The 72,089-nt window shown below is 40.8% G+C and overlaps 3 protein-coding genes and 2 long non-coding RNA genes across 7 annotated transcripts in view; 3 read left to right on the top strand and 2 right to left on the bottom strand.

Moving 5' to 3' along the window:
• The window catches only part of LOC143480936 (uncharacterized), an 11,588-nt gene extending 1,452 nt beyond the window's left edge, over positions 1–10,136 (bottom strand). Inside the window, exons 1-2 of the long non-coding RNA XR_013121920.1 lie at positions 10,094–10,136; positions 3,815–3,896 (exon numbers count right to left, since the gene is read on the bottom strand). This is a non-coding gene — a long non-coding RNA (uncharacterized LOC143480936). The remainder of the gene's footprint in view (positions 1–3,814; positions 3,897–10,093) is intronic.
• A 141-nt stretch (positions 10,137–10,277) lies between these two features.
• Positions 10,278–13,961, top strand: LOC143480935 (uncharacterized). 2 transcript variants are annotated; one of them, XR_013121919.1, is made up of 5 exons: positions 10,278–10,292; positions 12,362–12,428; positions 12,641–12,699; positions 13,570–13,586; positions 13,719–13,961. It is a non-coding gene; the product is annotated as an uncharacterized LOC143480935 (long non-coding RNA). The 2 variants fall into 2 exon arrangements; XR_013121918.1 differs by lacking the exon at positions 10,278–10,292 and having other exon boundaries at positions 12,346–12,428.
• Positions 13,962–35,243: 21,282 nt separating this feature from the next.
• mgmt (O-6-methylguanine-DNA methyltransferase) lies at positions 35,244–37,932 on the top strand. The gene is made up of 5 exons (XM_076978458.1): positions 35,244–35,365; positions 35,740–35,853; positions 36,538–36,674; positions 36,761–36,900; positions 37,016–37,932. Exons 1-5 carry the CDS (start codon positions 35,352–35,354, stop codon positions 37,136–37,138), a joined length of 528 nt encoding a protein of 175 aa, XP_076834573.1. The 5' UTR covers positions 35,244–35,351; the 3' UTR covers positions 37,139–37,932.
• An 887-nt stretch (positions 37,933–38,819) lies between these two features.
• On the top strand, positions 38,820–45,718 carry smndc1 (survival motor neuron domain containing 1). Its single transcript, XM_076978223.1, has 6 exons — positions 38,820–38,985; positions 39,847–39,966; positions 40,501–40,643; positions 41,437–41,595; positions 43,098–43,251; positions 43,351–45,718. Exons 2-6 carry the CDS (start codon positions 39,847–39,849, stop codon positions 43,486–43,488), a joined length of 714 nt encoding a protein of 237 aa, XP_076834338.1. The 5' UTR covers positions 38,820–38,985; the 3' UTR covers positions 43,489–45,718.
• A 1,025-nt stretch (positions 45,719–46,743) lies between these two features.
• Positions 46,744–65,063, bottom strand: add3b (adducin 3 (gamma) b). 2 transcript variants are annotated; one of them, XM_076978318.1, is made up of 15 exons: positions 64,897–65,063; positions 64,077–64,306; positions 62,725–62,857; positions 62,164–62,309; positions 58,619–58,699; positions 58,373–58,522; positions 57,639–57,782; positions 56,740–56,838; positions 55,515–55,682; positions 54,817–55,077; positions 54,025–54,141; positions 51,642–51,731; positions 51,289–51,406; positions 50,374–50,469; positions 46,744–50,197 (listed from the first exon to the last, which is right to left on the bottom strand). In XM_076978318.1, exons 2-15 carry the CDS (start codon positions 64,266–64,268, stop codon positions 49,866–49,868), a joined length of 2,127 nt encoding a protein of 708 aa, XP_076834433.1. In that variant the 5' UTR covers positions 64,269–64,306; positions 64,897–65,063; the 3' UTR covers positions 46,744–49,865. The 2 variants fall into 2 exon arrangements, with proteins under 2 accessions (XP_076834433.1, XP_076834432.1); XM_076978317.1 differs by lacking the exon at positions 46,744–50,197 and having other exon boundaries at positions 50,265–50,469; positions 64,077–64,218.
• Between the last annotated feature and the right edge of the window lie 7,026 nt (positions 65,064–72,089).

The following is a 72,089-nucleotide window of genomic DNA, read 5'->3' as shown; positions in this document are numbered from 1 at the left end:
ACCGATGAGCCGATTATGGTGAGCGCGGGCGCCTTTTCCCTCACCCCTCCCGAGGAGGAGTTCGAGGAAGCGGGCTCCCCAAGCGAGGAAGAGGACGAGTCCTATTTCCCCTCGATGTGCTCAAAGAGCACTGTGTGTTACGGGGGAGAGGAGAGCAGTCTCCCACCGTCGGAGGAAGAGACGGAGGGGACGGACTCCGAGGAGTATTCCCCGTCCGTATGCTCGAAGAGCACCGTTCGTTACGGAGGGGATGACGTCAGTCCCCTCCCATCCGACTACGGCGAGGAGAGCGAGGGGGAAAGCCCTCCGTCTGTGTGTTCGCTCCCGACGGTATACAAAGGGGGAGGGAGCGGACCGGACAGTTCGCTCGCGTCGGGGAGTGGGGATTCCTGCGGGGAGGAGCCCATGGACCACTCCCGATGCGAGACCCCCGCTCGGTCCATGGACTGGAGCGTGGCCGAGGAGGAGGAGCCAGAGATGGACACCACCCCCGATACCGGTTCCAAAGGGGGCTGGCCTGGCAAAGGAGGGTCTTCCTACGGGGGATTCCCGGAGAGGGAGTGTCGGCAGGCCTATCGAGCAGCAAGCCCCTACGGTTCTCCCGGAGGAGGGAGTCACAAACCCGGGAGGAAGGGTGCCGTGAGACCCGCCGGCCGTGCTGCCTCCAAGCGGAACACAAGTCGCGCTGCACCTCGCGCGTCCGCCAGGTGTGCTGCCCCCAAGTGGTCGACCAGTCGCGCTGCACCCCACGCGTCCGACCGAAGCACGGCCCCCAAGGCGGAGGGTTCTGTCACGGTCACAGCTCCGGACCCTTCCCTGTGGGCGTGCCGTTACGTTGTCTGCGTGTCGTTATGTCCATGTTTGTACTTCCGTGGGCGTGGGTTGTTTGTGAGCGTGTTCGTTTGTTACACCTGTGCCTTGTCTCGAGGTCACGTGGGTCTGTGTTATTCACCTATTTAATGTGCGTTAGCGCGGTGTCTTGTGCTCGTCTTTGTCTATAGTTCATGCCTATGCAAGCATCGCGTCAGCGTGCTTGCGTCTCTTGTGCTGGACTCATCTTGTCTGTGTTAATTAAACGTTTTTTGTGCACTCCAAGACGCTCGTCGTGTCTCTTGCTTCCTCCGGCACGCCAGCGTCACATATAGATGTATAAATATGCACATAAATATGCACAATGCACAAATATGCACAATAATTAGGCATTAAGATAAGCATGGGTTTAAATTTTTTCCTTCCTTTCATTTTTTTCGTGCAAGAGTGTAATTAATATTCATGCTGTGATTTTAATACTTTAATTTTAAGCTTTGACTTCTGACTTGTCAGTTAATGTATGTCATTTGGGAGTGAGTCCTCTGCCAGACTTCCTTCAGACGCTCACTTTTCCTCCGGCCATTCATGACTGGAGGTGTTTGGAAGCGCTGTCAGAGAGGGAGGGCCAGATGGAGAATCTGCGCTCAAACCAGCAGGGTCGGAAGCACGAGCAGCTTCTTTATTACTGACGGATGCAATTATTTTGAAGTGACAATTAGCATCACAGTGTTTGTGTGCAAATCTAAATAAATGATAAAAAAACCTTGTCTTTGAGATATGTTTTAGAATTTCATTAATGCAGGATCCTGACCCCCTCCACTCCACAGATCACCAGTGTCTTCCCCCATGATACGCTGCACCACCTCACAAAATGCGCTAAGAGGCTTGCCCGGTGGTCCTCCGCCTGAATGTGATTCGGTTAGAATGTATGCAGTATCCAAAATAAATGTGAGAAAATATATGAATAACAAAAGAAAGAAGGGAAAATTATACATACCAGTGCATGTCACATACTTAAAGGTAGATATGAAATATTTTTTTAATGGATTATTTATTAACTATGTAAATATGCTTTGTAATTTCACAAAAATTATGACTGCAACATTATTAAGTTAAATGTGAAGGTATTTCAACATTTTCTGAATTTTATCTTGACATTTCACAGGAAATGTTATTGAACATGAAATCCGATCCAGTGATTGGTTCTTGCAGGGGGTTTTGAAACGACGTCATCCAGGATCAGCTTTGCGGCACAGACAGGTGTCGTAAATCTGCTCTGAGACTGACACTTAAGAATTACTCCTACACTTCGCTTAAAGTGAGACTGAGAGGCTTGATAACTAACTTTTAGTCTCAGCTTTTAACTAAGAATTATTTTAGACATAAGTCAGTTCTTAGCAGCATTCTTAGAGTAATTATAAGAAGTTTGATAAATACGGGCCCAGGTCTACTTAATTGATATATAATGATATATACAGGAAAACAATAGGTGCACATGTACTTACATGTACATATTCTTTTTGTACATATTCTTTTATTGGATAGTTTTACATTAAATAAATTTAGAGTCCTTTTATTGAATTGTATGGACAGAGATCCGTCTGTTGTTGTTGCTGGTGAAGGAACTCTGTCCAAACAGAAATGTTATATACAGTAAATACACATGAGCAAAACTATATGCCTGTGTGGAAAGGAGGCTGCAAATTAAGAATGCTTTCAAAAATAGATGTGTTAATGGGTTATTTTTGCCAAATAACAATGCAAAATGTAAAAGTTACAATTAAAGCCAAGTACTACTGAAAATAACATTTGCTATTATAACTTATAGATAATAACCTAAAGAAGCATTTTAGGTGTGACTACAAAAAGAATTATTGGGTCAATTTCAAGCATAGAAATAAAATGACTACACACAGGGGCGCAGATGGCACTGGGGACGGAGGCCAGAGGGGGAGTGGGGAGGGGGGATAACCGGGCCCCAGCACGGAACGAGCAAACCGTGCCTAGTGTGAGTACGCCCTTAATCGATTCGATCCGATTCGATCCAATTCGGGGTTTAGTGTTATTAAAAATGTATTTGAGCTGTTTCCTGACTATGTACAGAAGCAACATGTTAAAACTAGTATTATATCGATATTAATCAGCAAATAGTTACTGGTAGTTGGTAGTTACTGACGGCTGGACAATAAACAGAGGACATCTTTGAGGTGTCTACATCTGCAACAGTGGACTCCTACTGGGACACTAACCAGTGCATTATTATTATGATTGAAATAATTAAGAATTCACCCAAAAGCTGTTGCTACCAAATGCATTTTTATTTTAAAAGTGCTCACACTTAATAAACTGAAAGTATAAAATGTAAACGTGTATTTTTCTTTAAAGTGCGAATATAATAACAGAACTGTCACGTTACGGTCCCCGACCGTAACCGACGCCATGTCAGTTTTACAGTTAGTTAGACCGATCCTCCGACGCCATGTTGTTTTACAGTTAGTTAGACCGAGCACGCCTGCGTGAATTCAGTGACGAGGCGGGGGTAAAAGTTCACTAAAAAATCGATCTTTGGACGTACGAATCGATTATCAGATCATCTTATGCGAATCGATTCTGAATCGGAAAATCGATTTTTTCAACACAGGCCTAATTGTACAGCTTGGTCCCCCTCACTTCAGAATTTCCATCTGCGCCCATGACTACACAGACATTTCAGTTGCAGTTCATTGTCAAATGTTTCTCCCAGAGGAGCTTCAGCATATCTTTTTCAGAGAGAATAGATTTCTATGGTTGTACATGGGCCATATTTGTCTGTACAGTATAGGAGTCAGGAATTGGAAAAAAATAAATGTAAAAGTGGTTAGATTTTCCACTAGAAGCTGTTGAAAATCTAATCTTGAACAATATAAAGGTTGAAGCAGTAGACAATCCAAATATAGTCAGCACATTACAGGAGTGGAAAGCAATAACAGTATAGGCTACATAAAACTAGTAAGTAGTTTCTTACCCTAAATGTTGCTTCTAGTTCACCCACACTCCTTTTTCCACCAGGCAGCCAACCGTATGACCAGTGTTGGCTCACACTGACCCTGAACACACATGACAGCACCAGCAAACCAACAAGCAATCGCTGACAACACTTCATACTGTTAAAGAGAGAAGCATGTAAACAGAGGACCAGTACTATTCCAAAATGTAGGCACATGCAGTCATGAAGAGTCAAAATATATTTATATTATGAAAAAAGATGTCTAGTTGATTAGCAGGACATTATGACTGAAAATTAATTTCAATTCATTTGGGAGCTAAAATAAAGCATAATGGTGTGAAGCTTGATGATTATGCTTAAATACAGACAATACTATCTGATTGCAATTATTGCACAGAAATATATATTTTTGTGGTTTGTCTATTTTTTTTTATTTAGGTTTAATATAGGGATAAAAATGGCAAATACTACCTCTGTGTCTCACCTGTTAGTCATTCTGCAGAACAGAAGATATTAGTTTTTATACACTTTTATATGGTTTCCTCAGAGTGACTCACAGCCCCATACTGTCATTAGGGACTTCAATTTCCAGAGCTGGTGCTCCAAACATGTACTCAGTCTCCAGAGACTTTCTTTAATGCAGGGTTTAGGAGAGATTTACTCTAATGGTCAATGTCTAAAAACCTTTATGCTAATAATTTAACAGCTTACAGCAGCTGAAACAAAGGAAACTTAAGTTGACATAAAGCTTATCTACAAACCGGATTCCAAAAACACTAAAAACCAGTTGGGATACTAAACAAATTGTGAATAAAAACTGAATGCAATGATGTGGAGGTGCCATCATATAATATTTTATTCAGAATAGCACACAAATCACGTATCAAAAGTTTAAACCGAGAGAACGTATCATTTTAAGGGGAAAATATGTTGTTTCAAAATTTCATGGCATCAACAAATCCCAAAAAGTTGGGACAAGGCCATTTTACCAATGTGTGGCATCATCCCCTCCTTCTTACAACAACCAATAGACGTCTGGGGACAGAGGAGACCAGTTTCTCAAGTTTAGAAATAGGAATGCTCTCCATGTCTAATACAGGCCTCTAACTGTTCAATTGTCTTGGGCCTTCTTTGTTGTACCTTCCTCTTTATGATGCGCCAAATGTTCTCTATAGGTGAAAGATCTGGACTACCGGCTGGCCCAGGGCTTAATTTGAGACGGATCCTGCCAGAACAGGATCCGGGAACGCTTTCATTTTGAAGCGTCTCGATCCGGCAAAATAATATATCGCCAGTGTAACAATTTACGCTTGCGTTCTGGCAACGTTTGATTTACAAGTTAAGCCCTGGGCTGGCCATTTCAGTACCCGGATCCTTCTCCTACGTAGCCATGATGTTGTGATCGCTGTAGAATGTGGTCTGGCATTATCTTGTTGAAAAATGCAGGGTCTTCCCTGAAATTCTAGATGGGAGAATATTGTGGTGTGGTGTGGAGAGAAGAGGTCGTAGGCAGGCCTATCTTGTCTTATGATTGGCTTTATTAATGCCAAGACAGAAAAACTCAATGCGCGTGCAATCACATGGAGCTAACAGCTAAATTCACACATGCAACATGGGGACTAGCATTATGACAATCACATTACACATAGGTGGAAGGGAGACTCAGGTAAGGCACAAGTACATGAAATGGACTGAGGTGACTAACACTAACGGCACATATGAAGGATAACAACAACTCATAACACAAAGGCATAAACTTACATAACATACAACACTCCTGGGGCGCTGGGGCTCATGGGTATTACAGTCACTCTCCGGTACCTCCCATGGCCCGACACTACAATATGTTGTTCTAGAGGTGCCAAACTCAAGGCCGCGTCATTTTATGTGGCCCGCGAGAGCTTAAAAAGCCAAATTGTCAAAAAAAAAAAAAAAGTAAAAGTGAGCAAAAACTACATTTCCCACAATTATGTTACCCGTGAATTGACGGCATCTCGACACTGCAGTGTTTCCATATCGATGCGATTTTCCCCAATAAGTGTAATTGGGAAATACAAATAACGATCCCAAAATGTCCAGGAAGAGAAACATCGATGCAGATAGAAGGGTGTTTCAAGAAAGATGGGAAAGCGATGTTTGCGCTTCAAGGAGAAAAACGGGTATGAAGCGGTGGCAGTTGTCAAAGAGTACAATATATGTCGGCATTTTGCGACCAAACACGGAGCTAAGTATGCCAAAATTAGTCATCAAGAAAAACGACTAATTGTCAAAGAATTAAAAAGCAAACTGCGATCGCAACAGAATGTGTTCACAACCACAAACGAAATGGCAGTAAAAGCTGCTTTGTTGTGGCTAAAGAAATCGCCGGGCTTCAGTCTTTTTCAGAGGGAGCATTTTTGAAGCACAATCGCTATTTTCACAGTAATTTGATATTTCAAGTTTTTATCAAAGTAAATGTGATAAATTTGATCAATTTTTCTTTATTCACTTGCATAGTTTGATCGTTGATTGATGGAGTAATATGGGTTTCATAACCTAACAAATTTTACAGGATTTATGTTATAATAACAGCAACAAGCTAACATTTTTTTTACATTTACGCAAATATATCTGTAATATTTGTAACTTGAATAAGTAATAAATTCAGAGTTATTTAACATTGTGGAGTAGGTACATTTATAAGTTACATATGGCCCTCCGTGGGTAACGATTATGCTGATGTGATCTCTGCATGTCTGAAAGACATTGCCTCTTGGATGGCAGCTCACCACCTAAAGCTTAACCCAAGCAAGACAGAGATGCTGTACATCCCTGCAAGAGCCAGTCCTCATCGTGATCTTTCTATCTCATTCGAGAACACCGTGATCACTCCATCCATGGAAGCGCGTAGCCTTGGTGTAGTTGTCGACAATCAACTCTCCTTCACGGCCCACGTTGCTAACACAACACGATCATGCAGATTCGCCCTTCACAACATTCGGAGGATTCGGCCATTTCTCTCTAGGGAGGCCACTCAGGTCCTTGTCCAGTCCCTTGTTATCTCAAGACTGGACTACTGCAACTCCCTACTGGCTGGTCTTCCTATGCATGCCATCAAACCCCTGCAACTGATCCAGAACGCTGCAGCTCGGTTGGTCTTCAACCTTCCCAAGTTCAGCCATGTCACTCCCTTGCTGTCCTCCCTCCACTGGCTTCCGGTAGCTGCCCGCATCAAATATAAAACCCTGGTGCTGGCCTACAAAGCAAAGAATGGTCCAGCTCCTCCTTACTTGATGGCCATGGTAAAACCCAGATGCATACCTAGAGCCCTCCGCGCCTCAAGTATGTCTCGTCTTGACCCTCCATCATCCAGGACACATGGGAGACAAGCATCCAGACTTTTCTCTGTCCTGGCTCCAAGGTGGTGGAATGAACTTCCCTTGTGTGTCCGAACATCGGAGTCACTTGCTGTCTTCAGACGCCGACTGAAGACCCACCTCTTTCAAGTGCACTTTGCATAATTATGCTTTGTCTATTGTACTTTATCGTCTCTTTCCTCAGGTATTGTGCATAATTGGGTTATAGGAATTGTTTACTGTCTTTTTCCTCAGGGGATGTGTATATTCAGGTATAATTGTTAGGTATCATTTGACTTTCGTCTAGTGGTTTTTCCAGCTTAGAGTACCTTGTGTTCAGGACTATCTATTCTACCTTGGAGATTCCAAGCAACTACATAGCACTTTTGTAAGTCGCTCTGGATAAAAGCGTCTGCTAAATGCCATAAATGTAAATGTAATGTGGCCCGCAGTGAAAATGAGTTTGACACCCCTGTTCTAGAACCTGAACATAGTTCTCTGCATTAATGATTCCTTTCCAGACATGCAAGCTGTCCATGCCACAATGCCACACTCATGCAACCCCATACCATAAGTGATGCAGGGTTCTGAACGGAGCGTTGACAACAACTTGGGTTATCCTTGTCCTCTCTGGTCCAGATGACATGGCGTCCCAGTGTTCCATAAAGAACTTCAAATTGTGACTCTGCCAACAGAACAGTCTTCCATTTTGCCACACTCCATTTTAAATAACCCCCTGTCCCAGTGCAAATGTCTGAGCTTGTGGGGCTTGCTTAGAAATGGCTTCCTCTTTGCACTGTAGAGTTTCAGCTGGCAACGGCGGATGGCAGGGTGGATTGTGTTCACTGACAATGCTTTCCTATTCCCCACCATCATAGGGAGTTTTTCCTCACCACTGTCGCCTTTGGCTTGCTCATTAGGGTTCTGAACCCATAGTATTGTTAACCCTGTAAATCCTGTAAAGCGCTTTGTGACAACATGTGTTGTGAAAAGCACTATACAAATAAACTTTGATTTGATTTGATTTTATTTCTGGAAGTATTCCTGAGTCCATTCTGTTATTTCCTTGACAGTGGCATACCTGTTTGAGGTGCAGTGACATTTAAGGGCCCAGAGATCACGAGCATCCAGTAGAGTTTTATGGCCTTGACCTTTATGCACAGTGATTGTTCCAAATTCTCTTAATCTTTTGATGATGTTATGCATGGTTGATGATGGCTTAAAAGTCTTGGCTATTTTACGCTGGATAACACCATTCTGGTATTGCTGCACTATCCTTCTGCGCAACAATGGTGGAATTGGTGATACTCTTACCATTTGTTGACACTGTGAAATTTGCCATCTCCACATCATTGCATTCAGTTTTTATTCACAATTTGTTTAGTGTCCCAACTTTTTTTTATGCACCAATCCATATAGCCACACACTGTATACTTTAATACACTCATCCACACATCCACTCACCCTGTTTTGTAACACACCCATTTATATATCCACACACTCTATTTCCTTTAATAATTTCCTTTAATACTCCTTTAATGACTTATGTTCACCTGAAGGACTAAATCTCTAAATGGGTTATTTATTGCCTCCTTGTTCATCTCCTTGCATTTCTCATCTTTTGGGAAAAAAACTAACTTAGAATGTCTAGCAAGTCAAAAACTTAAGAAGGTAAAACCTTCTGGTGCCAGAGTCTGGTAAAATGTACTTTTTAAGGTAAGATTGTCACGGTACAGCCCCTGACCCCTCCCCTTTGGGCGTGTGTTTATGTCATCTACGTCTAGACGTCTGCGGATCTTCGTGGTTGTGGATGCGTCTGAATGTGTTCATTCGTCTCACCTGTGGCTCGTCTCGTCATCACTCGGAGCTTATGTGGTTTGTCTATTTAATGTGCATTCGCGCAGTGTCCCGTGCTCGTCTTTGTTTGAGTCAGTCCACGTTATATGTTTAAATATTATATGTGCGCTGTCTGCGCTACTTGTGTGAAATAAAAGTGGTTAGCCTGTACAAGGTCCGACTTGTGCCTCGTCCTTCCCTCAGCGCTCAGCGTGACAAAGATAATATAAAACAATACAATTACTACTACAACAATGTTGGTATAAACTGTAGTGACATGACCCTAAAACTTGAAATCATGTGTAAAAAATGGCAAGAAATCTTCCTGTGTGTCTTTCTGAGGAGTGATTCACAAGAAGATTTCTATGGAAGTTATTCTTTATCAATATTAAAATGAAAATTTAATACGCAAAATGGCAGTGTAACCCTAAATTTGCATTTACATGTTCCACTTATGCAAGCAACTTTGAGCTCAAAATTCAAATTCAAATGCAATAATTCCATTTACATTTGCAATTTGGTAGACATCAATTCATATTTCATTTAAATATACATTTTGGTGCTTTATTTGTGCCTGTATTTAAATGAAAATATATTTTCCAATTTGAATTGTCAAGTTTCATGTGATCATGCAAAGGTTTTATCAAAAAGATAATTAAAATATTATTGTGGTGCGCGGGCAGGGCGAAGGACGAGACACGGGAATCCTTGCTTTCGAGGCAGACGTCACTTTTAATAACAAATAGAGATTGTGCAATAGCGCACGAGCAACACACACAATTCACACAACGTGCAGACTTAGACAACGACGAGCACAGGACACTGCGCGAGCGCACATTAAATAGACAAACCACATTAGCCCCACATGATTACAAGACGATTCACAGGTGAGACACATTATTCACACGACATAGCCATCACCACGGAGTTCCACTGACGCAGACAAAGCACGTGGACTACGTATACACACGCCCAAAGGGGAGGCGCCGGGGTCCTCAACGTGACAATTATTAACTTAATATGCATTTGCATTCTGTGATAATGCATTTGAAATGTAATTTTCAACCTCACCACCATGCTAAAAAGATGTAAAAATTCAAACGTTAAAGGGGAAATAGCGCCTCACCTGTTTACAATAACATTACGATACCAACAGCGCTCAATCTGTGTCAAAATGCATTTTGAAAATGCAATCTGAGCAGAATGCATTTTCATGGTCTTCCACTACAGTCAAATTAGATTTCATCAGTCTTCCAATCAGATTCCACAGCTTTCCCCCTCAGGCAGCCAATCAGGACAGGACTATAGCACGCTAAACAGTACAGGTGAGTTTTTTTTTACATTTCTGCCTTTTCTAATGATGATGTGACTGTTGTTATTGCCAAATTGAGAGCTGTGGCAGAGAAACTGAGCATGCCTCACCTACTTGCGTGAAGCTGGCACCTCGTGATGAGAAATAGAAAAAACATTTCTGCTCGTTTATGCTGGTTTGTTTAAAGAAACATTTGTGCTATTGTATTTTCTAAGTTATAAAGCAGTAATGCCACGATGAGTGATGTTATTCAGAGTCCCGCAGTGTTCCCATTTCCTTAACAGGGGGTTCAGTCCCTGTTTAGTGTGTTTAATGCCACAGGAGTGTCATTTGCTTTCCAGAATTGGCACCTGTCTTTGATGATGGTAATTTCATAGATTTCAAGTATAAAGTACATTGTTATTTTTTTTATTATTCCTTCTCCAAAGTAACCAGCACCAAACCATTAAAGTCTGATAAGGTTCTTCCTGATAAACTTAATAGTATGTGGAAACAGGCCTGTGAGGTCACCGGCAGGTTGGGCAGTAACATGTGCTAGCAGGCCTCAGCAATGCAAGTCTTCAGGTTTCAGCTCTAGTAGCTAAATTGTATAAAGGGCAAAAACAAATGTTGAATTCTGCTACGTTTTATGATGTAACTGAAGAGTCAGAAGTCATCACATCTCCATTGAATGCTTTATTTGTAACAGCTGAATTCAATGATATAGGTAAAGAGCCGACAGGCTAATATTTTTATGTCTCACAGGCTGATAACCAATGATCGAGGTCTGCAAGACAGATAAGAACATTCAATACCACTTATCAGGATAAAGAACACATTTACCAAAAGGACTTAAGTAAAAAAAAAATTAATTTAGTTAAAAATGCTAACAATTTTACAGATAGCCTTAAGGTTTCAGAGACTCGTATGTTGAATGCACTTCACCCATGCTCAGACTACCCACCTGAAGTGACAAGAAGTGACTATTTTCAGAGTTGAGATCTGATCTGATATTTTCAAATCAGATTTGAGTCATTTTGGCTACCTTCACATTACAGCTCTGATTAGTGTTGCCACCTGTCCCGGTTTTCCTGGGACTGTCCCGGTTTTCACGTGCCTGTCCCGGTTTTCCCGGCCTGTCCCGGTTTTTCTTCTTTTTAATATTCGGTCCCAGCAAAAAAAACTAGGTTAGTTCAAACCACGATTCAGACTGTTTCTGCACACTTTAAATCTGTTTTTCTCTCTCGATGTGTCCATTTTAAACCCCTCCGGTAACATTTTACGTTACCTAGGTGGCAACCCTAGCTCTGATTTGGACAGCATAGTGTCTCCATGGTTAGCTTTTTTGCCTTTCAGCACTAGGGTCTTATCTGCATTTGGTTTTTTTTTTTTGTTTACAGTCAAATAAAGTATATAAAAAGTTTTTAAAAAATTAATGAACCTTTAGTTTCAAGTTTAATGTGAAAGACTTCAAGTCAAGTCCTTCAAGTACCTAGCTAGCTAGCATAGTTTGCTAATGTGAGGGGATTAAAGTTAGCAAGCTAGTCAAATATCAAACTGATCCACTTACTGAAAGAACTGTGAAGAACAATTTATTGCTCAACATGACATTGTTTATTTAAAATCTCAAAAGTATTGTAAACCCACACTTAAAAGGGTAAAAATTTTGTTTAATACAGCTGTCAACTGAAGTTGAGCACATTCACAATGTTTTAGATGTCAGTGAATGCAGCCATTTCTTCTCCATGCACCTCATTGTCACACTCCTTTAAGTAACACCAAATGACTTCTATAAACTGTTTATTATAACAAAAGCCACTGGGAGAGATAGCAAAAAGGGCTCTTATAGAATTGACAGAACATAACATGCAGCTAAAACGGCTTCACTTTTCACCTATTGTCATCCAGTCCACTTACATATATGGTCTATGGTAGAAAGCAAAGGAACAGGTGCAGATGATTCTGTGCCAATAACATGGTGATTGGGGGCACGGGAGGCAGGGTGTATTGTGTGCGTGCACGCACACATGTGTGGGGGCGTCTCCCTTGAGCTGAGGGACTGGCTCACCAGGACACTTGTCTCTACCTGCTTATCTGTTTTAGGGTGCAGCTACATAAATTTGCACAGGCAGGGGTACTCCTTCAAAAGGTGGACTCACTGAAGCAACAGGTAAGATGCACTTGTGTACTTTCCAGACTTGTTCTTTATTAGGACAGCATGTGTAACATACCAGAATGGTTTTTAAAAAATCTAAGCATTATGTGATGTACCATCACAGGAAGTACAGTTGCAGAATCAAGTTCACAATAGCAGAAATATAGCATGCTTTATAAAAAGAAATCAATTTAGTCTATGGCTTAATCATCTCTTTTATCATGCAGTACCAGACTTGTTACGAGCTTAATAATGAGTGATCCAACACCGAGTGATCCAAACTCAAGTGAGTATTTTGTTTAATTGAATAACATTCATAGATTTTTCACTTGGGGGGGGGGAAACTAATCAACCTACGATAGACGCCGTAGGATTTCTGCTCAGGTTTGTACAGTGTTGTACACTGTCCAAGGACAAGATTAAGATTTTTATTAACACGTGTAATGAATCAGACCCAAACAGCGAGCACAATTAGGGGGAGAACACAGGTTTAACACAACAGCGACATCAGGAGGGTAACAAAGCGAAACGCATCCTATCCACAAACTAGAAACGCGATTGCGTGAGCGTCTAGGCATCTTGCGGGAACAAAGAAAACACTAAACAAAGTTCTTCAGCAACGAAGGTCTGACAAAGGAAAACCGGGCGATAGATAATGGAGTTAGTCTACAACAGCTTAGACATCTGTTTTACATAAGTTTTCTTCCTCGCACTCCTTTTTGAGTAGAGAAGAAAATTTTACAATGTCATTACTTTAGTTTTGTTGTTAATTTAATATTGTGTTATTATATTGTTGTATTGATGGCTGTATTATATATCCTCTGCTCAAAATAAAAAAAAAGCAATCAAAGCAAAAGCAATCAAATCTGCGGTGGTACCGAAAACTGATCGATTACACAACACACTAAGCAAAACCATAACCTAACAAGAAGTGATAAGAACCTAACAGGAAGACAAACTAACGAACACATCTACTTACATGGGTTCTAAATACATACATGGTAAAGTAAACCAACACTAGGGAGTTCCCAAGAATAAATAAGGGAGACGGGAATTCAAGGGAATGGAAAAACACGGAAACGAGAGGAATGATTGACAGGGGGGCGGAGTGATGCATTACAACGCCATGTTTCATTGTTTTGTTTTTACATTATAGCAACAGAGCCACAAAAGGTAATGTTACCCTCTGTCGTCCCCCCCCCCCCCCCCCCAGTAATTTTTTTTTACTGCAGTTAATTGTGTACATTTGCATATATGTATTTGTTTAATCACTCTGGAGATATTACTAATGGTGAATGTTGGCAGGACCCAAGGCTCATGGAGCCTCCTAAGCCGGTGGTATGCTACGCGGCTGAAAAAATTGAGTGCCCCAAGCCTAATCCGCCTGTGTTGAAGTGCTACGCGTCTGAAGAGAGGAAGAAGGAAGCCCTGAAGCATGCGAAAAAAGGAGGAAAGTGATGAAGACCCGAATTAAGACACCAAGTCCTCAAAAGATGTCATTTTCTATGCCTGAAGATCCATAATTTAAATAAAGCATGCATAAATAAATTACTTTTCTTTAATTATTTGATTTGAAATGCTTAATTAAAATAAGGTTTATATACATTTAAATGCCATGGAAGAGACTTGCACAAGGGCCAATTGCTGAGTAATTGCTAAAAAATGCTATCCACAATCCAGGAAACATTACTTCACTACTTAATTGCTTGAAGCCTCGAAGACCAGAGTTGGACACCTCTGGCCTAATGGTAAGAATTAGCAGTAGGCCTACTTTAGATTTAACAATGTTTCCAGGGCCCGTATTTATCAAACTTCTTAGAATTACTCCTAAGAATGCTGCTAAGAATTGACTTATGTCTAAAATAATTCTTAGTTAAAAGCTGAGACTAAAAGTTAGTTATCAAGCCTCTCAGTCTCACTTTAAGCGAAGTGTAGGAGCAATTCGTAAGTGTCAGTCTCAGAGCTGATTTACGACACCTGGCTGTACCGCAAAGCTGATCCTGGATGACGTCGTTTCAAAACTCCCTGCAAGAACCAATCACTGGATCGGATTTCATGTTCAAGAATATTTCCTGAGAAATGTCAAAATAAAATTCAGAAAATGTTGAAATACCTTCACATTTAACTTAATATTGTTGCAGTCATGATTTTTGTAAAATAACACAGCGTATTTACGTAGTTAATAAATAATCTTTATAAAAAATTTGTTTCCTTCTTTCTTTTGTTATTCATGTTTTTTCTGATTTATTTTGGATACTGCATACATTCTAACTGAATCACATTCAGGCGGAGGACCACCGGGCAAGCCTCTTAGCGCAGTTTGTGAGGTGGTGCAGCGTATCATGGGGGAAGACACTGGTGATATGTGGAATGGATCCTGCATTAATGAAATTCTAAAGTATATCTCAAAGACAATGTTTTTAACATTTATTTAGATTTGCACACAAACACTGTGATGCTAATAAAATAATTGCATCTGTCAGTATTAAAGCTCGTGCTCCCGACCCTGCTGGCTTGAGCGCAGATTCTCCATCTGCCCCTCCCTCTCTGACAGCGCTTCCAAACACCACCAGTCATGAATGGCCGGAGGAAAAGTGAGCGTCTGAAGGAAGTCTGGCAGAGGACTCACTCCCAAATGACATACAATAACTGACAAGGCAGAAGTCAAAGCTTAAAATTAAAGTATGAAAATCGCAGCATGAATATTACACTCTTGCACGAAAAAAAGAAAAAAACATTTAACCCATGCTTATCTTAATGCCTAATTATTGTGCATATTTGTGCATTGTGCATATTTGTGTGCATATTTATATATCTATAAAATTGAAATGTGTACCTAAAATGAAGGTTCGCACGCGTCTCTGTCTTCTCAGTGCCATCTCAGCCCCCTAGTGGCAACTCTTAACGACTTATGAGTCCTCTGGAGCAGTCTTAACTTTTCGGGAGAGTAAGAGTGATTCTTATACTTGAGAGTTTTGATAACTGGCACTTACACTTAACTCTGTGAGTAGGAGCAAATCTAAGAATTTTTCAGCACTTAAGTCCAAAATTCCACTCTAAGAAGTTTGATAAATACGGGCCCAGATCTGCTTCACATGACCAGGGCCCGTATCTATCAAACTTCTTAGAATTACTCCTAAGAATGCTGCTAAGAATTGACTTATGTCTAAAATAATTCTTAGTTAAAAGCTGAGACTAAAAGTTAGTTATCAAGCCTCTCAGTCTCACTTTAAGCGAAGTGTAGGAGTATTCTTATTATATTCTTATTCTTAAGCGTCAGTCTCGGAGCTGATTTACGACACCTGGCTGTGCCGCAAAGCTGATCCTGGATGACATCGTTTCAAAATCCCCTGCAAGAACCAATCACTGGATAGGATTTCATGTTCAATAATATTTCCTGAGAAATGTCAAGATAAAATTCAGAAAATGTTGAAATACCTTCACATTTAAATTAATAATGTTGCAGTCATACTTTTTGTGAAATAAATCAAATCAAATCAAATATATTTGTATAGCGCTTTTCACAACATATGTTGTCACAAAGTGCTTAACACATATATAATAGCACAGCGTATTTACGTAGTTAAAAAATAATCCTAATAAAAAGAGATTTCATATCTACCTTTAAGTCCTATGTGACACGCACTGGTATGTATCATTTTCCCTTCTTTCTTTTGTTATTCATATGTTTTCTCTGATTTATTTTGGATACTGCATACATTCTAACTAAATCACATTCAAGCGGAGGATGGGGGTGATCTGTGGAGTGGAGGGGGTTCAGGATGGTAATGTGTTGTCTGGTGAGGAGAGTGTCTTGGTGGAAGGAGGTGGAAGGAGTATTTTGAGGAACTGTTGAATCAAGAGAATGAAAGGGAAAGAAGGTTAGAAGAGGTAGAGGTTGTGAATCAGGAAGTGCCCCAGGTGAGCAAGGAGGGAGTAAAGGCTGCAATTCGGAGAATGAAGTGTGGTAAGGTTGTTGGACCAGATGATATTCCAGTGGAGGCATGGAAATGTTTGGGAGAGACAGCAGTGGAGTTTTTGACTGGGTTATTTAACAGAATCTTGGAAGGTCAGAAGATGCCTATGGAGTGGAAATGAAGCATAATGGTGCAGATTTTCAAGAATAAGGGCGACGTTCAGAGCTGTAGTAATTACAGGGGAATAAAGTTGATCAGTCACAGCCTGAAAATCTGGGAAAGAGTAGTGGAAGCTAGGCTTAGAGGAGAGGTAGAGATCTGTGAGCAACAGTATGGTTTCATGCCAGCTAAGTGTACCACAGATGCTATGTTTGCTTTCAGAGTGTTAATGGAGAAGTATAGGGAAGGACAGAAGGAGTTACATTGTGTGTTTGTTGACTTAGAGAAAGCTTATGATAGAGCACCGAGACAGGAGCTGTGGTATTGTATGAGGAAGTCAGGAGTAGCAGAAAAGTATGTGAGGGTGGTGCAGGATATGTATGAGAACAGTGTGATAGCAGTGCGATGTGCGGTAGGAATGAGAGACAGGTTTAAAGTGGGGGTAGGACTACAACAGGGATCAGCCCGAGTCCCTTCCTGTTCACAATTGTCATGGACAGACTGACGGACGAGGTTAGGCAGGAGTCCCCTTGGACTATGATGTTTGCTGATGACATTGTAGGTGGAGGTGAGCTTGGAAATATGGAGATATGCTTTGGAGAGCAGGGGAATGAAAGTGAGGAGGAGTAAAACAGAGTACATGTGTGTGAATGAGAGGGCAGACGGTGGACAGGTCCAGTTACAAGGAGTTTATTTGGTGAAGGTTGACGAGTTTACCTACTTAGGGTCGAGGATACAGAGTAATGGAGGAAGTGAAAGAGAGGTAAAAAAGAGTGCAGGCAGGGTGGGGTGGATGGCATAAAGTGTCTGGGGTGATCTGTGATAGAAGGGTGTCGGCTAGAATTAAAGGAAAAATCTATAGGACAGTAGTGAGACCTGCTAAGTTGTATGGACTGGAGACAGTGGCACTGACAAAGAGACAGGTGAGGGAGATGGAGGTGTCTGAGATGAAGATGTTGAGATTCTCATTTGGAGTGACGAGGAAGGATAGGATCAGAAATGAGTTCATTAGAGGATCAGCACATGTAGCATGTTTTGGAGATAAAGTTAGAGAAGCGAGATTGAGATGGTTTGGACATGTACAGAGGAGGGAGGAGAGGTATATTGGTAGGAGAGTCTTGAGGATGGAACTTCCAGGCAAACGGAGGAGAGGTAGACCTAAGAGGAGGTTTATGGATGCAGTGGTGGAGGATATGAGAGTGGCTGGTGCGTCAGTGGAGGACACTCAGGACAGGGCCAAATGGAGGAGTTTGATCCGCTGTGGCAACCCCTAAACGGGAATAGCCGAAATAAGTCGTCTTGTATTTTATAAGTGCATGAATAAGTGAGATCTGGACACAGACAGCTTTAGCCTTTTGCAACAAATAGCCTTTTTCAACATATAAAATTGCAACTTCAAAAAATGTATGCATTATTCTTTTGTTGAATGCAATAATGTTGAATGTAATATATATATAGTGTGTGTGCTGCACCAGTTTCACGTGCAACAACACCTGCATAGGACACCAACTCAGAATAGCAGTGCTCACTACCTGAGGGCAGGGAGCAGCTATATAACCACTGACACAACAGTAGCCATATCAGAATTCATAGGAGGTAAAAGGAACTTTGCGTTATCAGTGCGGAACGGTTTAAGCCTGGCTACAGAGTGCAACAAAAGTTACATAAGAATGTAGCTACATTCTTGGTTGGCGTTAAGATTCTGGTAGGGGGAGTAGACATCCAGTTATAGGCCAGACAGTCTGTTTATTCAGCTCCCGTCCTTTGTCCGGATGCCTGAAAAGACATTTATTTCTTATTTTTCTAGAGTGAACCCCACTGTGCTGGGTCACCCCCATGTCAATGCACAGACCTTGTCAGATCACCAGTTGTACTTCACCTACTGCCTAAAAGCAGAATGTCTGCTGTAAATGCAGCTGTGCTGTAAAGTCAGTTAGGATGTGTGTGATGCTGTGAGAATCCCAAAGCAAAAAGGAGTTAAGTTCTCAGAGGTCAAAATAGGAAAGGGTGTAATGCCTTCTATAGACATCTATAGGCTTTTATAGACTTCTATAGGACATGCAAGACTTAATTCTGCAAGGAGATGTCAACTCTGTTGAGTAAAACATTTATATGACAGACTTCCAGATAAAATAGGTGAGGTTCTTGTTGTTGTTTTAATTTTGGAAGTTGTATTGGGTTATTAAAGTACGCATAGATGCTGATGTTTTCTATGGGGCATTTTGGCAGAATACTATAGGCTTTTTCTATGCATTTTCTATATTCTATATATAAGTAACTTGATTATACTGAGTATCCTGATTTATGAAATGGTCTAAATGATGGAGATAAGTTAAGACTGAATGTTTGTGTTCATTTAATGGAAGCTTAAATGAGATTTTACGCATGTCACGTTTAGCAAAATTATAAATGCTCAGTCTCTTTGACAGCTAGCATCAGGCTAAGATAAACATCAAAATTCAAAAGGAATGAAAAAAAGGATGAAAATGTACAATTCTTCGATGGCTCTTCAAAGACATATCCTACATGTTTTGCACTGCTAGAATACTGTTCCAACAACAGCAACGTAAGTATAATATGTATATGTACTATAAATATGTACATAATTTATGCAAATTATACTCCAACGCAGTGGGGAACCGTCAGGGCCCATCTAAACAATTACAAAAATATAAGCAAATAAAATATTCACCCGTGTCTATTCAATCTGTGTTGGAAGGTGAGGGGTTAAGTGGAAGCCTGTGAGCCTGTGTCTCCCCCTATCAGGACTGTGATGCCCGTTGTTCGTTTACAGAGGGCCTGGCAGTTATAATTCAGCGCAATACCAGTTTCAAATGACAGCAAAATTGACCAATAATATCTTCTCTCTTAGTGGGCGGGCTTAACTGTATGATAATTTCCGCCCGCTGTGGCGACGCTAGCTGTCGTTAGCACCACCGCTAGCTAGTTTCGATTCATCCCTTTGACGTCCTCGTGCGCGTTGTTTACATATTCCGCTTCCGAGAACCATGGAGCTGTGGACCTTATTTTGTTTGGAAACTTATTTTGCTTAAGACGTTATCTAGTACAGATATTATTGTCTATTGCGTTTTTAAAGCTGTACTGTCGTCTCAGTTTTTCTTTATTGCAGTTTATTAAGAAAGGAAAAAACATTTTTTCGGGGGGGGGGGGGGGGGGTAGCGGGCCTAGGTTTAAGGGTCACGGTTCGCTACTGCTCCAACGTCACTTGATCGCCACCTGTCATAATTTTAAACTGGCTGTCGTGCACCCCGTTCAAATGACACCTATAGAAAGGCCGTGTACCGTGGCCGTGCGACAGGCGGGGAATGAGGCCATGGCATCGCTTGTTGTGGACCCGGTTCGTGACCTGTGGGAGCGTAGCTGTGCGGGGCTATCTGAAGAACAGAGCCGGTCGCTGTGGGCGCTACTCGAGAGGGGTGTTTGTGGTTAGCGAGCGTGAGTGCTCGAGGACGGGTCTCGCAGTCCACACGATTGACACGGGGGACATGCTGCCTGTTCGGCTGAGGCCGCACCGTCTACCGTTCGCTAAGCGTTTGGCAGCGGAGCAACAAATTAACGAGATGGCCGCCGTGGGAGTGATTGAACTGTCAAGCAGCTTGTGGTCTGCGCCCGTTGTGCTGGCCAAAAAGAAGGATGGCAGCTGGCGGTTCTGCGTCGACTACCGTCGGTTGAACGCGGTGATGAGAACCGACTCGTATCCTATGCCGAGAGTCGACGACACTTTGGAGCAATTGGCGGGCAGAAAGTCCATCGAGAACTCCATTCAGATGAGCTAAAGTCAAGTCAGATGTATCTTTTTGACATCCTGCAACATCATTACGACTGAAGCAGCTTTTAAAGCCAAAGTTCTACCATTTCAGTGAAGAGAATGTATGTTTACATACACTTAATTAGTTAAGATATACTGCCCACAAGCACCCTGAATGATTTCTGCTTTCATATGTTCATTGCATTTCTGCAAACAAAACATGCATGCATGTCTATACATTTAATGTGCATCTTGTCAAAGATATGGCCAAATAATGAATGTGGTAAAACAGAATTGGTAATGTTATGTCATGTGAAACATTGCACCTTTATTTGGTGCTGGTAGTCACCGACAATGGTCAGTACCACATTTTTGAGAGTTCATTTAGTCTCTTATCCACTTTGGTGTGTCACACATACAAATATATGTGCAAAATAATTACTCTGCAGGATTCCTTGTATATGCACCATTAGGCCATCAAACTGACTGAAATGATCAGGGCAGCTTTGAAAATGGGAAATGACCTTCAGTAACTGGATTTAGTCTTTGATGTCGTGATGCTTGAAGTAAGGAAAAATCAACCCAAGTTACATCACAACATTACATTCCTTTATTAATCACAACTATTTCCTGTATTTGTTTTTGACATCTCTGATGTTATTATGTTTGATGTAATCTATAAATCAAGTTGTCATTATTGTTTTTCATAAGGTGACCATCAACATCCTCATGAAACATGAAGGGTTCTCAAGGTACATGGCTTAGTTATTTATTGCATCAAGTTCTACACATGAATAATGACTAGAAATGTAAGTATTCCGCATCAAACTAAATTCTGGTGATTCTTTAAAAATCTCTTTTGAATCTCTTATTTAAGTTTTTTAACCTTTGTTTTTACCGCATTTATTTATTTATTTATTTATTATCTATTTTTATTTATATTTAATAAGAGAAATAACATTCTATTTTATTTTTAACAATATTTTGTCACTGAAAAATAATTACATTGTTTTTGTTTAGTTTGTTTCCTCTTTGGTTATGTGAAATAAAGACTGTGGTATCCAACAATGGACAGTTGTCTCAGTCTCTCTCTATCTCATATATGGTACAAACAATTGCATACCAAAAATAGCCAAATAGGCTGTAGGAACTATGATAGTATCTCTGTTTATGTACACTAGCAAAATTTTAAACGGCTTGCAGAATGTAGAATTATTTCCAATCAAAATGAATTAACGTATTCTGTATTTTCATTTGAAAACATTCAAGAAATTTATAACGTGCAGGCGTGTACGCTAACGATATTCCACGGAATTGTTTGATCGAATATTTGTAGTTCGCATATTTTATCTACCCAAAAATTACTAGCAAAAGTATTTTCTGCTATTTTGTTTACAAAACGTGCGGGGCGCATGCGCGGCAAATACATTGTTTAGAGGACACCTAACGCAATTCAACAGAACTTTCACGAGCCACCGCTCCATAACTGACGAGAGACAACGCTGTGAGCCACTAGGCAACTGTCGTGCGGCACTGGGCAACTGTCGCGCGGCACAGGTATTGCTCTTGGTTAGTGGTGCATGACAGCAGCAACAGTACAGTACAGTTTTTGCACTAACCGGTTCTCCAAATTTGGCGGCCTTAGTCCACCATTGATCCACCATGACCAGTATGGCAGTATTACCATGAAAAGGTGGTAAACCCGTAATGAAATCCACGGACACATGGGTCACATGGGCACACACGACACGACCCTACAAAATCCCTGACCGCCTGATCCATACAAGGCCACCAAAACCATCTCTGAAGGAGCTTGAAGGTGTACTGGGAGCCAGGATGGGCAGCAAAGGGCGAGTCATGTCCCCATTCCATGACTCGCTTAGGCAGGTGTGGGTGGACAAACAATCTCCCTGCAGGTTCACCACCCGGGCTAGGAGTAGTGGCTAGGGACTGCTTAACAGCAGCCTAAACATCCCACTGGATAGGAGCGGCAATCTTGGCCACAGGGATGACGGTGCTGGGGCCTGACTGTTCCAGAGGTGATGCGAATTGATGGGAGAGTGCATCTGGTTTAGTGTTCTTAGTCCAAGGGCGATAGGATAAAATTAAAGTGCCCAAAAAACATGGACCATCTAGCCTGCCTAGGGTTCAGGCATTTGGCTTGTTGGAGGTAAGCCAAATTTTTATGGTCAGTCCAGGCCATGAACTGGTGTTTGGCCCCCTCCAACCAGTGCCTCCATTCCTCAAGAGCCAACTTAATGGCTAGTAGCTCTATCATAATTGTGCTCAGCAGGTGTAAGACGGTGGGAGAAATAGGTGCAAGGGTGTAACATAGGAGGGGTGCCCGAACGTTGGGACAAAATAGCCCCGACACCCTGGTCAGAGGCGTCAACCTCAACAACAAAGGGGAGATCCGGATCAGGCAAACATAACACTGGGGCAGAAGTAAAGTGCTCATTGAGGGCATCGGAAGCCTATTGAGCCTCCTCAGTCCATCTGAACAGACCCAGGGTCTTCTTAGTAAGAGCTATGAGAGGCCCAGCCACATCACTGTAACCTTTAATAAACCGCTGGTAGAAGTTGTCAAAACCCAGAAACCTCTGAATCAGACGGAGTGACTTGAGGACTGGCCACTGAGTGACGGCCTTAACTTTAGCAGGATCCATGGCTAGGGTATTCCTAGCCACAGTAAAACCCAAGAAATTTACTACTTGGGTATGGAACAGGGACTTCTCCAGCTTAACAAAGAGGTGATGTTCCATGAGGAGAACTGGAGAACCCTTTGTACATGCTTAACATGTTCCTCTTTGGTTTTACTATAGATCTTGGCCCGGTACAGCGACAGCGCAGCCAGAGCTGACCTGAGAAGAGGTATCAGCGAGACCAAGACGGTGTACAAAAGGAAGACAGAGGACCACTTTGCTGGAAATGACCATAGAATGATATGGCAGGGCAGAAATCACATCACTAACTATAGATGCAGGAAACCGGACAACGCTAGTACTGACTCCTCGCTGACAGAGGAGCTGAACCACTTCTTTGCCCACTTTGATACAGTCAGACCAGCGACAACAACTACACATTCACCACTCTCAAGTAGCACTAGCATGTTAACTCTTCAGGAACATGAAGTGAGATGAGTGCTGAAAGCGTTGAATCCCAGGAAGGCGGCTGACCATGACGGCGTACCTGGAAAGGTGCTAAAAGCGTGTGCTGACCAACTGGTGGGGGTTTTCACCTGCATATTCAACATGTCCCTGTCACAAGCCAACATTCCACCTTGCCTCAAGTCCTCCATCATCATACCAGTTCCGAAAAAAGTCAGTGGTGGAGAGCATAAATGACTACAGGCCTGTTGCACATACACCAGTAGTCATGAAGTGCTTTGAAAGACTGGTCTCTAAACACCTCAGAGTCTGTCTACCTCCCAACTTGGACCCCCATCAGTTCGCCTACACCACCGTAGGCATGCACCGACTACACCTCCAGATGAGGGGTGATGAAAGGCATTTCGCATAGCCTTGGAGAACTGTTCACAGGTAGTTACAGTCTCTGATTGTTGTTCCCATACTGGCGTTGCCCAGTTTAACGCCTTCCCTGAGGGCAGAGTCATGACATAGGCTATCTTAGCCTTTTCTGTGGGAAACCGAGATGGTTGTTGTTAAAAAATGTATGAACATTGTAGCAAGAACCCTCATTCTATAATGCAGTGACTCACTGAAACAGTAAGCACTGAAATTAAGTGGACCCAAGTGCCGGCTCGCACTATGACTAACCACAACGAGTGCTGAATAGCGTGTGAGGCAGGCTGACACAGGGAATCAGGGAAAAACTGAAATTTAAATGGCGCGGAATGCGTATAAACAAAAAGAATCAATAAACGTGAGGGAATAAATAAAAGAACAGAAAAGACGCGGAAGAATCAATGCGTAGTAAAATACCAAACTCCACAACGAACGTGTGAGTGTCACGGTCACAGCTCCGGACCCTTCCCTGTGGGCGTGCCGCTATGTCGTCTGCGTGCTGTTATGTCCATATTAGTAATTCCGTGGGTGTGGGTTGTTTGTGAGCGTGTTCGTAGTCTCACCTGTGCCTTGTCTCGAGATCACGAGGGTCTGTGTTAATCACCTATTTAATGTGCGTTCGCGCAGTGTCTTGTGCTCGTCTTTGTCTAAAGTTCATGCCCGTGCAAGCATCGCGTCAGCGTGCTTGCTCCTTTGTGCTGGACTTTTCGTGTTTGTGTTCAAATAAACGTTGTATGTTGCACCTTGCAACGCTCGTCGTGCATCCTTCCTGTGAGCGTTACATAAAGACGAGCCGTTACAATGCCAGGATACACGTCGGCACGCAAGAAGGGCAAGAAGAAGGCTAAACGACGTCACGCCTCTTCCCCTGCGCGTCGCCACGAGGTACCAGACCCGGAGGAGGTGATGCAGCAGGACCCCGTCTGCGCGTGCCTATTGCGCCAAGTTCAGGCGGCCGAGGACGAGGAGGAAGCGGAGTACCTCCGACTGGCAGCGAGCAGGGTATGGAGCGAGAGGCACGGAGCTCCGCCCCTGGCATACCCTGCAGAAGGGACCTTCCTCCCGGCGGACCTGGAGGAGACTGAACCGTTTATGGTGGGGGTAGGCGCCTTTGCCCTCACTCCCCCCGAAGATGAGTTCGGGAGTGAGGACTCTGGAGAGGAGGAGAGTGAGGGTGAGACCAGCTGCCCTTCCCCCACGTCAGAGGCTTCCCCGACGTCAGACGAGGAGAGGGAGACCAGCCCCACGCCATCAGTCTACTCCGCACCGACCGTGTACTACGGCGAAGAGAAGGAAGACACCAGCCCTCCGCCGTCGGAGTGGTCAGAGTACACTGAGCACTCCGATGACGAGGAGAAGGAGGTCACCAGTCCCCCTCCGTCGTGGTACTCAGCCCCGTCAGGAGAGGAAGAGCAGGGCGAGGAGAATGAGGAGGAAAGTCTCCGGTCAGCGAGTTCGCTCCTGACCGTTTATAAAGGGGATAGGAGCGGACCGGACAGTCCGCCCGCGTCGGTGAATGGGGACTCCTGTGGGGAGGAGCCCATGGACCACTCCCGATGCGAGACCCCCGCACAGTCCATGGACTGGAGTGTGGCCGAAGAGGAGATGCCGGCGATGGACACTACCCCCGATACCGGATCCGGAGGAGGCTGGCCTGGCGGAGGAGGGAACCGCGGACCCGCCGGTTGTGCTGCACCTCGCGTGTCCGCCAGACGGGCCACCCCCAAGCGGTCGACCAGTCGCGCTGCACCTTGCACGTCTGTCAGAGGTGCCACCCCCAAGCGGTCGACTAGTCGTGCTGCACCTTGCGCGTCTGCCAGAGGTGCCGCCCCTAAGCGGTCGACCAGTCACGCTGCACCTTGCGCGTCTGCCAGAGGTGCCACCCCCAAGCGGTTGACCAGTCGCGCTGCACCTTGCGCGTCCGCCAGCCGTGCGGCACTCGGCGGTGAGCGGGCGGAACAGGCGGGAGGAGTACCGCCGTCTGCGGCATCTCCAGCCCCCGGGGCTTTCTCGCCGCTACAGGCGTCGCACAAGGCGGGAGGCCTGGCTCCGGGGATGAATATGTGTGTTCCTGTGATTCTGTCTGTCCCTATGTGTCTCCCGAACCCACTGTTCCCGTTTGTGCCCTTCGTGTTTCCTGTACCGGTGTGCGTGTTTGTACTCGTGCCTTTTGTTTAATGTTTTCTCCCCTGTCTTCCCAGGGAGGGTGTTCTAGAGCTGTTCGCGGCGGTTTCCACCATCGGGGGAGACGGCTCTCGGAGGCTCGTGAACCCGGCGGCTCCGGACCTGCCCGTTGGTGTTGGTTCGGGGCTTTCCAGCTGCGCGGGATGCTCCGGGAGTAGCGAGCCCCTGGTGGAGGGTTCTGTCACGGTCACAGCTCCGGACCCTTCCCTGTGGGCATGCCGCTATGTCGTCTGCGTGCTGTTATGTCCATATTAGTAGTTCCGTGGGTGTGGGTTGTTTGTGAGCATGTTCGTAGTCTCACCTGTGCCTTGTCTCAAGATCACGAGGGTCTGTGTTAATCACCTATTTAATGTGCATTCGCGCAGTGTCTTGTGCTCGTCTTTGTCTAAAGTTCATGCCCGTGCAAGCATCGCGTCAGCGTGCTTGCTCCTTTGTGCTGGACTTTTTGTGTTTGTGTTCAAATAAACGTTGTATGTTGCACCTTGCAACGCTCGTCGTGCATCCTTCCTGCGAGCGTTACAGTGAGAAAATAAAATAATAAAGGGAACAGAAAGGTTGCGGAAAATACTCAACACGCGAAACCCAAAAATGACCGCACACGTGCAGGAAAATTAAAAGAGAACGGAAACAATCGCGGAAAATACTCAACGCGCAAAACCTGGGAAAATAAAATTATAAAGAGAACAAAAGATCGCGGAAAACACTCAACGTGAAAAAACCAACCAGGCCACAAACGTGCGGGGAAAAATAATAAAGGGAACTGAAAAGATCGCGGACAATACTCAACGCGCTAAACAGAAAATCAACTAAAGACGCCAGGGGAAGTATCTGGCCACAACAAACAAAAAACCCTTCCCAAATTAAAGCAAAAATGGACAGGAAGAGAAACAGCAGGGGAAAAAACTTGAGAAAGACCAGGGAGCGGCGCAGGAGGTAAGTACTCGAATAACAGCAGGAGACAGAACAACAAACATGAGATAAACTGGTGACAAAACACCAACAACCACAACCGGGAACCAAACTACATAAAAGAGCTGAGTGACGTGAGACATAGAGAACAAAACAAATCAGCAGCACTACTGATTGCAGAGACCCCGCCTGGAACTGGCTTGTGGACTCTTCCTAGTGGTGGTCCGGGGAGTCGCATCCGAGCCAGCCCTGACACTCAGATAGAGAAGCCCATCTCTGCAGCTACATCCAGAATGTTCGGAATCCCCTCCAGCAGGTCTAGGATGTGCTCGAAGAAGATCACTTCTCCTTCCTTTGTAATGATGGCATCAAACATGTCCCGCTCCTCACTGAGGAGGTTTGTGTGAGGTCTCTTGCTGGGTCTCTTGCTGGGAAAGGTCTCCCTCTTTCTCTTCCTCCTCATAGGTGGTTGAGTTGTCCTCTTTTGCCTGACAGCTTTCTCCATGCGGATTTGGTGGAAGGCCGCACGATATTTCTCCATGTAGGACAGGTAAGAGGTGTGGCTGTGTTCATGCCAGTCTCTGTAGAGAGGCAGACACTGCGGATGTTGCTGGCAGAGCTGCTGCCAGTAGAGCTGCAGTCTGTAGTACTCTTTCAAGTACGGGTCCTGCAAGTAGAGCTGCTGCAGGTACAGCTCCTGGTCTGCATGAGGATCTTCTAGGCTGCCAGGCATCTGAGGACACTCGGTGACATAACCACCATCCCCAGTAAAGACAGGCACGGGGTGAGCTGAGAGCCAGGGTTTTGCACCTGCTATGGACACACATGGCATGATTCCATTACTGTACACAATGAATGATAATGTTTTGATTTTTAAGAATTTCAGTAAGTCAGTTCTAGCCCATTTGTACAGAAGCAACAATATCTTATCAATGTTTATATGAAAGAAGACAGTTATCAATGAAGAACCCACCAGCAGGCTGGAGGTAGACTGGCTCCATCTGCGTCAGAACCTCCCCTTGAACATGGGGTTGAGGAAGGTGTCTCTGCCTCTCCATGTCAGGGTCTAAATGCAAAACACCAACCCAGGGCACAGAGAAAGCATGAGTGTGTACTGTTAAGATCATCAGGTCTATAAGAAGGGCTACAGTGCCATGTGTATTCATGGGTCTGCACCTCTGAGGGTTCTGCACCTCCGCCAGACCTTACAAACAAATGTAATAAATGTTTTTTTTTTTATTTCTTTTTTTACTTTATCATGGATGGTTATTTGGTTTGTTGAATACGCATGTAATCATCAGTGTTACACAGTACCAGTGTGGAGTGGACCTGTGGGAGGGTGGATGACCCATACAGATGGTCCTTGTACAGGCATGATAACATGGCCGACATTTGAGCGTCCCGCCGTACTTCCGTGAGGGAAGGGTGCCAGTCCACCTTGGGAGTTGTAGGGCACACCTGAAAATCCCACAGTAAGTAAAGTGAAACCCAGCACAATGCACAGTGAGGCTCATATGCCTTGTAAGTGTTTCCCAATGAACAAGTGATTATAAGAAGGGCCATGGTGCCATGTGATTTAGCCTTTTACAGAAGGACGAAAGAGGCCATGGACCAATAATAGATGACTTTGTCCAATGGTGTGAGGATTCACACCTTCAGTTAAACATATCAAAAACAAAAGACATGCACATTGACTTTGGGAAACACCTAAGATATGAGACCACCATTATGAAGGGTGAAACAGTGGAACAAGTTAAATCTTATAAATATTTAGGGACAATAATTGACTCTAAATTAAACTTCCAGGAGAATTCTGAAGTTGTATGTAAGAAAGGACAAGAGCAGTTACACTGCTTGAGGAAGTTGTTCCATTTTAATGTTGATAAGATCATGATGATTTTATTCTACTGCACTTTCATTGAATCAATTGTGTCTTTTTCTCTGGCCTCATGGTTCGGCCACGTTCCTCTGATATACAAGAACCACCTAAATCAAATAGTGAAATGGTCAAGTAAACTGACTGGCGAGTCACATCTACACCCCTCTTCACTGTATGCAAGACAGCTACAGCGGATAGCGATGGCTATCCTAGCTGATAGTAGACATCCCTTGTACAGTGAGTTCCAGTACCTTCCCTCTGGGCGGAGGCTGGTGGTACCAGGTTGCAGAACAAATAGGTTCAAAAACAGTTTTGTTCCAGCTGCGATTACACTGTTAAAAAAGAGGTAATCCCCCTTCCCCCACATACCAGTTATGTCAGTACAGTTTGTACCTTCTTTATTTATTTTATTTTTATTTATTTATCTGTTTTCTTTTTTTTTTAGGTTGTGTGTCTTAGATTGTTTTTTTTTCTATGTATATGTGTTATGTGTTTGTAGCCTATATGTATGGACATCTATACCTCTCTCATGAACTGTGAAACCAGTTTACCCACGGGTACTAATAAAGTAACTTGACTTGATGTGATGTCATTAGAATGTGGGGAGAATGCTCTAGAATTTGTGATGTCATGTTTCCTAGAAACCTGTTTCTTTTTAAAAATGTTTATTTTTATTTGCTTTTTTCATGGCAGGTGCAGTTTATGAAAATTGTGCTGAGTCAAAGAAATAACCCATGCTCCATTAATTATATTGTGCTCTACACAGGAAATAAATAGCTTGACAGTCATCAGTAGAATAAATAGACATAGGTTATTTTTCTCAACCTTAGAAACCTACTACATATATTCATTTTTTATTATGAATATGCCTAAGGAAATCCATACTCATAAGAACTAAATCTACTGTCTTATATAGAAATATAAAATTATGTACAGTATATGAAAATGTATTTTTCTCACCATGAGTGGTAAAACCTGGTGTGTCTGTGATGTAGTTCTGTTCCTGTCCAGGCCTTGGCAGGTCAGTTCCCTGGGGGTAAAAACTCATTCTCAAAATGAAAAGTAGAAAGAATAGAAAGATAGAAAGATCTAGAAAAAATAGAAAGTTCTGAGATTGTGAATCAGATCTTATTTGTAAGATTTGTAAGATTTGTAAGGCTTTTAAATCACAGAGCAAAATCTCATACGACCAGTTCTGAGCTTTTCAGCATCAAAACAGAGATCCAAACATTCCACCTTCCCAACCAAACATTCTAAACCAAACATTCCAAAGTTGCACAGCACGTGTTATATCACAGTTTCCAATTTTTTAAACCAAAACACCAAATCAGCCAGGCTGCTACAATAACCTGATGCAGCCTGGCTTGTACCCACATGGTTCATACACCTTTTCCCTGGTCAAATTCAAGCACTTTCAATGTCTATTTTCAATATTTTCCAGAACCTTACAGCTTTAGTGAATTACAAATCAGTGATTCTTGAGACAAGGGACAAAACAAGTCTGCCAGATAAAACTCAGATTTGGGGTTACAAATATACATAAAATTGTTTTTTTCATTCAAGCAAAAGACAGACCAGGGCAATGTTGGCACAACTTGTGATTTTATGTAGTTGTATAAATATTTTTTTCATTTTACAGTTTTTCTCAGTCCATTTGGATCATTTCTGAGATCAGAATTGAAATTCTCAAAACTGTTAATTCAATCTCCACATCTCCTTGTCACTTGAGCACATCATAATTGCATTTCTCATTGTGTTTCACATTTTGCAAATGCTTTTGTACATTTTGCAAATGAACATGGACAATTGTCTGTTGTTTTTTACATTATCAACTTCTTATGTCATGTTTATCAAAATGTGTTGTACGGATTGTTTGTTGAATTGTCTTACCCTCCAAAACATTTAGTCTCTAGGTCATCGCCTGGGTCATTGTATGCAAAAGTGCTGAGCATGTCGTCATAATCTCTAAGTCATCATTTTACATTTATTTATTTAGTTTATTTATTTGTTAAATTTTGGTAATTTATCCTAATTTGATTAAATTGTTTGCAGGTGAATGTTCAGTTACAGTAAGAAAGGGAATTGGTGAAGGTTTAGATCAACCAATGGTTTCAACCACAGGTCAGAGGTGCATCTCACCCTGGTTTAGCATTTTCCTCTTGAGTTGATTACTGCCGTGTTTTATTGATCCAAACATCACTCTTGGATGGTCTATAAACCAGTTTGTGATGACATGAGAATGACAGAATGCTACATTGTCCCATCACAAATGTCCTAGTGTTTCCTCCCACCTGTTCACTTTCTGCTTCTGGAACCAGTTGTTGGTAGAGTTCATTCAAAAACGAAAGAAGGAGGTCACTGTTATAGGGACCAATCTGGCATTTGTGAAGGACCAAACCAGCACTTGAGATTGCAGAACAAATAGTTATATTTGCTGCTCTCTTGACCAGATACATTACTGTACTTCATTTTATTTAATTTATCTATATGTACAAAAAATGTGTTCTGCCTTTGTTTTTGCAGAACTTTGCATTTTATACAATATTTAAGGTTTTGAACCTTAGGTTTTCATTTTTGACATGCTGTGTGCAAGCATTTGTAAATAAGGCATAAATGATCCAGAATTTTGTTATTGGATAACATTGTGTGTATAGAAAATGTAAGCATTATAGAAACATGTAAAATGACTGCATTTTGTGCAGTTAGCACTGTAACAATATAAAATGCATAACAAACCCTATAGCTTAAAAAAACAGCAAAGATTTTCTTCCCTTTGACCATAATGTATGTTGCACTGTTAGAAAGCTCAGTTGTATTTCTAAGACGCTTCACTGTTGCAGAGAAGGGCTCCTCTTGTGGTCATTTCTGTTAAATTCAGCCACTGTCCTATGCCCGTCAACATCATCACTGCATTCATGTTAACCTTTGACCTTTCACATTTACCTTTATATCCTTTAGCTGATACTCTTTTCCAGAGTGACTTTTATAGATGCTTTCTTACCTCTTGTAAATGAGTACAGAAAAATAGAGATTTACACAAAATATTGGTCTTGTTTAGCAAGTAGGCCTACATGACTCCTGTCATCTTGGCTTCTTTCAAAGCTCTGTACATGCTATTATCTGTGTTCTCATTCATTACATTGTTCCCATGTTCAGAGTTTGTATGGCTCTCTGGAATACAGTGTAATAAAAGACAAATATATGTGAAAGGATGCAGCATATAGAGCTAGCTGTCTATTTTAGGGCAGGACACACATGCAGAGAGACCTGGAACTGCAAAGAAAACAGCAGACACTAATATAGGGTGTAACAGAATTAGTTTTATTCCATCTTCAGCGCAGAGGGATGTGTTGGGTTCTCTGCTTACCACAATTTCATTCTCCTTCCTACCATCTTCTGTAGGGTATTCTTTTCCTTTTCAGAGCTTCAGAGTTCACTTCATTCAGCTGCTTAACAGAAAGAGAGGAAAACCATAAAACATCCTTGGTTTCTTTGACAAAAATGCCCCACCTAAACATGCAATTGGTATGTTATTTATGTACATTTATTGTGTTGGTGTGAGGATGTTTCTATAGACCCAAACTTGTTCATTTGAAGCCTGCGTGAGATATTTTTGAGAGACTATTGAGGCTATTCTGTCTACACTTTAGCATAATATGTCTATGTTGTGGAAGGAGGGTAATGCTCACAATTTTCAACGAAGATAGTTGGTCTAATGGAGAGTGTAAAGGCACAACTGCATCCCCTGCATCCACCATCTGAAAGAGTTACACAGTCAGTACAGTACTTCAGTAGATGAATTACTGGGAAGTGCCTTATTCTCAAGAATGTTGCTGGAGCAAATCACCAGTACAAAAGCAGTAAAAGGAGCAGAAAAACTAAAAAAAAACTGATATAGAATATCTCTAGTACAGAGTTTTCAAATTATGTTGATAATACAATATATAGATATTCAAAATAATTTTTTTTAATAATTTTTGCTAACTTAAAATACATTTATTAAAATAAGAGAAAAACTTTAAGTTAGAAATATATGTTAATCATGGAAATTTGAAATAATTTGAAATAACTTTTCATTATATAAACTTCACAATAACCTAAGGAAGTGTTTTACTGTTATTGGGTCAATGCCAAGCACAGAAATAAAATGACTACACAACATTTCAGCTGCAGTTTATGGTCAGAGTGTCTTTTTCAGAGAGGTGAATGACAATCAACAGAATCAAGGCTATGCTATCAAGAATCAAGAATCAAGATTAAGCTATGCTCAGTCAGCTATGCTGAGGTGTATACAGCTACCAAATACTGAATGCATGAATTGTCCAATATATAAGTAGCTAGTAATGACGCTGTGCATTTACTATGGATCTACATAGTCCTTATTTGTGTGTACAGTATAGCAGTCAGGAATTTGGAAAAAAAGTCAAAATCTAATTTTACACTGCAGTGGAACTCTAAGCAGAAGAAAGTCCATATGCAGTACAACATGGAACAACAAGCAGTGCAGAGTCTAAATAGATTATAAGCATAATCTAAACAGGTCAGATTTTTCTCTAGAAGCTGCTGAAAATCTAATATTATATTAAGGTCCAAGCAGTAAACAAATCCAAATGTAGTCAGCACAATACAGAGTTGTAAACAGTACTACACAGGAGTGGAAAACAATTAGCAATGCATAAGCAATAACAGCACATAGGTAAAGCTAGTGTAACATTATGAGTAGTTTCTTACCCTAAATGTTGCTTCTAGTTCACCCACACTCCTTTTTCCACCAGGCAGCCAACCGTATGACCAGTGTTGGCTCACACTGACCCTGAACACACATGACAGCACCAGCAAACCAACAAGCAATCGCTGACAACACTTCATACTGTTAAAGAGAGAAGCATGTAAACAGAGAAACAGTACACTTGTTACAGGCACAGAATATAGGCACATGCACAGTTGTGAAGAGTTCAAATGTTTATATTATGTAAAAAGAGATTGATTAGCATGACATTACAACTGAACATTTGTTTCAGTTCTTTTGGGGGCTAAAATAAAGCATAACAGTGTATGAAGCAAATAATAATTATGCTTAAATAAAGACATTCATATCTGACTGCTGAGAATAATATACTTTCTAGGATAAAAATGGTAAATACTATTTCTGTGTCTCACCTGTTAGTCATTCTGCAGAACAGAAGATATTAGTTTTTATACACTTTTATATGGTTTCCTCAGAGTGACTCACAGCCCCATACTGTCATTAGGGACTTCAATTTCCAGAGCTGGTGCTCCAAACATGTACTCAGTCTCCAGAGACTTTCTTTAATGCAGGGTTTAGGAGAGATTTACTCTAATGGTTAATGTCCAAAAAGCTTTACTGCTGATCAGCTTACAGCAGCTGGAACAAAGGAAACTAATTGACATAAAGCTTATCTATGCTGTAATTGACAAAGTACACACTGATACACACCAAAAAAGTATCTTAGATTAAACAGTTTGGTGAACAATCAAATGTATGCAATATTCACCGTGTACAAATGTGGTCATTCAAGTAAGTTTTACTGTAAACAAATAATTGTCCTGAAGCATAATGCTTTTTTCACACATCTACCTCTTTCTTTCATTTCTATCAGCTTTTTAGAATGACTGAGATGGCACTTTGGGGTGAGTCTTTGGGCTGGCAGTGGGGTGCGTGCCAGTTGGACACAGAGCACACAGGAATTGGGGAGGAATCCATGAATAAGAGGGAGCCATCAGTGAATGATGTGACTGGTTGCAGAAATGGGAAGACTACAATGTCCCATGTAACCCTGGTCACCTTTTTATATTGGTGCCCTCTTTTCTTGCTGCTTAGAAAGCCAGATGTAGTCTGTTTGTCAAGATCTCTGTCGTGCTTCACCTTTTCTATAATATGAATACCGCCAACCATGTATACACAATCCATATAACCACACACTTTTGTCCTTTAATACAACTATATATATATATATATATATATATATATATATATATATATATATATATATATATATATATATATATATCCACGCACTTTAAGTTAAATTTAACTGAGACATATTTGCTCTCCCATTGACTCTCACTCTAATGCAGTACTGGGCAGCAGGAATGCTGCGAGGTGAGGTGACCACTCCTTGGCTACAGGTACCTCAGTCCTCTCTTTCTGCCCCCATGCCACGCAGACAAATCTGAAAGGACATCTGTTGAAATATACAGTATGTGCATATTGGAAGGATAATTTACTCGGATTTGACTGGCTGAGCTGGGGTTTTCACTAACGTTAAACAGCAGATCTCTTCGTTTTAGGAAATCTGTGAAGCTGAACAGCCTCTAAATCTAAGTCTCTAAATCAGAAGAATTTCTCCGTTCAATAAATGTCGTGTTCTATATAAGCAACACGTGGTTGGTCCCCCATTTCAATCACACACATGAGGCGGGGTTAGGAAGGTGACTATCCAATAACAGCCCTAGCCAACGTCACGTGTGCTTTGATCGCGATTCTTGAACATTTCGAACAAGGAAGAAAAGGTGAGAAATTCTACAGGATCACGTGCATCAATACAAACGTTAAGAGTTTCCATATATTGGAATATGTTACTTTCCAGGTAAGCGATATATGTTAGCTAAGTTCGCTATCGCCCTACGAAATCATGAAACTATAAGGTCTGCTAAGTTTACTATAATCACAATGTGGCAAGTTAGTTATTCTACCGAACTTGCAAAGTTCCGTTTGACTAAAATGTTATGTCTAAGATACACTTCTAAATTACATTTAGTTGATTGCAAATACTATTTGCTGATGTCATATTTTAAACCGCCTAGCTTTTGATAGAAGACTGATAATGGATGAAGTGTTGACAAGCATGACTAGTCGAAGGTGATGCTTCATCACAGACCGTTTTAGAAAAGTTCATTTGTCGTGTGTGTGTGTGTGTGTGTGTGTGTGTGTGTGTGTGTGTGTGTGTGTGTGTCTCTTTAGAGAACCTTGTGTGTTGCAGTCTGTCTCCCTGTGGTCGCCAGTGGGAGAACTACAAGTTAGCGGCTGTGAAAAAGGTGTACACACCATCACCATCACTATGGAAACAACACAAAGGTACCACACAGCATGAGAACACCATCACCACCACTATGGAGTTCAAACAGATCTGTCAATGTCTGTATTGTTTACTCTTTTTGCTCTTCTTTACATACAAGCTATCAAGACAAATACTATATAAATAGATACAAACAAATAGAAAAACCATAAAAGAGTTCAGCTTGAGCTGTAATGGGAAAAAAGCTAGAGATGTAAATAAAGTATATTTCAAATAACAATCAGAACAGCAAGTGCAATATGTATAGAATTACCAAACTGCTGAAATAAACCATAATTAAAGAAAATAAAAAAGGTCTGTTAGTGCAACCTACAAGAATGAAATGCTTCCTTAGGGGAACTAATAAATAGTGGTAAAACAAAACATGAAGTTGAAAGGGTGGTTGTAGTGCATTTGCATTGAAGAACTGCACTACAATACAGTTCTGTTTTAGTAGAATTACCTAGAAATTGGTCTTTTGTTTTTTCCCCAAGTAACATCTGAGTAATTGGCAATCTTTTATATAAAAAAAACATTCCTTAAAGTATGAGAGCAATTACAAAAAACAAATGCAGTGCTTTTGCTGGTATTGCCAAACAGCTGTATATAATCATTTTGTTGGTGCATTTTGCATTTGGGCGTGTGTGCATTTGCATGTTTGTGTCTGTGATATCATTTACACTATGCTTTCTTTGGTGTTGCAGTGATATCAGTGTTGGTCCAGCAGGACTGAACCCAGAATTGCAGCAGTGTGTGAAGTGGCTCCAGAGTTACTTCAAGTCTGCAGAGTGCGTGAGCTCCCTCCCTTTACCTGCCCTACACCACCCTTTACTGCAGGAAGGTGATGCACCCTAACAACCCCCACGCTACTTTCAGCTGGATGAAGAATCAGTTATGGCACACACAACTATTATCTATCTGTGTTAGACTCCTTCACCGCGTGCGTGTTGCGGACGCTGCAGACACGGGTGCCGTCGGGTCAGACCGTCTCGTACAAGCAGCTTGCTGAGATGTCTGGAAATCCAAAAGCTGTGAGAGCAGTGGGAGGAGCCATGAGGAGAAATCCGGTTGGTTGATTTATGGTTACCGTCACATTATTTTTGCTTGTGAGATGTGTGAGAGATGACATTCATCATCTGCTAACACTCGTGTTCTCTCTCCCTTTCTGTCGCGTTCGCTCAGGTTCCTCTGATTGTGCCATGTCATCGTGTGGTGTGCAGCTCAGGTGCAAGTGGCAGGTATATGGGGGGAAGAGGAGATTACATAAAGCAGTGGCTGCTGTTCCATGAAAGGCAGGACCATTAGACCCAGAACCTCAGCAGCTCTAACTCCTCTGTTATATACTACACAGACCTCATTTAAATACCTGTACAACATGATAGATTTTTCTGTCTTTTCGTCATAGAAATTCTCAGTGCCTTTGTAAGCTGACTCAGAAATCCGACAGGGTAATAGAGATAGAATAGCCCTATATTAAACAGGCCTGTTTTTGTTATTGTTCCTACTGTTGTATAGTTCAGATAAAAAAGGTGCCAGAAATGCATTGTCAACTCGTACCTACCTACCTATGATTAGGTAGATGGATCAATGGACAATAATAAAATCAGTTGTCGGTCAGATAACGGGTAAGACAATTAAGTGAGGCACTTCTCAACTAAGGGTTCTGCTTTACTGTGTTGCTTTTATGTTTATATATCTTTATAATACTGCATTAGTATTGAGCACATCTTGTGAATGGTACATTTCAGTAAGGTTCAATAAGGAATAGTTCATTTCAATAGTTCAATAAGGTAAACATTCATGCTTCAAGAGAAATTTACACTGAACACTAAATACTTGTCCTTTTCATGACATGCAGCAACAAACATTTCAACAAACAATGCAGAGCTAATAGAAAGCCCCCACTTACTGAATGCTAATAAAGATGCCGATGTATTACACTTCACAATGTCTTCAAAACTTTTCCTCTTCAGCAAGGATGTAGACGTCTGCAGAACTGTATCTAATGTTTTGACTGTATATATATTGTTCAATGTTTAAAGATCTGCATGATGTTATAAACCTTTGCACCTCTGCTTTTAATTAATTTAATTTCAATAAATAAGATAAAGAAATTACTGATCTTCTTTACTGATCTACTACTTGGGTCTGTGTAATATGGAGCATGAATTTTGCATTTGCAAATGTATTAATTGTGTGTGATAAAGCCACAGCATGGTAAATATCATCAAAAAAATGAAATGTAATTGTAAACATGAAGTGCATAGTCTCCTTAACTATGCCCAATGGTTGTTTAATCTGTCATATGGGTCTGTTAGTCTAGACAGGACCAGATAGGGTTCTAGTGCTACACACTAAATAATTTTTTGTAAATTTTAAATTAAAATAATCATGTGGACCAGAACTGACACTGGACTTCACTACACTTCACATTGGACTGTAAGATTGTCTATTATACCTATTTGCTCTATTATGTATTGATCTAGGCCATGTTTCCGAAAATCATTGTGGTGTTAATCTTAAATGAGAGTGGTCAGTGTAATATTTCCTTTACTATATAAACTTATTTGCTTTGCAATGGTTTTGAGAAATCAAACACAGTATATTTGGTGTGTTTTGTGATGTATGCTTTATTTTGACTCCCAGAGCGTTTTGACAAATCTGTTTGCAACAACTATTAAGCAGCCTGTATAAACTATTTGTTAATATATAACTCAGATGGGGAGAAAACATTTTGTAGATGTCAAGTACCTATTACATTTTAACGGCAAAGCATTTTAAAGAAATGACAAAGTAAAACGTATGATACAGTTGTTAAAATAAAATATAGTACATCTGAATAAGTTGCTCTGACGAGGACGTCACATCACCTTCCACACGATCGCTATTACCGGATGCCATCTTCCTCCTGTAATATCCCGATTGCACCCTCGAGTGAACTAAACCAGGCTTAACAGTCTACGGTTTTACCACGAGAACCGGTGACGTCACACCACCGTCATATCCGGTTACAGAGGGCATTATCCACGGAGAGAAAAGATACACGCCGAAACAGTCTTGTTTTCATCGAGATCGAGACATACATGGGACATTTAAAAGCAATATTAACATTTTAACATATCTTAAATTGCGCTGATTTATAACCAGTGGAGGTAAGAGGAGTATTGAAAACATTATCTGTACAAATGCGCGTCTCTAAAAACAGGCTTGTGTCTCCGCGGAGGGCCTGCGCGTTGGCTAGTCCTCCGCTTAGCTAGCGCTGCTAACGCTGCTAACGGCCGCTGCTGTCCTGGGCGTACCTCGCTGTGGCGGGTCACCATGTTCTGGTATAAACGAGAGACCTTCTCGAGTACAGACTAACACAGGCTTTGGTGTAGAGGGGCCGTGAGTAGTTAGTCTCGCTAGCCCAGCGCCAGCTGGAGCCTCCGCGTTTGGGGCTGAGCCCGCTGGCTAGCCGCTAACTTCCTCGCCGCTGTATTTAGAACATCATCTAGCTCGCTGCAGTTACGTTAGTGGGCCAGCTGCTGTGTACTGCTGCAGTATTGTAGTTCATGTTAAAGTTAATGTGACCCGTTTGAGAGGTGAGAGCGGCCCGGGTGTGTTCACTGTAACCCGTTGTCATGGACACATACGTGGACGAGCTGCGTTTAACGCAGGTAGACGGTCCACCTCAAGTTCCTCACCACCCGCATTATGTCATGTCCTTACGTTTAATGTGATGTAGTTAACTTAAACTAGCTACTTGGCCATCCTAATACTTTCACAGAATAAAGTTTGTGTCTTAACTGAATGCTGGTAAGACTTGTACTGTAACTCCTAGTACTAAAATAGTATTGCTTAACATTTGTTATTGGTTTGGTGGTCAGCATAGTCATACAGTTGTAGTGGATCTGACATTAGGTTTTTCAGAAGAACAGGAGACACCTTCCTTTTAATGTGTAAGTGTGAATATGCGTTGTAGTTGAGGATAAAATGGTAGAATGAGTACTTTACCAATGGTTGTGTTTTTTCAGATGTCTGAGGAATTGGTAAAACAGCTGAGCAGCTATAGAGCTCAGCTCCAGCAAGTGGAGGCAGCGCTTTCCACAGACCAAGAGAATGAAGATCTACTCAAGCTCCAGAAAGATCTGCAGGTATGGTCCCCATCCCACTATGCTGCCACTAAGCACACACAGTGCTCACATCTGTCAGTGACAAAGGTACAAAGCTTGTAATGGTACAAAGCTTGTAATGGTACAAAGCTTGTAATGGTACAAAGCTTGTAATGTCTTTGATCTACTGCAGTGGTCATGCAGCTGATGTCTGCAAAATCACTATAGGTAATGGGAAATTGAATAGGAATTTAGGTAATAGGAAAATTAAACTAAACAACATATGTACAGCCTAAAGTGCACAAACTGTAATGTTGAAGTAAATAAAATATAAACTACAGGTTCTAGAACCTGTTAAATTAAGCTTATCATTAAATGCTAACCTTGTTAACATTGTCAGTATCTTTACATTCTATGTAAATTTGCAACATTTTTGTATGTTTCATTTTCTTTCATTTATGTTGAAGCAGATACTGCATCATTGTCATTCCCTGGCAGAAAGGTTAAGCCAATCTCACAGTACAAATTCTGTTGACTCATTTCTTTTTGTCATTCTTTTGTTTATCATAATATTAGGAGGTGATTGAACTGACTAAGGACTTGTTGACATCTCAGCCGGCGGAGGGCGTAGCTAGCGCCAATAGTTCGGATGCAGCTCTGCCCAAACACTGCTGGAAAGTAGGGGATAATTGTATGGCAGTGTGGAACCAGGATGGACAGTGAGTATCACTTGTGCACACACATGCTTGGTTATGTGCTTTTTGTTTGGGTAAGAGTCCTCTGCATGGATTTGTGGATCTCCAGTGGTCTATGTGTATCACACATTCCTTCATTTGTATAGTGGGGAACCACTGCAAAATGGGGAAAAGGCTGTGAGTATGAGTATCCCTTACAGAAGCTCTCATTTTCTTCTTTTTTTCTTCCTTGTGTACCATTGAAGATCATTTGGATGTTTCTTTGTTAGTTTTTGAAACATAGTAATGGAGAGCTAGTGTGCTGAGTGGCTGTTTTAGAGTTTCTTTTGCCTGTTGTTGATGTAGCGTTGGAATAGCCTCATTGGGGCAGAAATGTTGGGGCTCCTCAGTAAGTGTGAAGCTGCAGTGATCTCTTGATGGTGGTGGGAATTCACTCCATAGCTAACCTTAATCGTTATACAAATACTTGTACATATAGAATGTACAGTGTTAGTTGAAGTTGAACCTGTGTAGTTGGATCTTTATCTACAAGGGATTATAATAACTTATAAAAAATGTACAGCCTTTTTAAGTCTTAGATGACATTCAGTAGAGGCTGTGTTTATATTCATGTTTGATTGGAGGTTAAATCATGAGTATATTAATTTCCAGCTTGGCACAGAAATGAACAGTTGGCTCTCTTCTGAAATCTTTGGATAGATTTGTGCGAAGGGAAAATGTGTTGTCCAGGAAACAGTACCATATGGGAGTGTGTGTGTGTTTGTGCGTGGGCACACACACCTGTACTCACCTGCTTACAGCGCTGTGTGCTTGTCAGGCTGTATGAAGCGGAGATCGAGGAGATAGACGGCGAGAACGGCACGGCTGCCATCACCTTCACTGGCTATGGAAACGCAGAGGTGGTTCCACTCCAGGCGCTCCGAGCCGCCGAGCAAGGCAAGGGCACCAAAGAGGAGGGAGGCAAACCCAAATCCAAGTGAGTGTTTGCGTTCGTGTCTTTGTTTGTGTGTGCGTATACATGTCTGCATACCCCTGTCTGAATGTTTCTGTAATTTCAGTCCAGTTTAATATGATTTGACAGTTTTATTCTGTAAGATGCAGTAGAATTTATGGGTGTGAAATCTGATCAACCCTAAAATGATCAGCCATAACTTAAACCACCTGCATAGTGTCATGGTGAGCCCACTTTTGTTGTCAAAACAGCTTTGACTACACAAGATCTCTGAATTTGCTCTGTGGCATTTGACACCAAGATGTTGGGAGCAGATCCTTCAAGTCCTGTAAATTGCAGGATGGACCCTCTGTGCTATGAACTTGTTTTTTCCATCACTTCCCTCCGATACTCGATCTGTTGGAGAATGGGGAGTTTAGAAACCAAGTCAACACCCTGTTCTCTTAATCGTGTTCCTCAAGCCTATCCTGAACAATTTTTGCAGTGTGATGGGTCACAGTATCATATTGAATGGGGCCACTGGTCTGCCCTATATGCAACAAACACTTGTGTTTTAATATCTTATTATTATACCCAGCATTTAACATTTTTCAGTCATTTGTGCTACAGTAGTTCATCTGTTGGATTGGACCAGATGGGTTACCCTTTACTCCTCACATACATCTGTGAGTCTTGTGCAACCATGACCTTGTTTCAGTTCCATCAGTTTTCCTTCCTCAAACCACTTTCGGTAGGTACCAGTTACTGCATGTTGGGAGCACTCCATAAGACCTGCTGTTTGGTGATGTTTCCTTTTGTGACTGGTGTATATGAACTTGTGGGACATTTCATTCCAAAGACATGGCTTTATTATGGAGCTGGCTTCTCCATTGCCACTGGAAGAATCCTTGGCTTGCATTTGACATTTCCAAGTCATCTTAAAGGTCTTTATTGGGGTTGAGTTCTGGGTTCTGTGCAGGCCACTGGAGTACCTCCTCATCTTTCAACCAGATAATGTGTGATGAATCACTCCACAGAACACCTCTCAACTAGATAATGATGTGTGATGAATCACTCCAGAAAAACACATTTCAACCAGATAATGATGTGATGAATCACTCCACAGAACACCTTTCAACTAGATAATTATGTGTGATGAATCACTCCAGAAAAACACCTTTCAACCAGATGAATCACTCCAGTGATCACCTTTCCAGCTGTAGAGTCCAGAGGTGGCATAGACCACACCAGCTGATGCTTGACATTGCATAGACTAATGTTTTTGTGTCTGGTCTCATACTTTGTGGCTGAGCTTTGTTTTTGCACCTGAACACTTTAATTTTGTGACAACGACACTTCAATTTGGTCAGTCTTAGCAAAGCAAAGATTTCAAGAAGTGTCTTATGACAAACATGGTGTTCTATGAATGAACTCTCTTATATTCACTGAGCTCTTCGGTACAACCCTTCCTGTGCATCTGACACAGATTCAGAACCAGCAAATAACCCTGAAGATTTGGGTTGTGTGCATCTGTGTGACTTTTCCAGGAAGGAGCTTCTTGCAGAGCAGAGGGAATACAAGAAGAAAAAGGCACAGAAGAAAGTGCAGAGGATGAAGGAACTCGAGCAGGAGAGGGAGGAGCAGAAATCCAAATGGCAGCAGTTCAATAACAAAGCTTACTCCAAGAACAAGAAGGGGCAGGTAAGAGTCGAAGAGCATGGAAAGACTCTTATTTACTCTGAACTCCTTTACTTAAACTTACCTTCTCTCTATCTCCATCCATCTATCTATCTCTCTCAGGTAAAGCGCAGTATATTTGCCTCTCCTGAGAGTGTGAACGGGAAAGTTGGTGTGGGTACCTGTGGGATTGCAGATAAACCCATGACGCAGTACCACGACACCTCCAAATACAACGTGAGGCATCTTATGCCGCAGTGAACAGGTTGTGCTCATCTCGACCCCATGTCCTCCCCTCCCCCCACTCAACAACAGCCAGTGGACTCTGACTTCGTACTGGACACTTTATGGATTCAGCAGAGAAACCTCACCATAGGGCGCACCTTTTTGTGTATTGGCAGTTTGTTGTTAGTTTAAGAACCAGCTGATGACTAAGAACCGTAAGTTATGAATGATTCACTGCAGCTCCAACACTTGCCAGTCCATTCCAAAAACGCTTCAACACTTTTCCTGCACATTACCATCAAGAGCATCTTTAAGAAGATTTGCAGTCGTAGTCATAGTTGAGGTGACTGGACTTTGTGTGTAATACTGACCATGTTTCGCATCTTATCTGAGGAGGTTCGTTTTTATGTTGGAAAGTATGAACCCTTGAAGATTCTCCTATGTAAAACATGTTTAGGATTATACAAAAACTCGAGTCACTTTGACCTGCTACTGATACATAGTAACAGTAAGAAAGTACCCCTAACTCTAAATTTAAACCTGACTAAATCACCAGTTCAGATAAGTAAAGAAAATGCAGTTTAGAAACCAGCAGAGCTGCTGTGAAAAACATCATCCTCTTTTAAGTACGACTCTGTTTTTTTGAGCAAATAAACCTCATTTTTAATTTTCGGTATGCAGTAAGCATGTCAAGACACTTCTGCATTGAAGTGGGTCTTTATCTGAGAATGTAATTATTTGTTCTTTGATACCAAACAAAAGAAGGAACTTAAATTTACAAAAAAAAGTTTTTAATGCTCCACGTTACCTATTTACACCCATGCCTCTACCTGCATTAAGCCCTTAGTCATTTGGAGAAAACTTCACAACTTTGTTTATGGATGTAGTAGAAGTACCACAGTGCAGATTCAGTGAAAATTCCACACCCTGCAGAGGGCGCTGTTGTAGACAGGGAGCTGCAACCATGTGGTAGGCATTACCTTGGCGCTACTCTGCACATGCACCCAACTTTGTGTGGACTGTAAAGTAACTCCACCAATGGCCTCTTAACTACATTTGTGGGTGATTTCTGTTTGTTTTTTGGAGGTGGGCTACATTGGAAAGTGCTTATCTCATTTAAATACTGTTAGGAACAATTGTATGAAATCATTACTCTCTGGGTTTTTCATAAAAAGACCTGAAAGACTGTGTTTTTGTTATTGCTGCATTTCAAACAACAAATGTGGTTGTTTGCCAAAATGTCAGAGTCATTTAAGTCTTTCTATTTGTGACCTGTTGGAATAATAACCATTCTGCTGCCACCTGTTGTAATAATTTTGCTTTAGTTTTGTACATTTTCATCTTTACAAAGAATAAAGGTGTTTTTTTGTTGCTGTTTGTAGATGGTGAGTGTGCAGTGGTTTATCAGGGTTATAAACAAAGTCAATGCTGTATGCATCAGTCAGCAGGTGTGGTATATTACACCCACCACCTCTAGGGGTCCTCTGAGTCAGTCTAATACCCATACAAAACATTATGAAATAACTAAAATCTGCAAAAAACTTTGTCTAAAACCCTCACCCATTTTTTAAAAAGCCCTTACAGACTTTTGTCTTATGCACTTAAATGTTCTACCTTTCTCCATGACAAAAATGTTTACTCACTCTTTTTGCCTTGATGGGGCCAGACTTTGTTATTTAATTCATACTTGCTCCATCTCTTGAGGCACGGCAGTGGTCACAAACAATTTCTTAGTTTGATAGACTCTAGCGCGATTGGCATATTTATCAGTTTGACAGCATGGATTCGCCTTGCTGTTGCTAAAACCTTGTGCTGTGTACACTAGGTGAGCTCCAGGAGCAGATTCTTTGGGTGCTCTCTTCTGCAGCCCATGTTCACAGAATACCCTCCCTACCCTTCCACAACTGCCTATCAATCATGACTGAAAGTGCATGCTGCCTTTGTAAGCCCTGCATTCTATATAATTCCAGTATCATACAGGTCTCTGTCATGGGCCCAAACAGGAGCATCTGTGTGAATACACTAATGGTGACCTTTTAAAACAAATTTTCTAAAATTTTAATGCCAGCTGATGACTAGTTTGTACTGTGTCTTGCTCTTTATCTATGTAAAACCACTCAGAGAGAATTGTATAATGTCCAAATTATTATTGGTTTGTTTCCTTATGTGTCTGGAGTGTTTGTTAAACTGTTAAGATATTTTGGATGTCCCAGTCATGTTTCTTTTCATTTCATCCAAGTTAACTAATATAAAATATCTGCTGATACAGAGTCTCAATCCTTTTATGTTTTCCTGGATAATGTAGATGTATTATGCACAGTTCACATTAATAAAAGATAGAAGAAGAGCAGTTCGGAAATAGTGTCAGTAGTAGACATAGAATGTCTACTATTACACAAAAACGTTTTGACTCCATACAGATCATTCCCTTTAATGTCTATATGTACATGTTAGCCATTAACGCTCTAATATGCATGTGAAACACAAAACAGCTGTCGTGAGTGGATCCAGTGGTGTAGCCAGAATTAAAGTAGTGGGTGGGTTACCATGTTGAAGTACATTAATCATCTTAATATACTACATGTCACCACTGCACACTGCAGACCCTGGGAAAACAATTTTATTCTCTGCGCTTTTATCCTGGTGCCAATGATATAGTTGTAAAATGTAGCATCTAATGTAATTCACCCTTATTTCAAGTGTAGCTGCCCATGATGGAGTTGATTACATGACAAAATGCAGAGGAAAATGAACCTGCAATAATGTAGAAGCACAATCCCTTTTGCCTTTATAACTGCCTTAATCCTTCGTATCATTGACATGATGGCATCACACAGTTGCTGCAGATTTGTCGTCTGCACATCCATGATGTGAATCTCTCGTTCCACCACATTCCAAAGGTGCTCTATTGGATTGAGATCTTGTGATTGTTGTGCATTCAGAGAAGCTCTTCTGCATGCCTTGGTTGTAACGTTATTTGAGTTACTCTTTCCGTTCTATCAGCTTGAACCAGTCTGGCCATTCTCCTCTGACCTCTGGCATCAACAAGGCATTTGCACCCACAGAACTACCAGACCATTCTCTGTAAACCCTAGAGATGGTTGTGCGTATCCCAGTAGATCAGTAGATTATGAAATATTCAGACCAGCCAATCTGGCACCAACAACCATGCCACGTTAATTAAAAGCTCACCCGTGAATGTTATATTTGTGATATATGTGCTGTCATTTCACTACATAAAGTCTAATGCTGCAAATATTTTAAGTTGTAAATAAAGTTTAGACATGTGCCTTAAAAAATCAACCAAGTTTATTTCAAATACAAGAAAAACTGCAAGAAGAGAGCACTAATTTAAATATCTTTATTGCATTACAATTCAATTAAAAGCTCTAAAATTATTTTATCTACTGAATTAACTATCAATTGCATTAAATACAAAAATACCTCAAATAGATACAAGAAGATATATAGGTACAATATATAGGTAATACATTGACAGAGCAATCTGTGTCTTCCACTGGCAGACTTATTGGCAGGTGGTTGTCTGCAGGGAAGTATTAAAAGCTCACCTGTGAATGTAACACTTGTGACTACACACGTCCTGTTATTTCAAACACATTCAGCCCATTTCACTATTCACCACTTCAGAAGTGATAAAATACACCTGACAGTTCAAGCACCCATCACACAGTAGGCCGAAAACAATCTGTTTAAAGCCGTCATGTAAACCAGGAAGATAAATTAATGTGCGTGGGCCATGAAGCAATAGGAGGGACACTCCTGCCTTCTATGACAAAACACTTCTTCCTGCTACACATAGTTCATTTATCTTTATTGTTAAATGATGGAGATGATGTGAAGGTTATACAAGATATATGTCTCTTTCAGACGAGCTGCTGTTTATAACGGCAGGAACAGATGGACCCTAGTCGCATTACATGAGCAGAGTTCGCAGAAAGGATGGAACAATTACGGTTTCGATTTACCACAAAATAGTCAAGAGGAACATTTTAAAGAACAGCACAAATTCTTCATCCAAGGGAATAGGTGTATAACCCCTTACATGTGTATGCCACTGCTGGTTCTGATCAGGTCTATAACCCTTTATATGCATATGCCACTGCTGGTTCTGATCAGGTCTATAACCCTTTATATGCATATGCCACTGCTGGTTCTGATCTTTTGGGTTAGAAAGTCCTGCAGAGGTCTGAAATCCTTAAGTAGACTCTTGAATACACAGATAAAACACTAGTTCTTCTGTGTAATAAATTAGCCTTTAATTTAACCAGGCAAATAGTTAAGAGCCTATTCTTATTTACAATGACAGCCTGGCACAGTCATATTCATAAAACTATATTTAGCAAACAAAACATATCTGAAGACTTAATTTTAGAAACTGGTTTTGTACTGGTAATATATATAAAAAGATCCCATGGTCTTGATGGGCAGGAAAAGCCTATGTAACCATTGACATTAAAATTAGTTTATTTTCCACTAACCCTCATATACAGTGTTAAAGAGTCTGCTACTACTGGTTATGATAAGCTCAAAGGTGAATTTCCAGAATATACTGCATGATCATTCAGATAATGATTGAACTAACACTAAAACTTGCACTTGGTGGTGGTACTGATGTCTTTGTGTTGGAATGTTTTCTAGCAGATTCCTTCTTCAAATGCTTTTCTTATTCAAACTTGTGTAATAAGTTAAGGACAACCTTTAGGGAATATTAGCATTCTAGATCATTGACTTTTGGCACTGATGTTAAACAAGGTTCTTGCAGGTCCTTGCAGGCAATTATTGGGGTTTAATGTCTGATGGGAACAAACTATGGCATCACATTATTTTTGTTATTGTGTAGGAAATGTAAACTTATACCATTTACAGCTGTAGCTGCTGTAGTTAACTGTCCATACCCAACTGAACTGTTCATTGTGCCATGTAAGAGATCATAGTTTGGTTAACACCGTGATATGATCAATGCATTAAAAAGGTCAACTTTGGACACATTTAAAATCAGATTAAGCTATGAGATGATTTGGCACAACCAAATCAATTAACTGAAATGAAATCTAAATATGTCATTACCTAAATTAAAAAAGGTACAAATAAATAATAAAGGAAATTAAACAGGTCTGAATAGCTTGGAGAGATAACTAACTCCTATATCTAAAGTTAGTTTGCACCTAAGACTGGTTCATCTCTAGAGTATATATATCAATCCAAACCAAAGGCATGGAGCAGGCTGTATTCAGTTTCCTTTAAACAGGGAATTAGCTCTTCTGCACTGCTCTGTTTGATTTAGATGACTGATTGTTAAATGCTGTAGTTCTATATTAACACTTGCAATTAGGCTATGAGATACTGTATGTACACGTCACCACCACACTACAACAGTCACTCACCTACAAAGGTAATATTTCATCAGCTATGATTACTGGAGGCATTTAATACAAAGCACAGCTAACTGCATGATTATAATATAGGGAAAAGCATCCAGTGCATTTACACAAAAGTAGATACTGTAGTAGACCTGCTTTCACAAAAGTACTTGGTACTCTGAATCTAACCTACTTTTAAAAGCACTTTATGCTTACAGCCAACATGTCCCAAGTTTTTTAAAAGTTCTGCCGAGAACAGAGAAGCCAGGTTCTCTGTGTAAGGAGCCAGTTCATAACCCCTGATACTGGCCTGTGATGTCAGAGATGGCGGATGATGTCAGAGAAGTGTTTTCACACTATGGCAGCTATTACAGTTGTACTGGAAAGCCCACACTGGCCAGTATAACACACTACCAGTATTCAATATTCAATATTCAATATTCAGAAATACAGAATAACTTCTGAGTATCAAAAATAGTTACTGCAATTGTCACCTCCCCAATCTCCCCTTCACTTGAACACAAGACCACTCCATGTGTCACTCACAGAAGCAGCAAATATACCCTCAGTGTCCCATAGAAATGTACAAACCAGCAATAACGTAGAGTCAGGAGTAACTGAACGAGCACTTAATTCTGTTAGACACAGAACCACCAACATACATGTTGTCTGTGTGTATATCAGTATGAGTGTTTGCACACAAGAGCAATATTAATAGTAATGTAGTAATGTAAACTAAAGCTGAAAATGACTATCAGTGGAATTTTACACCAATTACAATAGAGCTCTTAATAAGACTGTTATAAAATCAAATATGGAACAAAAGGGATGAAAGAAAAATTCTCTATAGCCTTTCAGGCTTGTTCTCTGAGTATAGAACTATGGCCTTTCAGGCTTGTTCTCTGAGTATAGAACCGAAGCCTTGCAGGTTTGTCATTGCTTTAATATGTACCCATAAAACATCACAGTCCATTCTGCTAGGCCATTCATCTCAAGTTTTAGTTTCAGTTTTCTTTTTCACTCATTTTTTCTTTAATTCTTTTCCTTTTCTTCTTCTCGTTCTGTCTCTTTTTCAGTCATATTCTCCTTTTCTTTCACTTTTACACTCTCCTTTTCTTTTCCTTTCCCCCTCTCTTTCTTTTTACTCATTTTCAGGAAAGATGGAGTACGGAATTTCTTTTTCTTTTTCTGAGGGGACTTTGACTGGGTACCAGTGGGACCTGAATCAGGTATGTTGTCAGCAACTGTGGATGTTATAGAAACCTGCATCTCTTTTGTGATGTCGAGCTCAGTGGCCTGAAGAACAATGTCATCATCTGGGAGCAAGTCATCATCTCCATTCTGCAGCAGATCTAGGAGTGTGTCTGGAATGAGAATGAAAGGGTAAATTAAGTATTTAATAAGCTATATCAAGAAAAGGATAATAAATAGTTTTGTGTTAAATGTAAATACTTTTGATAGGATTAACACAATTGAAAGGCTCTTGAAACCAAACATCAGCTGCCATGAATGATGTAGAATAGGAAAAAAAAAGTTTTGCCTTCTTTGTCAGAACACTTCAGAGGAGAGAACGAGAGGGAGATGGTGGAACCATCATATGTGGTCATCTCATCTACATCAGTGACATCATCAGTCTCTTTAATGAGCAAGAGAACACAATCTAATTAACACATGCCTATACATACTTATTAAAACAGTATTCAAACATGGCCATTCTTCATGGCACAGACTTCATTTTGATCTTTAATAAATCATCATCTTTAATAAATCAAGTTTTGCCCTGTCACATCGTGGTTCCCATGGCACCCAGCTCCATGTGCTCCTTGCTTTTGTTTTCATCCTTGTCTCTGCCCTCGACCAATCATGTCATTCCCGGCCTCGGATGGTTTTACTTGTGTCCATTTCTCCCTGATTGTCCCATGTACTTATCGCTTACTTTTCTCCAGACGTGTTGTTGGTTCTAGATTAAGGTTATCTGTGCATCAAATCTTATTAAAAACAGCGGTTCTATACGCCAAGAAAAATGTACGAATATAACCTGAGCCATGTTTTTTTTCAATCTACTGGGTAGTATTTGACAAATACCCACTAACAAATCATGGTAGAGGCAATTCATAATAACCAAGATGATGTGTTAACATTGTATAATAATAATTGCACATTTATTAATCATGCGCTATTTATACAGTATAACAGTGTATGCTTTAAGATGACATTACAACCGGATTTTCTTTTGCTTTACATAAATCAACTGGATTTAACCTCAGTCAACCTTTCTGCATTCTTAGAAATCCTTATTCTTAGAAATCCTTTCTGCACCTTTTAACACAACCAGAAACAAGAACAGAAACATCTGAAAATAAACTGGCCAGTTTTTTGTATGTGTTTATATGCATATGTGTGCATATATGTGATTGTGGGAAGGCTTGTACAGAATACCCAGTGTGTGCAGTACCTGATTGGTTAAGTTTGTTCTCAACAGTCTGTGTATATTCTTGCAGTTCAGTCTCTGATTGGCTGAATGGGTTGGGTGGTAGAGATGATGTTGCCTCTTCATCCTCATAGATAAAAGCCTACAAAGAAACATGACGTGCATGACATTGTGTTAATGTAAATGTTGCACTACAACAATGTCATAAATCACAAGTAAATTTTATATTGAAATAATATAGAAAGTTTTGTGATTTTTAATGGGCAATGGGCCCTAAAACCACTGGGGCCAGCCACTAATTGTGTAAATAACATTGCCTAGTCTTCAAGTACAGCTAAAAAAAATTTAATGTGTCCTATCTGATTGTTATTACTTACAGGTCCTGGGGGTGTGTCTATGACAATATTAGCCAAAAGCTGGGACTTTGGGCCAGCTGTCATCAGATCCACTCTGTTTTGCTCTCGGATCTAAAACAACATAAATACCATTGTTTAAATGTTTAGAGACTGTTGAATTATACCCTATAGTACTACCCATAAAACTAGGGATGCACCGAAAATTCGGCCACCGAAAATTTTCGGCCGAAATGGCTTAAATTTGCATTTTCGGTTTTCGGCCTAAATACTTTCATCACCGAAACAACAGGCCGAAACAATGTGCTGTGATGACGCAAGCAAAAATCGCCACCTGCACGCGCTTATTTGGATAAAGCTAGCAAAAAAGTTTTCCAGTGATGGCACCTAGGCAAAAGGACATTACACCAAAAATTATGGAACTCGTTGCCTTAGACCAGGGGTCGGCAACCCAAAATGTTGAAAGAGCCATATTGGACCAAAAAAACAAAAAACAAATGTGTCTGGAGCCGCAAAAATTAAAAGCCTTATATAAGCCTTATAATGAAGGCAACACATGCTGTATGTATCTATATTAGCCTACCATCAAAATGAATAAGTAGCTACAAATACGTAATGAGCATTCATGATTAAATGTTTATTCTCCCTGCAGTGTGTTCTGTAGAGAACGACGCACTACGTGACTGCTCTGTTGTAGGATGCCGCCTCAAGTTTAACTTCATTGCAATATTAATGAATTATGTTTCATTGATTTGATGAAATTAAAGAAATTCAATAAATCAGGGTTGCCAACTTTTCAAGATCACTTGGAGTGAGATTTGAACCTGGAGGGGGTGGCGAACATAAATTGTTACCGAGCGGGGTGTATAATGGACACAAATTAAGTATTATATCGCGATATCCAGTGGTTGGCGCCAGAGCGAACTAGTAACTCAATGAATCGTAGATGTGGATCAGAGGTAAATAAACTACATAGGTAAATAAACTAACGAGAAATCGGTTGTGTGGCGTGTGAGCGTGTGAAGACGGTCAAATGCGTGTGTCTCACGCTCAATACGTGAGAGTTGGCAACCCTGATAAATAAATCTGATTTTTGATGTCATTTTTATTTTTACGATTCGACAAAACAACAAAATGGAACGTGCATAACATGCCCCTTAGGCTATTTGGGCACTAAACAACCCGTTTAATGTGACTTCTGTTTTCGGACATCGGTCAGCTTCTCAACATCGGGCATGTAAGATGTAACTTTAATCTTGACGCAGGACTGCAAACTCTCATCTGTGAGGCGGGTGAGATATTTTGATTTGATGTAGTTCATGTTTGAAAATATCTGTTCGCACAGGTATGTTGATCCAAAGATGGATAATACCCCAAATGCATGTCTTCATGTTCCTATAATTGTCAGGAAGAGCATTCGTGTGTCATAGACAAGTTTCTCGGGTGTTGGGAGGCTTTCAATTTCGCTCCATTTGTGGCTTTGGCCAAGTTGAGCTTTCTGGCGAGTGACGTCTTCAAGCTCGCCGCCGGTGTGTTTACAACAGCCACCTGCCTCATCTCGCCCTGCTAATAGAAACGTGCGTCGCAGGCTACGACACAAATCTTCGTTGAAATTTAGTTTCATTTATTCTACACATTCTTACAGCATTGGAAAACGTTAGGAATGTTGGTGTCATGTTTGTCTCCTACAAAAACCATATTAAAACAAAAAATATATTTCTCTCCCTCATCTTTTTACATTTTCAAACATTTTTGAAAAAGCTCCAGGGAGCCGCTAGGGCAGCGCCAAAGAGCCGCATGCGGCTCTAGAGCCGCGGGTTGCCGACCCCTGCCTTAGACGATCAGTCGTTCTCTGTCGTAGGGATTTCGTAGGCTAATAGAGCACATTGAGCCCCGTTATGTTTTGCCAAGCAGACGACATTTCTTAGAAGTGTGTTTACCTGAGCTGTTTAATGTTGTTGCAACTCACGTCACGTTTTTATGAGAGAATTTATATTTATCTTTCAGGCCAGTCAGTTATAATTAAATTTAACTCGTATAAAATACATATATTTATCCTCTCAGATAAAAACGGTCTGCAAGCGAGTTTAATTTAATTAGTGGTCGGCCGTTGTCAGCGGTATCGCCGTTAACGGCCCACCACTAATTTTACTTTATAATATGCATTACTGTAATGTCAGTGCTAAATAAATATTTTCAAATCAAATTTTGTAGTTGATTTATTCTTTGAATAGCAATGCCTTGATTTTAGTGAGGTTAGCCATAAATCCAATGTTACTAATAATTGGCATAATGTATTTCGGTGTTTCGGTTTTCGGCTTTGGTTTCCTCATTTTCGGTTTTCGGTTTCGGCTAAGAATTTTCATTTCAGTGCATCCCTACATAAAACCCTATATTACATGCTCACTTTATTTCGTTTCTCCAGAACTTCTGTTGGGTTAGTGTTAAGAGGAACAAATTGGTTGGGGTCCTCAATCTTGATTGGGGTGTCCATGCAGCTGCCTGACTCCCCCGACTTCATCCACTGCAACATCAAACAACCAACCAATAACCAATAAGGCGTCTAGCACTACTGGAATTCATTTCACACCCCTACACTATCACCACAACTGTAGTTATCAGAAATCTCCCCACTGCTTCACCTTTGGTCAATGTAAAGGTTATCTTCAAAGCTGCTACATCTTGCATATCAGTGGTCGAATCAAGTCGAATCAAGACATCACTGATCAATCAGGAAAATTCTATACTTTATATAGTTATTAATGCAGTACACTAGAGTTACTAATGCAATGTCATTCTGATAGTCTACACCAAAACCTCCCTGAATTTAAAGCTGTGGGAGTTTTTCAGTTGTGCCCAGTTCACACAGTATTTGCTGGTACCAGTTTTGATAGTGTGTGAAGCCAGAAACAGTGGGGGTGAACAGGAATGGCAGACTAAGGCAGCGTGCTAGAGAACTTTGAGTTAAAAATGAGTTGAGATTTTAAGAGAATTAGAATGCCAACAAACTCACAGCAGGTTATAGCTCACATCAACAACCTTAATTCCAGCTCACTTTAAAACAAATTAAGTTTCTTTTGTGTGCAGATGTGTGGGATGTGAGGTATGTGTGGTGTGTGTGTAGGTATGTATATGTGATGTGGTATGTGAATGTGTGGTATGGATGTGTGTGTGTGTGTGTGTGCTGTGGTGTATGTACCACGGTGCGGGTGCGTGGACTGAAGCTTCCACTGCTGGAGTTCTCCTGGACGTCCATCTTCATGTAGCTGTTGGGGGAGTTGAGCCATCGCATTTTTCCTCTGTCCCGCCTCTGACCCAATAATGTGAAAGAACTCCATGGAAACACTTCCTGTTCCTCCTGTCCTATCCCAGTAACAGTTGCTGGGATCTCCACATCATTATGGTGAGTAGGTTTCATTTTAAGTAAAGGATGGCGATAGGCATAACCTGTTCTGTAACCCTGGTGACAAGAAGAGTATAAAAATCTGTGCACTAGCAGATTAAGAAGCAACAATATCACACAGACACACACACACATACACACACACACACACACACACACACACACACACACAACACACACAGACACACACACACACACAACACACACAGACACACACAAACACACACACACAGACACACACATACACACACACACACAGACACACAACACACACAGACACACACAAACACACACACACACACAACACACACATACACACACACACACACACACACACACACAGACACACAACACACACAGACACACGCAAACACACACACACACACACACACACACACACACACACACACACACACACACACACACACACACACACACACACTGTAGTAAGTGTGCGTAGAAAAGCCTACTAGCAAAAGTGAGAGGTCACTCACCAAGCTATCCAGCATCCTCATTAGGGACTCAAACTCCGCCTCCCCCACACTCCACCTGATCTGTCCATCCTCCAGCTCTCCACCAGGGTGCACGGGAGGGAGCCGAACACACTCTCTGTCCAGCATATGTAAGTTCTCAACACCACCTGCACACGACAGCGCACTCACCTACACACAGAAAAAAGACAAGACAGATAGAAATACATGGAGCAAAAACCCTTCTCACTGTCAAGGGTTTCTAATAGAATTCTAATATAATTATAATTCTAATAGAATCACTGCAGTGTAACAAGTATTTACAGTGTAAGCATTTTCAGTATAAAGGTATATTAAAAGCATCTAGATGGGATAGACCAATAATATATGACAAGTTGCAGGACTTTGGTAAATCATTGAGTTGACTTCAGATTACAAGATTACAGATTACAGAGTGGGGGATAAAAATTTACAATTGACTAAACAATTACAATTGACAATACATTACAGTTACTAGGTACAGATACTCTGTACATAGTAACTTTGCTGTACTAGGTCCTAGGTACTAGTTACATCTACAGAGTACAATAGTACAAAAGACAATCGTGTCTAGTGCTCTGCTTAATAAACATATTAATAAAATATCTCATATGCTATAATCTAGATGTTTCTACTAGAAATGAAATGCACATAGCAAATGCAGTTCTTGACTGGACTGAAATTTATGAATATCTCATTTGTATACCGGTATTTATCTCATGTTTTATAATCTTCTATTTAACATATAACATGCTGTCAGATTCAAATTTTTATTTAAACCTACAAATACAGCTGCTTCTACTAAACATAATCCAGCACTTCGGTCACAAAGATACACTGCTAAATATAATCTACCATTTTTGTCACAGAAACACTAACAAATTTATTTCAGCATGTCACACACAGACACTGCTAAATATAAACCAGCATTTTGGGCACACACATTGGAGTCCGAAGCATATACTCCAAGTGGATGTTATTCCTTCAAATATCATTTTACAGATAGAAATGATAGAATTGTTAGATTGGTTTTTAACAGAAGTTATTTATAAGAAAGCACTCCATAGTAAAGGCCAAATGATTTTGCCTTGACAAGTGTGTGTGTGTGTGTGTGTGTGTGTGTGTGTGTGTGTGTGTGTGTGTGTGTGTGTGTGTGTGTGTGTGTGTGTGTGTGTGTGTGTGAGTGTGAGTGTGTGTGTGTACAGGGCACCTGTGTTTCGCAGGCTTGTTTGCAGTGGTATGCGTAATGAAAGGCCTCTTCTATTGTTTCTCCAAAAGTCAGAATGCCATGGTTCCTCAACACTAAAACCTGCAACAGTTCAAAATCATTCACACATTTACTGCACCAGTCACACATCCTGAACACAGCAACACAATCATGTACAACAGTCTCTTCCAATAATTTCCAGATGACGATCCTCAATGTGAATCATTACAATATATAGCTCTCTATTATCAATGATATGTGTGCACAAATCTGTGTAGAAATGTGTAGAATTGTACACAAACCCTTACATGCAAAACGAATGCTTAGTTTAAATAAAATGTGTATTTACAGGTCAGCATATTCAAACATTTTTTTCTAATTCAAATGCAGTACTGAAAATGATCATTTAAATTATTCAATTATTAATTAAACTGTATTTTATGCATCTCTCATTTGAGCATGCATTATTCAAATCCAAATGCTTAACTGTTTTAAAATTCTTCAAATTATTGCACAGCACTAATGTAATAATGCAGCACTAGTCAATACAAATCCATACAAGTCACACATGCATGGTTATTTATTATTACTGGTATGAGTCATGAAACATACATGTGATCATTTATCATATCCTCGTAAAATCATATATCAGTATATGATTTTATGAGGATATTTTGATTCTGAACACCAAAAGATTTGAGCAAAAAATCTTGATTTGTTTTAAAAGAAAAATTCACATGGAAAAAAGAATTGAAGACCCATTAAGTAAAGATAACACTTTACTGATCCTGAGGGAAATTACGCAATTCAGATTTTGTGTTCAGACTTTACTTCATCTTTTAATTCACAGGTATTTAGTAACAGGTTTTAATGGTGACTGTCTCACAGTCACTGAAACTTACCTTGGCATTTGGACCCAAGGCCTTCTGAAGGTCCACCCTCTCCTGCCCATCCTCTATATCACCATGGTAAGTGAAGTATGCCACTTCCCCCAGTAACAAAGCTTCATGGGAGATAGGCAAGATGCCACACTTCATAGAAGAGACCTATAAAATAACAATACCCATCATGCTGAATGCAGGCTTCACTGAATTAATATATCAGAGGCCTGTAAATGTGCAAAGAAGCCCTGAAATATGAGGTGCTGTAAACATTCTGACCAATGTGTCCCAGTTTAACATTCTATGGGCATTATGATATATACATGATTGTGAGGGAAAATAATGCCAACTATTACTTTTGTCATCATGTGGTAATCAGGTTTTTAAATATATTTCAAGACATAATGCAATTGTAAAAAATTGCTTTCCATTGTGTATGAAAAGTACTATACAATCAAACTTGCCTCACCATTCCTAAACTTATGTAGCAATATAATCACAAAAGTGTTTCTGTCCATATTGTAACTTAGTATATCTAGTTACAGTAAGTGTGTGTATGTATGGCAGTGGCAGTAGGCAAAGTTTAATGCATAGCATAGCAAATGTTTCATATTTATACTGATGTAATAATTGTCATTATAGTTCATTATTTCTTATCAAGTTTACAAGCATTTATTTTACAGAATGTACACTGATCAAAAATGTTTTTCTCAAGAAAGTGTCTGAATTTAGGAAATGTTTATGTGTGTACATACAGCTGCAGTAGAAGGTGTGTGTGTGTGTATAACACACTTTGCATCAGGACGAGCAGAGTAGACCACAGCATGGAGTTTAAATGCTGGCTCATTAACATCCAGTCTAGTTGAGCTGTTTTCCACCACCTGTCCAATCAGATCCACCTTCATCTACAAACATACACAATATTAGAGTTCCCTTCAGTTTTGCAGGTCTTATTTAGATACCTGTATATTTATTTGCATATAATATTTATAACTGTTCACCAGACTAGCTGCCGTAGCCTCAGAGAAGGATAAACCTCGAGGAAGAATCAGAACATGATCCTGCTCTCTACTTAAACGTACCTGCAATCAAATGGACCGGTTTAGTAAACATTCATTGTACCAGTATAGGCACACTGACTCTCAACTACAAAGAAGTTATAAACAACATCCAAATTTTCATAGAGAGTTTTATCATTACAAAACATTACAACTATCCCCAGAATATACCAAAACCTTCTGGCCATTATGCTTAGTATATCCAGACCATCTATAGTGTTCATGTCACAGACACATGCAAAACTGAACTTTGCCATCTCATGTCTCCAATACTTCAAACCACAGATTGTAAAGAGGTTTGGAGACCAACCAGGTGTGGAGTACACCATGGACTTGGGCAGGCCAGGTTTCTGCACTGGTTATTAAAAACATTTATCCCTTCATGAATGAGGTACTTGAAATTTCCATTGAGGAACACCATTGTGCCTTTAAAAGTGCTTGAAAGTGAAAGCAACAATTAAATTGTAAGGTTACAGCATTTGTTCTATAGACAATTTGATCTTTATGCTGGATATATAGGTAACTGAAGCTTTTATGTTGTATGCTATTGGTCACAGCATCATAGCACACAGGCTCAGTCCATTTCAAAACTCAGAGAAAAGAATTAAGACCTGGGTGTTTTTTCATATTAGACATCCAAATGGTTTAGATAAAAAAATGACTCTTGCTGAAATGCACTCATTTCATTTAAGTGTGATCAGGGTCAGATTTAAAATGGCTCATGAGAAAAAAGATGACATAATGAGATGATATAATAGTTTGGATTAGATCTAATTATACTCTCCCTAAACACCCCCATAACTTTCAATTTTACTAAAACAAAAATGTTAATAGTTTTATAGATGTTAAGCCTCATAGGCATGTCACAGAATGACAAAAGATGGATACATTTTTCATTCTCTGTTATGATACCCCTTTTCAATTCAAATTAACACATTAAGCCCAATACATTGAGCTCCTCTGTTCCATTTGTAGATGGCCTGTTGAAGAAAATAAAGAAAATGCCAATTGTGAAAAACCTGGAATTATTTGTCCTTTAATAATCATGCCTTTTAGGCTGGATTGGGTATTAAAGGTAACTGAAGACAGCTCTCAGCACATTTTGTGCCAATTGTGTCTATGCACATCCATTAGTCACAAACACCTAAACACCAGTTCGATTCATTCGAGCTGACAGCCCGAGAAACCAGCGTAGATGCTGGAAAAGAGACAAGAGAAACTGACTTCTTGGTTAGGCTGAGGCGACGCACTAATCGCCCTCCCTATTGTGTAGATAAAACAAAGGACCTCTGGGAAAATCAAAGGTAGGTGGAATATGTTTTCAGAGAAATGTCTTTCTGCTCCTCAGAACGTGAATGTCTTATATTGTGCAGACTGTTGTAGCTACCACGAGATAATTCGGTGGTTGGGGCTGCCTTTATTGTTGGGGACTTTAACAAAGTGAACTTGAGGAAAGTTGCTCCCATGTTCTTTCAGCATATGACACATCACAGCACACGTAGAGCATTCACTATGAATCACTGCTACACCCCTTCTGGGATGTGTATAGAGCCCTTTCCCAACCTCCATTGGACAGATCACATCACTCCATCCTGCTCCTGTCGACCTATAAGCAGAGGTTGAAATAGAAGCTGCCCACTATCAGGGAGGTCCATTGCTGGTTGAACTGTGGTCCAAGATGTTGACTGGTAGGTATTCTGGGAAGTGTTGAACAACAATATCAACAATATGAGTGTGCAGACTCGTTGGTGTGGGCAGTGATTGGATTAATCAGACATTCAGAAAAATCTACATTTACTCCAAACAGAAACCATGGCTGAACTGTAAAGGTCACATTGTGAGAAGCATGCAGCAGAGGTTAAATACAAGAGATGACACCTAACACCAGTGCTGCACTTCTAGATGAGCTAAATACTTTTTGCACTGAGGCAAATCACACTTTGATTTCACTCTCTGCCTCCATGGCTGACGTACAGATCCGTTAAGTGTGTTAACACACACAAAATAACTGGTCCTGAAGGCCACCATTATCCCTGTTCCAAAGACAGCCAGTGTTTCTTGTTTAAATGGTGGTCAGTTACTCTTTCAAAAGGCTGGTTAGAGATTTCATTGGCTCCTCACTACCTGTCACTGCATTTGCTTTCTGGAAGAACAAATCCACAGATCCACCTCCTCACTGACCCTCAAAACCAGAGCCCCTCAGGTGTGTGTGCTCAGCCCTCTCTTGTAGTCTCTGTACACCCACGACTGCACAGCCCGACAAAGCTCCAACATCCTCATTAAATTTGCACACGATGATTGTGGGCTTCATCTTCAACAACAAAAAGGCAAACTATATACAGGAGGTTGGCATACTGGAAATGGAGACCAAGAAGACCAATGAGCTAGTAGTGGACTACAGGAAGCAGGGGTGAGTGCCCAACCCTATCACTGTAAAGATGATCAGCAGTTTCAAGTTCCTTAACATTCGCATACAAAGGAACTTACATGGACAGAACACACCACATGGGCAGTGAAAAAGGCACAATGGCACTTCTTCTACCTTAGACGCCTGAGAAGGTGTGATATGAACTCCCACATCCTTTGGATATTTTACACCTGCAACGTGGAGAGGATTCTCATTGACTGGTTTACAACATAGTAACTGCACTGTTCTAGTGTGCACAGCCCAGCACATTACCAGGGTTCAGCTCGAAAAGCTCCTGGAATTATACACCAGCCGCGGCAGATGAAGACCAGGAGGGTTATGAAGGACTCCAGCCACCCAAACCACTTTCTATTCTTGCAGCTGCCAAGTAGCAGAGGCACAGACACACGAGTGCAGAACCAGTCGGTTCCGAGACAGCTACTTCCCCTAGGACATCAGACTGCTGAACAGCAAATAACAATCCATGGCCCATCACTCTCACCTGAATCATCATGTTGATCTCTATAGACAGTTCACATCATACCTGCACTCCACTAAAACTATAACTATACAGTTCACTGCTGTATAGAACTGTAACTATACAGTTCTGTACTAGGACTGTAACTATACAGCTCAGTACTGCACACCATCACTGACCTTTTCTCCCTCTTTACCTCCATAATGCCTGGTGTATACTACAATACATCATCTTAGAATCTTGAACTAATCATACCATGCAACTCTGGTATATCCACACCTGGACATACAACTATATCTTATACATTTCTAAAGGTTATATATTTGAATAGAATCTATCCCATGTATATCCTCTACTGCAAATTTAAGTGCCTATACTTTAATGGAAATATTCACACCTGTATATTTCACAGCTAATATATTTATAGCTTGCACATTTGGAAACAGAGAGTGAAACAGTGTGTATGTTACTATGAATATATCTGTATTTAATGTGTATTTACACACTGTGTATTTACATACCACGAGAGACATGACAATAAAAGTGATGTATAGGTATAATATGTATGTGAGTAAGAGCACAAATGAATGTGAGCATACTCACAGTAATATAGGCATTGGTAAACTGTGCGTATCCGTACAGGTCTAATAGACGGTAGAGACTCGCAAGTTTGCAGCGACTCTGTGTTTCTGCTTTAGAGATCCCCTCCAACCCACACACATCGTTGACCGGACTCACAGAGCCGACACCTGCAGGCACACATACATTCACATTTTTCCAAAGTCAAGATAATTTATATAGTGCTTCTTACAACATACGTCGTCACACGGCAGCTTTAGAAATACACGGGTCTCTATTCAGTATGCTGAAGGTGACAATGGAAAGGAAAAACTTCCTGGGCGGGATTAAGGAAGAAGCTTTGGGAGGACCAGGATTCCTCCACAGTGATGAAGGAGTTCTGTAGAGAACAGGAAGGTCTGCTGTATGGCCATATAGACAATTTATATGTGAGCCAGTTGGATCAGAAACAATAACGTATCTTTTATTATTATTTCTCAGCGTGTTTCTCTTTCTGTGTATCCCTGCACTTACGTTCCTTGATCTCAGTATTTCCATGACTGGAATTAAATATATGTGTGTGCATATGAGTGTGTTTGCACTCACCATTATAGCTGTGTGCTGTATTATGAGTGAGTGTATTGTTGATGATGAGGTCAGCAATGTGGCTCAGAGTCAATGATCCACTGCATTTAGAGTTCTGTTCCCTCACCAAACACTCCAACTCATCCTTAAACACCTGAACACACACACACACACACACACACACACACACACACACACACACACACACACACACACACACACACACACACACACACACACACACACACACAATTTACTTACAGTTCCTCTCAAAACACTTAATTTATCCTTTATCCATTTTATCCTTGAAGAACTGACACACACACAAACTACCTTTAAAAATGTATGAATGTTGTACTGTAATCCTTATCACTAAGGAAATGTTTAAAATTTGTTTTTTTGTTTTCTAGACCTATCAGTGTTGTTTCTTTGCTTCTCCAATGTACTGAACTACTTGCCAGCATGAATAAACTTCCCCAGAAGGATGGCTTTGCTGCAGATGCTGGTCTAGAGAGGTGTTAGCGATTACTGATGTTTAAAAACGATGCTTCGTTTCAAGAAATCAAAGTTGTTTAAAATGCAAATGACTCACTTAAAGAATGACTCACTTGTCTTTGCATTACTTAGATGAAAAAATAGTATGGCAAAAAATTCACTTACACTGACTTACTGCAGGGAGATAGCAAAGCACCTGTGTAAGTTCTGGATATAAGCCCGTGTGTCAAGCAGCTCACGGCAGAAGCAAAATGCTGAACATGTGAGACGGAAATGAAGGGAGGAGTTTTGGGAGGAGAGGTGTTCCCAAGGTCACCAGGCATTACCCTCTACAGAATCAGGAGCTGTTTCACAGATCTCCAGTTGAGCTGTGCAGTGGGGTCCTGACGCTAGCGTGTGAAGCTAACTCAGGTATGTGTGTAAGATTAGATGACATTTAAGATGGTGCAGGCCCGGATGCGGCATGAAGAAAACTCAAACAGACTATTGCTGTGCTGAGCGATCCCACCTCCACTGCTGTTCATCTGGGGAAAGGCCAGCATTCCTGCAAGTCCCTCCACATGGTTGCCATGGTGATGGATATCCACTTGTTGGATGTTATGCAATCAAACTCTAGCGTGGGTTTCTCTAGCATACAGTAATGATGTGTGTGTGTGTGTGTGTGTGTGTGTGTGTGTGTGTGCTGCTGGACTACTGTGTTTTGTTTGTGTACGTGAGAAGCACCTGACATCTACAGCATGTTTGTGTGTGTGTGTGTGTGTGTGGGTGTGTTACCGGGCTTTGCAGTGTTTGTGTATATAGGGATGTATGTATATGTATGTATGTATGTGTGTGTGTGTGTGTGTGTGTGTGTGTGTGTGTGTGTGTGTGTGTGTTACCGGGCTTTGCAGTGTTTGTGTGACCCTCTTCCTTTGCTCCATCATGTTGAAGTCCTGCCTGAGGTCAGACGACATGGTCTTGGGGGATTCTGGGGTCTGTGCTTTTCCTGTGCTGTCATTGTAGTTTTGTTTTAGGTCCAGGCTGCATGGGGGTAGAATTCGTGAACTCTCCTGATCCCTGTTCACACTCATCCTCAAACACACACCTAACTGACACTAAAACAATCACACTACCCCAACAAACAGATTCACAAATAGGAGATCCATTGAAGTATCATTCTACCATACTAACATATTAACATTTTATGACTTAATATCTTCACTCACAACTATTCCCCAAAATAGCAAAGCAACACAAAACCATGCACGCACACACAAACGTGTGTAAACCTCTTCACTTCCAAACATAGCTATTCATGTCTAGAAGCATTTATGACTGTACCCTTAACTTAATTAAACAACCAAAAAATGCCATTGCACACGAAGACACAATACTGAACTATGGAAATATAACTGGTAATATAAATTTTCACATAAATCAGTGAAAGCTGTCCATATTTGCACACCTGTCAGTGCTCCACGCTGTCACTTTACATAGAGTATATTCATAATAAGGTATTATTGTTATTATTGTTTTTGTTGCTATTAATAAAACAGTCTACACGCAAATCGAAGGTACTGTGTCCCTCAACAGATTTATCGGTATTAGGCTAATGGCTGCGTTACATAACACTAAGAACGTTTAAGCTTGAGTAAGTTCCCAACTGCAGGATTAGAACCAAATTGTGCGCTTTTTAACATGTAGCAACATGTTACTTACCACTGACCGCCTCTCGGATGGGCTCGAAGTCTTTGAATAAACTCGCGAATGAAAACATATTTAAACTGCTAGTAAACAGCGCGAATCCCGGGCTACGCAGGAACTGATGAGATCCACCGAACCGTATCCAGCGGCGAGCAGCGGGGGCGCGCTTTCGTGTCTTATACGTGGGAGTGTTTTGTGTCAAAATTGTAAGGCTTTCACGTGATCTACTATGTCCTTCCACCGCTATCGACAAAGGACACCTCCAACACACAAGCAATAATAGATTTCATCCAGCATCGATAATAGATGTTTTTTCCCACAGCACAACAAAAGTTTACACACAACGGATTTTGAACACCTAACATAACACAAAATTACAATAGCAGATGGCTACAATTCTACAGTAAAACAGAAGTAAATTCCAAACTATAAAGGAGGACTGTGTCCTAGTCAGCACCTAGACAAGACTTACACAATCACCTATCACGTCTCTCAACTCTCCCCCTTTCTCAAACACCCACTCACCCATAATTTGCTCCATATTTCACCTTTCCCTTTTTCACCCCCCCAGGAGTCATTGTCCAGTGCTTCACATTAGCCTGTAGATTGATGCCTAGTTATCCTTCCTCACAGCTTTGCGTGCTTTCCCAAACAATTTTTTGCCATAAAAATAAATAAATCTGTCTCCGCCATTTACACTTTGCCCGTGTTGACACAATGTCACAGAATGCAAATCCCACAGTGAGTAGTGTGTTCGTTGTGGAGGCTCTTAGCCTGCAGCGTGCAGTAATCAGTCGGGTTGACTGACCAAGGGCCTGAGATCTGCTGCCTTCAAGCCAGCACGTATAGGCCGGTCAGCTGTGTGGAGTCTTCCTCTGGTGTGGACTGGTAGGTCAGTTCACATTCATATATCCAGGACTCAGTCTTATCACACTAGCACTCTGAATGGGTAGCAGGCTCGTTCCACAATATCCCAAAGATGCTCTACTTGATCGAGATCTGGTGGCTGTGGAGGCCATTTGAATACAAATTGCAGTCTGTCCCAATAAAACACATAGTCTCACTTGGATGGTTATTCATATATCTTCAAAAACAATATTTTTTGTATTTGTGGCAGTCCTAAACATGGCTGTGTGATTTGCTCTAGACTTCACAAGACATGTTGTCCATCACATGTTATCGATGTTAATAGGCAAATGGATAAACTGTGAAAAAGACAACTGATCATCCTTGCATGGCAATTCAGCTGTATTGGTATCACTGAGACTGTGCTGAGAGATGGAGTGTCCTTCATCTTACCCTCGTTCAACAGCTAGAATATGAAATGAGAGAATATGGTCAGTTGCAGTCACCCCCCCCCCTTTAGCTGAAGCAGCTGTTCTCCCAGATCCTGTCAGAAAATCCTCAAAACTGTGTTTCAAAAGAAGAGTAGGTTTGTGAGTTGCTTGAGTCAGCAGTCCGCATTGCTATGAGTCCATGAGTAGCTTTTGCATCATCTGATGGGAAGGCAGATTGTAAAAAAGTGAATATACAAGGAACTGTGTAATAGAAAACCCTGATATTGGCCTGAAGAGATTTGTAAGTTACATCTAGTTGAACCACATGAGCAGCGTTATCAACATTGACAAAGGTGCTTGGTTGTGTTCCAGCAGTTACATGGGTGGATGGGGAGCTGTATTAGTAAAATGACTGAGTATCAGCAGGACTCCGGGCAAAGGTAACAAAAAAAGCACAGCGTGGCCTGGAATTAAATTAAAAAGCAACATAAAAAAGGCTAGCAAAAGGTAATTAAAAAAGTAACTAGCAGCGAAAGGCTCAAGCTTGCAGAGGATAAACTACTAGCAATGCTTTCCAAAGCTGTGTGTTGTTGGAAAATGTTTATTTATAGGGGAGGTCATTTGTGGAAGGGGAATCAAGTCGGGCATGAGTGTTGTCATGGGAACAATTCGGTGGCTGAGGACCTCTGGTGTCTGAAACTGGGAGTGCTACTGACTGATCTGTTCTTCAAAATAAATAACGATATAATAAAACGTTCAGGGAAAATCAATCCGTTCCCTTAAGCGTTATGGGAATTAATAAAATGTTTATTCATGTATTTGCTTGACTTCTAATTTATATGATTGTTTATTATTTATTTTATTTCTATTATACTCTTATATTATATTTATTCGATTGTGTACTTGAGATGATTTATGAACGTGTCACTGAGTCTTAAGGCATGCAGCTGCTCTTAGTTGATCATCTTTGTTAGAGCACCACACCGCTGCGTCAAGAGCGCGTGGTTAAATATGCAAATGAGCTGTAACTACGATCTACTATCGTGTCAGCTGTATTTAAAAAATATAGAATTTAAAAATAGTTTAAATTAGAAGAAGTGGAGCTCCAAGTAACCTTCCATACCAGCGGAGATCCAGTAAAGGCAAAGGCACTGTTTCCCCCACCTTAATCAAAATGTTATATTAGCCGGTGTTCTGTCGAGTTGTGCTTCGCAACGGTGTGCTAGTTTGCGGTTTTGCGCATGCGCAGACCCACAGGCTTGTCATGTGTTTCCACGCCCATAAATCTATGCTCCTTTTCTGTTGAGTTTATGTTCAGGTGAGTAATTTCTTATCTTTTTTTATTATGTTTTTGTCAGCAAACACATGCATGGGTCTGTACTGGAAGCATGATTTGATAAGGGAAGCATACTTTGATGTATAATATCAGCCTATCGAGATATGCTACCCATGTAATATATTAATAAGGAAGCTATAATGGATTTAAATCCATGCTTCCCTTGTCCATACATACAGTGCACATACTTGATTTTATAATTACAATGCGTAATAATACTGAGTTAGGCTATATTTTATGGGAAACGCACAACTGGAGGCATTTTTTCGACAAAGTGGCACAACTTGACAGAACACCGGAAGTATGTGATTTATATGGCGTTATCTTTGACGTCATAGATAAGGTCAATTGACAGTAAATCAAATGCTCATTTTATTGCCTATTCGAGTGTGACCCTCCCACACTTCACTCACTCTGCTTATCTCTGCTTGAGTAGAGATTGAGTAGAGATGACACCTACAAATACTCAGATTTTGGATGCAAACAGGAGAACATTTACTCTTTACATTTTTTTCCACAAAATGAGAACAAATCAAATAGCCCAAACGTTTTTCTAAGATGGAAGTGATATTAAATACAAAACTCAGGGAGCAGGGATTTTTGTAATGGTTGACCTCAGCGCTATACCACCACCGGCCACCAGAGGGAGCCAAGGAACTAATGTTGCTGAATAAGTTTGGTCAGACTTGGGTATTTTGGGTAGCGGTTCTGGGACTTGTTCTTTGGCCTCTCTGTCTCTCTTCTTTTCGAGTCCCTCTCCGGTCTCAGGATATTTTTCTCTTCCTCTATAAGCGGTTGCATTTTAATCTAAAGAGCAAGTTTGTTCCCATCTTTAGTTCTGTAGTTTTTCTTTTTTGTGCTTCGCTGTACGAGAGCGCCAGTCCTTCCCCTGGTCTCCTTTGTTTCCCACCCAAACCATTTTGACTATAACCTTCTTATGTTTTCTCCTCTACCTTCTCTTGGCTGTTCCTTTTGTTCCTTTCTGTTCTCTCGTGTACTTCAGCACCGCAATTGGGTCCTATCTACCCAAAACCCCGTGGCGGTACACACGACACGATTCATCCCTGGTTAGCCACCCCGTTAGTTTTACTGCAAATTCATTTGAAAATTGGATTCAATACAGTTATGGATTTACCATCCCACTAAAGCTGAAAGCAATATCTTTCCTACTCTTACTGTAGGCAATGTGCATGATATGTAGCTAAGTATTTATTTTTAATTAAGTCATTGTTTTCATTTGAGACGTTATTCAAAAATGTAGCCATCACTGAATATAATATTTTAATGCTGGGTAATGTTTGCAAATTTGATGTAATTTAGCTCCACTCTGTATGGTGGTGGGTGTATTGCATTTACAGAGGCTTTAAACTCAGTTGGTAGTAACTGGGAAGATGGCTTAAGCAGAACTGAAACCTGGCTGAGTCTCACTAACAGAAAATGAAAAGCTTGTTAATTTGATCCAGAGTGTGTGAGTGAAAGGGTAGCACAGCCTCTCAATTGTTACACTTCAGGATTCTGCTTTTGGTTTTAATTAGATCAAATGTAGCAGATTTAATTGAAACTGGAACACAAGAGTTTTGGAACAATAGAATTGCCACAATGACTGCAATACAAACAAACACACACACTGAAGGTATAATGATAACCATGTTTAGTAGCATAATTATTGTATTTCATTCAGCTTCCCATATTAATGTTTCTCTGTAGACTGCTGTTTGAGAGCCAGGACAGTGTAATCGATGTATTCTATACTTTGTTTCTCTCTCTTCCACCCACCATTCATCCATCCCTGATTGTCTATAGTTCTGTCATCAATAGGCACTTCATTAATTGATCCTATTATATTATGAAAAAGTTCTATGATATAGGTAGTGCTGTATTCGTTTGCCATGTGCTTTGACTGTGTAGGGACAAGTGCATACTTGCTTGTTTTTTTGTGGCAGTTCACTGGAGAGCCTCTCATTGTGGATCTAGACATTGCTATGAACAATCCTCTCTTATATTTTCTTCTCACCTCCTCCCACACACACTCGACTACTAAAGTCTTCAGTTGCCATATGTCCAAAGAGCCACCCTTCTGTGACTGTGTTATGAGAGCAGCAGAGACTACACAACTAATTACACAGCTAATTAGCTGCCTATTAAATTTGAGAATCATCACGTGCACTTTCCTGGACAACTACAGCGGTATTTAAGTCGTTCATGGGCCAGGGACAAATACATAGGCTATTTAATATGTAAAACTTGTTTATGTTAAATCGTGTATTCTTAATTACAAATTGTGGTTGTAGTGGCCTGATAACGCAGCTGCAAACACACGTCAGGATGTTTCCTGTGTGTTGAGGGATGAAATTAAAAAACGAAATTGTCTGAGTGTTGCAAGGAACAAAAGCAGAAAGTCTGTCACTGTAACCCAGAAACTACCCAGTACTTTTCAATCTGGATAGAGTGCTGACTCACGTGAGTGCTGACTCACAGGCTTGGCAGATGTAATCTATAGTTGGCCGACGTATGGATTTGATGAGCATTCCAACTCTTTTTAGCAAATTATATCAGCTAACCAATAACCAACACCAATAATACAGTACAGCTCATTAAAATGTGTGCGAGAGAAAGTTATTATCTGTGTTATTGCAAGATTTTAATTTGAAGTCAGATACGACTTGACTTTCACCCAGGCACTAATAGAAAGCAGGGATGCAACCGGGGGTTGGAGTGTGTGTGTGTGTGTGTGTGTTTTCAACACCCCCATTTTGCTGAAACACGATAACCCCCCCCCCCCCCCCCACACACACACACACACACACACACACACACACTGACACACTATTTTATTGGAGCTCCAGTTACCTATAAACCTTTCTTAAACTTCTGTGGCAGCTTATGTATGGACTACGGTTTAACTAAAACTGTGACCCAAAATAACCGATCTACCAAGGACCGATTTAGCAAATTCGTGATATGGTATGTGAACACAACTGGTGGATTTCCCCCTGCAAATACAGTTTTTCTAAATCAAAATGTGTGGGCTGATTTAAAAAGGGATTTAAATCCGCACACTTCTTAGTTATCGGAAAAACCAATATGTATACTTACGGTAAGCAAGTAAGAATTCTACGGTAAGCAAGTAAGAATAATGCTTTTATTTGGCAAGAAAATTACAGAAAAAGCAACCTAAAAACAGAAAAAGTGTTCTAATTCATTTATACAAATGATAAAAAGTAAAGCCACGTAAGGGCGGCAGGATGTTCCGTGACGCTCGACTGCGCATAATTGTATGAGAGGAGGGGCGCGTGCAGTCAGTCTAGATTGTTGCTTGTTTTTTGAGCAGGTAGAACTTCAGTTATGTATGGTAATGTTGACTAAATTGGAGGGCCAAAGTACGTTTACGAAAGTGCACATATTTCAACAAAATGTTTGCATGCTAAAATAAGAGTATCCTATGAACTTGTCCATGCGTTGATAACCGTAGGGGTTTAGTTTATATTTACAAACACAATTCAATCAGCACCAATATCAAATACTTTAATAAAGTGACTCATGAGTATACAGTAACTCGACCTGCTAGGTTATAATTTGCATGCAATACACTATTTTAAGCACAAGATGGTGGTACATAACAACTGAATGTGGATCGGTGTGCACAGATTCTACATTTTTTGTCTTTTGAATTGTGGTTTCATTTTACTGCAATGACTAGAATCAGAGAGTTAGCCATTCATATTCGCATTAAGTATCCACTACTGTTCTGCAAATTAATAGAAATGAGAAAGTATGTTCCTTAAGGTGAGCTTCAGTTAAATGGCTTTCTCCTGCAGTTTCTAATTTAGCCCAGAGAGTCTGAGCTGAGAAAGGAGACATACCCCCAACCAGCACAATCAGTCTGTGATTTCCTCTCCTTCTTACAGTCAAGAACACACGCACACACACACATACTGTCAGTACTTGCTGATTTGTGGTGTTTTGGTCTGTTTGATATTGTGTGTGTGTGTGTGTGTGTGTGTGTGTGTGTGTGTGTGTGTGGGTGTGTGTGTGTGTGTGTGTGTGTGTATGCTCTCATAGTAACTCAAGGATTCTCAATGACAAGCTCAAAAGGAGGTAAATAATGTAGGTCTTCTGCCTCGTAGCAGAATGGATATTAGTTTTCAGAAACTGCATTACAAGTGCTTTTATAACATTTGTCACAGAGTTTATGTGTGTGTGCGTGTGCGTGTGTGTCTGTGCACATGCACGCGCATGTGTGTACATCTGTATGTCTGTATATTTAATTGTTTCATCTATTTTGGGACAGCAAGACGTAATTAGATTCACTCCAGTATAGAAAAGGTTTCATTGATGTTCAGTAATGTATGTTTTAGACAGCTGTCAGCTATGTATAGTGTAAGCAAAAATGGCTTAAATGGCTTTACTTTCACTTGCCACGTCAGAGAAGCTTCAGCCTGCCGCACATCTCCACCTCAGCTTCAGCCTACCGCACGTCTCCACCTCAGCTTCAGCCTACCACACGTCTCCACCTCAGCTTCAGCCTACCACACTTCTCCACCTCAGCTTCAGCCTGCCGCACATCTCCACCTCAGCTTCAGCCTACCACACGT

This window comes from Brachyhypopomus gauderio, chromosome 17 (genome assembly GCF_052324685.1).
Source record: "Brachyhypopomus gauderio isolate BG-103 chromosome 17, BGAUD_0.2, whole genome shotgun sequence".
Taxonomy (NCBI): Eukaryota; Metazoa; Chordata; class Actinopteri; order Gymnotiformes; family Hypopomidae; genus Brachyhypopomus; species Brachyhypopomus gauderio.
The sequence above is the reverse complement of the archived record's forward strand: the minus strand, read 5'-3'. Positions and strand labels throughout refer to the sequence as shown.

Coding starts and splice junctions, on each gene's coding strand:
- mgmt (XM_076978458.1), top strand. Junction 35,854..36,537: donor ACTATGGAAACAACACAAAG/GTACCACACAGC, acceptor TTGGTGTTGCAG/TGATATCAGTGTTGGTCCAG. Junction 36,675..36,760: donor CCACCCTTTACTGCAGGAAG/GTGATGCACCCT, acceptor TATCTGTGTTAG/ACTCCTTCACCGCGTGCGTG.
- smndc1 (XM_076978223.1), top strand. CDS start 39,847: ATGTCTGAGGAATTGGTAAAACAGCTGAGCAGCTATAGAGCTCAGCTC. Junction 41,596..43,097: donor GGAGGCAAACCCAAATCCAA/GTGAGTGTTTGC, acceptor TGACTTTTCCAG/GAAGGAGCTTCTTGCAGAGC. Junction 43,252..43,350: donor CCAAGAACAAGAAGGGGCAG/GTAAGAGTCGAA, acceptor TATCTCTCTCAG/GTAAAGCGCAGTATATTTGC.
- add3b (XM_076978318.1), bottom strand. CDS start 64,268: ATGAGTGTGAACAGGGATCAGGAGAGTTCACGAATTCTACCCCCATGC. Junction 58,700..62,163: donor TTACCAATGCCTATATTACT/GTGAGTATGCTC, acceptor ATTTGATTGCAG/GTACGTTTAAGTAGAGAGCA. Junction 55,683..56,739: donor AACAAGCCTGCGAAACACAG/GTGCCCTGTACA, acceptor TTCTGTGTGTAG/GTGAGTGCGCTGTCGTGTGC.